The 71,394-nt window shown below is 38.7% G+C and overlaps 6 protein-coding genes, 1 long non-coding RNA gene and 1 pseudogene across 7 annotated transcripts in view; 1 reads left to right on the plus strand and 7 right to left on the minus strand.

The window, feature by feature from the left end:
* Window positions 1–491: 491 nt before the first annotated feature.
* LOC144666482 (uncharacterized) lies at window positions 492–12,494 on the plus strand. The gene is made up of 3 exons (XR_013573196.1): window positions 492–623; window positions 4,927–5,017; window positions 11,546–12,494. It is a non-coding gene; the product is annotated as an uncharacterized LOC144666482 (long non-coding RNA).
* Window positions 12,495–17,531: 5,037 nt separating this feature from the next.
* LOC144665012 (uncharacterized) lies at window positions 17,532–18,879 on the minus strand. The gene is made up of 3 exons (XM_078526199.1): window positions 18,864–18,879; window positions 18,449–18,733; window positions 17,532–17,881 (listed from the first exon to the last, which is right to left on the minus strand). The coding sequence occupies exons 1-3, from the start codon at window positions 18,877–18,879 to the stop codon at window positions 17,532–17,534; spliced, it is 651 nt and encodes a 216-aa protein (XP_078382325.1).
* Window positions 18,880–19,909: 1,030 nt separating this feature from the next.
* On the minus strand, window positions 19,910–20,494 carry LOC144665013 (uncharacterized; annotated as a pseudogene).
* A 3,106-nt stretch (window positions 20,495–23,600) lies between these two features.
* LOC144666430 (BTB and MATH domain-containing protein 38-like) lies at window positions 23,601–24,666 on the minus strand. Its single transcript, XM_078527865.1, has one exon. The coding sequence runs from the start codon at window positions 24,599–24,601 to the stop codon at window positions 23,951–23,953; it is 651 nt and encodes a 216-aa protein (XP_078383991.1). The 5' UTR covers window positions 24,602–24,666; the 3' UTR covers window positions 23,601–23,950.
* Window positions 24,667–31,257: 6,591 nt separating this feature from the next.
* LOC144666067 (arf-GAP with coiled-coil, ANK repeat and PH domain-containing protein 2-like) lies at window positions 31,258–32,593 on the minus strand. Its single transcript, XM_078527419.1, has one exon. It carries the CDS (start codon window positions 32,343–32,345, stop codon window positions 31,743–31,745), a length of 603 nt encoding a protein of 200 aa, XP_078383545.1. The 5' UTR covers window positions 32,346–32,593; the 3' UTR covers window positions 31,258–31,742.
* A 2,744-nt stretch (window positions 32,594–35,337) lies between these two features.
* On the minus strand, window positions 35,338–43,572 carry LOC144665465 (adenylate kinase 2, mitochondrial-like). The gene is made up of 7 exons (XM_078526695.1): window positions 43,300–43,572; window positions 43,064–43,109; window positions 41,977–42,053; window positions 39,221–39,334; window positions 37,620–37,714; window positions 36,928–37,000; window positions 35,338–35,677 (listed from the first exon to the last, which is right to left on the minus strand). The coding sequence occupies exons 1-7, from the start codon at window positions 43,477–43,479 to the stop codon at window positions 35,459–35,461; spliced, it is 804 nt and encodes a 267-aa protein (XP_078382821.1). The 5' UTR covers window positions 43,480–43,572; the 3' UTR covers window positions 35,338–35,458.
* A 5,536-nt stretch (window positions 43,573–49,108) lies between these two features.
* Window positions 49,109–57,804, minus strand: LOC144666313 (uncharacterized). The gene is made up of 7 exons (XM_078527711.1): window positions 57,686–57,804; window positions 56,555–56,789; window positions 52,298–53,595; window positions 51,695–51,847; window positions 51,113–51,243; window positions 50,283–50,436; window positions 49,109–49,659 (listed from the first exon to the last, which is right to left on the minus strand). Exons 1-7 carry the CDS (start codon window positions 57,771–57,773, stop codon window positions 49,514–49,516), a joined length of 2,205 nt encoding a protein of 734 aa, XP_078383837.1. The 5' UTR covers window positions 57,774–57,804; the 3' UTR covers window positions 49,109–49,513.
* Window positions 57,805–68,102: 10,298 nt separating this feature from the next.
* LOC144666338 (adhesion G-protein coupled receptor G6-like) overlaps window positions 68,103–71,394 on the minus strand; it is a 14,008-nt gene continuing 10,716 nt past the window's right edge. Inside the window, exons 14-18 of the mRNA XM_078527746.1 lie at window positions 70,707–70,791; window positions 70,372–70,438; window positions 69,321–69,403; window positions 69,029–69,155; window positions 68,103–68,590 (exon numbers count right to left, since the gene is read on the minus strand). Of these exons, the coding sequence (XP_078383872.1) occupies window positions 68,330–68,590; window positions 69,029–69,155; window positions 69,321–69,403; window positions 70,372–70,438; window positions 70,707–70,791 (623 nt within the window). The 3' untranslated portion in view covers window positions 68,103–68,329. The remainder of the gene's footprint in view (window positions 68,591–69,028; window positions 69,156–69,320; window positions 69,404–70,371; window positions 70,439–70,706; window positions 70,792–71,394) is intronic.

Below are 71,394 nucleotides of genomic sequence, written 5' to 3' on the forward strand. Positions count from 1 at the left end.
TATTTTTAACAAATACCAGAAGCATGGGTTTATATATGCTTCTGCAAATACATATAGACATCTTATTCAAATTTTGGATACGCACCTTGTAAAATGAATATTGTAATTCCGTTTGACTCGATTGGGGAGTATTTTGTGATAGCTAATTTCTGCTAATTGTGATAAGATATTAGTTCGGAATTATATTTTTGAAATCATTTCAAAGGGGAAAAAAGTCTCGTATTTTTGATTGCAGTACACGTAGCACATACAGTAAAACAATGGAAAGTCTAATATTTAAGAATCTTGTTGACTTAACAAACATATATTTCCCTACAGCCAACCAAAATAAATTTAAACTGTACTTTTTAGAAAGTATATGTCGTTTACAATGATAAATTGTTAGGATTTCGTTATATATAATGTAAAAGATAAGGTCGTCCGGGAGACAGGTTGTCATATCCTGGGCATCGTGACGTGAACGCGCGCGAAGCGTGGAAACTCTCAAATTCTCTAAAATGGCGGCGTCGCCGCAACAGACATAACGATACAAATGGTTCAAGCCGTTTTATCAGCTCATTCCAGCTTCAAATGGTGTTTTGTTGTGATCAAAATGTGTAGTTATTGTCTAACTTTCTTCAGAGGTAAGTGGATTTTTGTTTTTGCCAAAAATAATGCTTAAAATGTGTTAAAAGGATTTCGATCCGAGCCTTGCGGGTGAAATGTGTTGTTGAAAATTTTGACTAGATTCGTTCGGTGAAATGGCCTTTTATTCGTGATCGGCTTAGTGAAAAAACGTGAACGTTCGTCTAAAAAATATTATTTGCCCAGAAAAACACTGAGTTCGTAGAATGAGCAGTAAAAAAGATCAGCCCATTTGACTTCCACAGAATAAACAGTCAAATTAGACTGTGAGCTTGAGCCTTTCGAGTGAAAATGTGTCGTTGAAAATTTTGACTATTCGCATGGTAAAATTGCCTTTTATCTGTGATTCAATGATCAAGTGAAGAAACGCGGAAGTTGGTCAAAGAAAAAGGTTATTTGCGCGGCAAAACACTGTAATTGAAGTTACATCAATTGTAAATTCGTTTAATAATATTAAGCAGTAAAAATGATCAATCCATTTGTCACGTACATAATAAACAGGAGTGAAAATTTGTCGTTGAAAATTGTGACTATTCGCTGGTAAAATTGCCTTTTATCCGTGATTTTGTGATCAAGTGAAGAAACGCGGAAGTTAAACATTGTAAGTTCGTAGAATAAGCAGAAAGAATTTTCAATCCATTTGTCACAATTGAGCCTTGCGAGTGAAATGTGTCGTTGAAAAGTTTGACTATTCCCATGGATGCGTGATCTGTTAAGTGAAGAAACGTGAAAGTTTCCCAATAATTGAAGTTAGTTCGTAGATTGAGCACTAAAAATAAACAGTCGATTTGGCTGTCACCGTATTTTAACAGTCAAATCTGTGAACTTAAGCGCTTAGAGTTGAGGACGAAAATTTCTATGTTTATTAAGAATTCCATGAAAATAAAAAAAAGATGATGCAACATACAATTGTACATAATTATTGCCCGCCGTGTTCAATCGATAAAATTGATAATTGATAACATTCGATAAAAATCGATAAAAATTAATAAATTGTATCGGAAAAAATTATCGATAAAAATTGATAAAGGAGTAAGTTGTGAGTAATCGATAATTATGAATTTTTCAGTTAAGGGTATCAATTTTATCGAAGTTATCAATTTTATCGCCTCAAGATTTTTGCATGTATTTTGAGGGCAGTGAAACATCAAAAATGAATGGATTTACTAAGAAAACAAAAGGGGAGTCCATGTTTTGTCTACACCCTTACAGTACATGTAATTCCGATGTATGCAGTCTCCTCCCGGGTCTCTTGGAAATTGCTTGGGGTGCTTGATGCTCATGACATTTCTTCATGGGTTGACCGAAGCTAGCAGTGATTCGACCTTTAGCAAAATTTCCCCCAACCACACCAACCACGTGGCTAACTTAATTGTTCATCGGCGTGGCTATTGTGCAGACAATCATCCTATCCCGGGGTATGCTAATCGCCAAAAAAGGATTTGGGGGACGGTGCACCGTACAAAATGTCCACAGTATAAACAGACAGTGGTTCATTAATCTAACGTCCGATTGAGTTCGATTGTTTACTTGTCGATTGACCAAATTTTATTGTGAGTGTAATGGTAACTCATTTGGGCCAAACAGCTGAAACACTTAAACAGATGATAAGGCTGAATCAAAATGCTCAGCTAGTTTTTTAAGCGCGGCCTCCGTAGACTGAAGCAGTTTTGATTATTTACTGGGGTCGTTTACAGTGTGCTTGAGGACAGTCATGAAATCAATAAAATTGATATCAATTAACAACCGCGTTGTTGTGAGTATCGATTTTTATCGATTGATCGATAAAATCGATAATGTTTAATTAAGAATTATCGATAGATATCAATTTATCGAACGATTTTCCGATATCGGTTTTTATCGATTGAACACGTCGGGTTATTGATTTGGCGTTTCCTCACTGTTCATTTTCCTTTACATTATTTTAATTTTAAATATATTTAAGAATAATAATTGTACTTAATCACATTTCAAAATTATGTTCGGATCATCATTTAATTTCGTTGTTTTAAAAGTTAGAAGGATAAGCTTATTAAGCTGTTTATCCAAAATTTTTAACAACTGGAAATTTGCAGGAGGCACAATTTGGCATCTGCTTATTCTGATATTGATAGTTGAGGTGTGACTGTATTAATTTTGAATATCACGTACATTATAATTACGGTTGACTCCCAATAACTCGAACTTTCAAGGGAAATTAAAAAAAAAGTTGGAGTTAGCGGAAGGTCGAGTTAAAAACAGAAGTTGAGAAAAAATGACTGGAAATACGCGAAAACAGTGTTTGCTGTCTTTCTATTCATACAGTGTACATTTGAATCAAAAGTAATTGCAGTATTGAAAAGTTGAGTGAAAGTGGAACAATGCATTTCAATGCAATGCATTTGTATGAATCATAACGTTATGTACATGTACTGTAATGTGAAAGAAAACTAAGCAAAGCATCACGAGATGTCCGGGTAATGCAAACTTTGCAGGTTTCAAAGAGAAAATCGTCGGGCTACTGCTACAGAGTTCATGCGATTTAGTTTCAATATGTCCTAGTTGATGCCTCTCAACTACAATAGCATATTACATGTACTATCGATTATCCTTGAAATTTTTCTGAGGTTAAAATCAGTATTAACCTCCCCTCCACCAACAAACTAAACGTCTGTAACACGTCAATGGCGTGGCACACTTCGTGTTATGAGGGGCATTTCAGGGGCGACTATGACTCGTGTACGTATTTTTTTCAGACCAAATTGAGCTAGTGTCTTTGACTACATAACATTACACTGTTTGTTTTGACATGGCAAGTATAATGACAGACATGGTTGGAGTTATTGAGGGTAAAATTACTGTATATTGAAAACCGATGACCTGAAGGGAAACGAAAATTGGTTTTGAGTTAGCCGGAGGTTCGAGTTATCGAGGGTTCACATTACCAAGGGTAAAATTACAGTAAATGTATGACAGAAATCTAGGGGAAATCGATTTTGGTCTGAATTGGCGTGAGGTTCGAGTTAGCAAGGGTTCGAGTTATATAGGGAGTCGACTGTATACATTACAGGGTGTTTTGAAGCCGAAACTTGTCATTACCTTAAGGTTAAACACTATTGTGAGCGTCTTACTATTAATTTTAGCTATTTTTTTCTGAGAAAGATTTAGCGACTATTAAATTTAGCCATTTAGTGAAAATTGAAAAAAATGGCGATATCTTGTTAACCAGCTTTTTATTGACATTATTAGCTAAGATGAAAACAGGATCCCAAAGTCATTTGAAATTGAATGTCAACTTTATCATTGTCAAAAAGAACAAAGTTCATTGAAAATGTCAGAAAATGGATCCTCGTCCGAGAAAGCAGTCTTGCCTCATACATGTATGATGGTGGCGATCCAGCCTCTCTCCCAACCCTTCTTAATTGTTGTCCAGCCTTGTGTAGTTGATGTTGGACATCATACATTTGTACAGGGGAAGGGGGAGGTACTAAAATTGAACACATATTAAATTTGACCCGTAGCGACAAATTTAAGCGAGTATTTTTTGCAGCAAATTTCGCCCAACTCGCTAAAATTGCTCAGTAAAATTAGTACATGTAGCTGCTGTCAATAGTAGCGTCAAGGTGGCTGAACACAGTTTCCACTTGCTAAATGGCTAAATTTTATGAAATCGAGTGGAATTCAACTTTTTTGGTTGATTTATAATAAGCTGGGATGCCATGGTAATACAAAGACGGTCTTACACAACACACAGGAATTGCAAATACAGTAACTGATCTCGTGAACTGCCAAATTTGAGCTTGTCAACTGCAACGGTTTGGGCGTGAGGGCAAATTAAGTAGGATACAAATTATTCCAAAGATGGGAAAACTATGTTCAGCCACCTTAAGGTAGTTGTTACAGTATGTGTTTTCTTTGTATCTGAGGCCTACAGACAGGCCCTCGCAAAGGGAGGAGCCGAGTGCAGTTATTGTCAAAGATAAATCAACAACAGCAATGAGACAATGAGCCTCATTGGTAGGGGTGGCTCTACTAAACGTAGCCAGCACAGAAACAATGCTGGGCATCGAACCCCGCATCCCTAACCTAGAAAGACATGACAAACAGATGACAAAAACATCCAATAGAAGAAAACCACACATAACATTATTATACTAACAGCATTTACATGTATATTGCTTTTGGGATCAAATATGTCAGTAGTGTACTGGTCGGAATAATTATTGTGCAGTTCATTGGGAAGAAGATGGATCCCAATATTCCAATATTCCAATTATTCTCCAGATGATGTTATTGACATGTGTCTTTTTTTTTTGACAACAGTTGAACTGTTACATTGTATTTGGTGAAACCACTGACGGAACGTAGTTTGTACATTTGTCAATGCTTTGCACCTTCTGTTACTCGATTGGTGGTAAGTAAATGATGTTCTTTCTTATATTTTTCACCTTTAAACAGGCACATGTATCTTCCTCTGAATATGCCAAAACTTTCTTTTAAAAGTATCTTTTAGGGGTTGGGGCAATTATTTGTTACTACAGGTTGTACATGTAGAAGTTTTGAATGGAAAGATGAACGTTGAAGGTGTTTGTTTGACAACCGTCAAGCTCAATGTTTGTCATGCTCTTTGGTGATTTCAGAAGAGTACTAGTGCATGCACAAATAATGGCTAAATCAGAGAAAGCAAAATATGAAATTAATGTGATTCTTCCAATTGTCCAAGTTCAACAGAATTCCTGATTCCTGAATACACATGTATACGTGTATGATTCTTCCAACTGCATCTGCATTACCATGAATGTAAACAATACTATATAATTGTATAATCAGAAGAACCCTACATGTACAATCAGAGAGTGATTTTAGAGTGAGTAAATCACGAAGTAAATAAATTTGCAGAATTGGGAACTGCAGTGTTGTTGTGAAAATACATGTACGTGTAGCAAAATAATTATTATAAAATTGGAAGAATCCTACAATGGGAGTGATTTTAGAGTGATCTTTGGTCAGGAGTAAAATCGCAGAATTGGGAACTGCAGTGAGTGTCATAAAACTGATGGCAACATCATAGAATTGGAAGAATGCTACAATCAGAGTAATATTTTGGAAGTATCTTTGAGAAAATTGTAGAATCCGAAAATAGTAAAATAGTTTTTTTCAATAATATCGTTTGACTATAATAAAGATCAGCACTTAGGTTTGATATACGACACAATTTTTTTTATATTACTGCAGATGCGATCGGAAAGATTTCATTTTGCATTTTGAAACAACATAAGCTTTAAACTACCGGTATTCCTCGCTCGATCTGTCATTCAAGTCTTTGTTTTTAAAACTTTTTAATGTAGATTTTAATACGCTTTTCAACATTTAATACGCTTTAACAAGCAGTTTCTTAGCTTGATGGCTTGTCTTGACGACTGAGGAATATATATTTTTCCCTTCGCGCAATTTTTCATCGCGTTCTATTTTCGAATGTCGATTCGAGAAGCGGCGAACGACTCGATCTCAATAATTGATTCTTTTGCCACCCATTTGGAAATTTCGGCTCAAATTTCACCGATAGAATAGCTCGGGCAGATTTATCAAAACAGTCTATTAGAGAAATTAGAATTTTACCGTGTGCCCCGGAGTCCAGAAAACGGGAAAACAATTTATAGTGAATTTTTATCTTGACTCCTTGACCCGTGTCACGATGTTATCGGCTGCCACTTGTGTTCGCTCTTGCAGGGGACGTTCAAGTTCCTTGATTAGCGTTTTTAAATGTGATTTTGTTGTTGAAATGGAACCTCTACCTCAGTTGTGTGTAATTAATACAGGTAGATATATGTAAAGGAAATAAATGGATGCCAAAGAATTTTGAAAAGCCGCAGATCGAGCCAATGAAGGAAGAACTAGAGCTCGCAATCGGCAGTAAAAGGAGTTTAATGAATTTCTTTCTCAGACTGTCCACTGATACATCATTTTCACAAGCATTTAAACCAAAAATCTTAAAGAAAAAAGAGAAAATAAACTTGACTCGAACTTGACTCGTGACTCGAATTGACTCGGGCTCGAACTTGACTCGTGCTACAAACAAACTCGTAAAATCGTAGAATTGGAAGAATTGGATGATAGAGGAATAATTCAAGAACCATAGGTAAAATCATAGATCTGAATCAGAATTGACAATTAGAATTGGACAGGGATTTTGAGAAAAATGATTATAAATATTATGTTTTGGTCTACAGTCAAAATACTCAGTGAATACAGTGAATACATGAGAATACAATGTACGGTAGTTCGCTTGCCGACCATTTTCACATTCTTTAAAGCTTAAGGGTTTCTTGTAAGAAAACAAAAGAAGAATTTTGATGTACATGTAGCTATAGCCACCTAAAGAACCGGTGCAATGCTTTAGTGATTTGTTCAAACCCCAGTTCATCATTATGTCAGTTCACTGACAGACATTTGATACCAATAGGACTATTCATAAAAGGTGTCCAAGTTGTCATAATTCCCAATGCAGCAGATTTTGAATTTAAAATTTGCATATTTCTTCTTGCGTATACTATCAGTTTCTATCGTATACTATAGAATCAAACAGAATGATTTTCCAGAAAATCAAATTAGGAAATCGCTGAAATCGCTGAACTATAAAACAAATAATAAAGTTTGATTGGTCTATAGCTCTGAAAGTATTCTGAATACCGGTAAGTGAAATGTACATGTAGGTCTCAAAAGCAAACAACTGAAGAAAACCTACAGGTAACACCATAGGTGATACTAAAACAAACAAGAAGGCAAATAATTAAAACAGTAGCAAGGGAGCCATACTAACAGTGTTTGTTGGGTTTAAGCTGTGTTTTGCCCCGCTTGTTTTTTGGTAGTATAAAGAATTATACTGGGAGGCAACCACAGTTCGAACAGTTTTGGCAGTGTACAGTATGTCTAATAAACTTAATGAAAGCTACATTGTATTCATCAAAGCATAGGATCTGGCCTAAAGGGCAGAGTTTGCCTCTTATTAAATATTATATAACTGATCGGGTTTTTATCAACTAAAGGATATACTGGAATTCCCTTTTTTCTTGTGTTCTTGTAAATTATTGTCCATTTGCGCTCTCCCTCCTATCCACAAGTTCTTGCAGCAGATCACAGAACATTTGGATATTGGTTCCCCTGAGGCGGGAGCCCAGCGAGAGAATCTTCTTGACATCCTTAGATCTAGATCTAAGGAATCTACATGTACATGTGTAGCTTAGATTGATCGCGTACATTTCTTCTTTTCCCAAGTCGGTGAACCCGTTGGATTTTGACTGCTGTGTTTGAATCAGCATATCCTACATGTAGTTCTTTTTCAAGAAAGTCTCTGAGGACTACTTCCCTGTTCTCACCGTCTTCCCTGGCCCGCTTGAAGGTGAAGGCGTCTTAGGGATGTACAGTACATGTACATGTACTAGTTAAACATAATATTTTCCCACCTCAAAATTTAATAGGCTTGAGATAGAGATCTTTTGTTGTTAGATCTTTGAAGTTTATCCTTAATTTCTTGTTCTTTCTGGTCCAAGTCTGTTTTTAAAAGTGTCCTTGATTTTCTGTAGCCTTTTGCTGCAGCTTTGATCTGGTAGTCGATGCATTTACTTTCGTTTTGCGTCACGCTCTCTTAAAGGGGTTCAATATTTGTCCTGGCCTTTTGCTGAAAGATTTCAAAGGTTCGCTATATCCGCAATTCAAGATTTTCCATTGTGGCAACCTACATAATAGAATATATCACAGGATACTGGTAATACTATCTGCTTTGTACGGATGACAGCTAATAAAACAGGGTTAAAATACAAACTCTGTCACTCAAAGATTCATCTACACTATACATAACATGTACTGTAGTTATTCGGTTATAAGGCGCACTCGGTTATAAGACGCACCCCAAACTTGGCAACTTTGTTATGCTAAGTTTACAAACTGAAAATTCTCCGAAAACACTCGGTTATAAGACGCACCATGAGTTGGTGAGTTGAAATGATGCGGTGATCAATTTAAGGTCAGTTCTTCTTACAGAATTTGAATGTCTGAATGTTGTTCATACTCCTTGGTACAACCTTCAAGTAAAAAGGTAACATTTAAGATTCATCTACACTGTACATGTACATATAGATCCACAGTTGGCAACAACTGATATTTCAAATGTGGTAACACTCGGCTATGGCTGGATGATTACAATATGTATATTCAAATCAAAATCAAAACTTGAAAGTTTGAAACGAATAATGCCGTCTGTTTGCTGTTAATCAAAACTACTCTTGAATACTTGGTGGCATGCACTATTTTGAGTATTTTGACTGTAAATTTTCCCCTGGTTTCGAACATTTTTCAAACCAGTTTGATTTTTATTTTCCATAGTTTTAGATTATGGTTATCAATATTAATAAGACAATGAAAATTAAAAATCAATTGAAACTGGTTGTAAAAATTTTAAACCAAAGAAAGATTTAAACCACAACATAATTTATGTACAATATTTATACAAACAAAGTGTAAGCCATAAATTTTAGCCTGTGGGAAATCGGAGAATACCGGTAGTATACCCCTAAATTGGTAAACTATTCTCTGATTTAGCCATAATCGCACTACTCTTGGTGATTTACAACTGCTTCAATTCAAACATTCCTCTCTAAGGCAGAGCACCCCTCAGGACTTACATGTAAGATATGCCCTTTAGGACACTAAATATGACTGTATGTCGGAAGCACTAAATCTGTCCTTAGGGACACAAATAATATCCTTCAGGATACAAAAAAATTCCATTTGGGACACAAGAAATGTTTTTTGGTATGGGAATAATGTGCTTTGGACATAAAAAAAAAAAGTGTGTGAGAACACAAATAGGGTCCATCAAGAGAAAACTGTAATCCCGAATGAAAGATCTTGTGATGGCTGATTGAACTGGCGGTTGGATGAGAAGGGGCTTGGGGCGAGACAAGAAAAGACAGACTACGGACTCTTTTGGAATTTTTGAGGATATCCGTCAGCTCTCCGTTGGTCCAGCAACGGAGTTGCTGATTGGTCAGTTCATATCAAATTACGTAACTTTCGCGGGAAGCGAAGGTTGCGTAATAGCATAGCATTTAAATTAACCTGCCCACTGGTTTTGGAAAAACTACAATCTTCCAGTTGTGAAAATACACGAAGGAGAATTCGCGTTTGTCTTAATCATGTGGTCATCGACAAGCAGCTGCAAGCATCGTCGTGTGGATCAAATCAAGGATTTCAAAGCGCAGAGCGTACGAATGCTCTCGCCATCAACTGCCGTTCCGTGTGCGCGTGCTGCTTATTAATTATTGCAAATACCCTTTTTCCGCAAACCAGAAGATAGATTTCACGATTTAGATTGTCCAGCTTTACCACGAAATTAATAAGAAGACTTCAAGTGGTGCGTGCTTATTTTGAAAGAATTCAGGCGCTCTTTGGAAAGGATTTTGTAAAACAAAAAACTATGCTGACGCAAACACGTACACTCCGTTACGCCATTCGCGCGCGCAACCTACGAATATAATTTCTCTATAAATGTTACAAGTAAAACACATGATCGTAAAACAAATAAAATAGCCTTGAACGTGAAAGTAACTCCGAAGCGAAGATCTTGGACCGCAGTCGAGTATATGCAACGTTGCATTAAAGAAGCGGAACGCTGTCAGCCATTCTGTTTCGCGAAAGTGAATTTATAGCGCAGCCGGATTCAGACTCCAGTGAACTGGCGCTGGAAGCACATGTCGAAATCTCCATCACCCACGGAGAATCTAAAGTTTGCCATGATTCCTTTTTAAGTTTGTCACCAAGGTTACTCCCGCGAGAACCAAGTTGATTGACAGGAAGCCCGTGTCCTCAAAAAGTTTACAAGAGTCCGCAGTCTGTTTTTCCTCGATCGCGCGATCCGATCGCGCGCGCACTCTTGTCTCGCCCCAATCCTTCCTCGCGCGTCTTAAACCCTCCCTAGCCTCGCACTCCCTTACTAAATTTCGAGAGAAAAACAGACTGCAAGCAGTCTATATAATATATTACTTAATGTTGTATATACTAAAACAGTGGATATCGTTTTTGGTGCACTCTGATTGGCTTCTTATAATCCGAATATCCTTTGTTAGTTATATACTCAAACATTGGATAGCGTTTTTGGCGAACGCTGATTGGCTACTCAAATTCCTATTATCCTTGCGCGAGAAAAAACCTTTGACAGAAATGAACTACACATAGTCAAAAACCATCCTTTCGGGCTACCATTATCTCACTGGCTATCTAAGAATATGCATCAGTGTACTAAAATAACTATTCACCTCAGTCGCTTCGCGGCTTTTTCCGAGCTCGGTAAATATCCATCACTAGCCACCTCCAAACTACTTGTGCGCAAAAAATGTAGTTGACAGGAATAGTAAAAGTATGTGACTGAGCCAAGTGGCCTATACAGCCAGAGCTTATCCTGATTTCCATAGCATTAAGCGACTAGGAGTATTGCTACTTCCACCTGGATGGGATGCTAGTCCATCGCAGGGTTCCCCCCCCCCCCCCCCCCCTCCTCCCAGCAGTAATTTTTTCCGGAAATAAAAACACCAACTGTGAGAGTAAAGTGTCTTGCCCAAGAACACAACAAAGCGCCCCGGCTCGAACCCAGGCCGTTCAACTCAGAGTCGAGCGCGCTAACCGGGAATAAATGAGTTAAAAATCATAATTTTGGGTTATCTTACATGTATCTCACTGTTTAAGTACTAAAACAACTATTCACCTCACTCACTGTCGGTGGTCAGTTGTGGATATTTACCTCTGTCCTCAGCATTAACCACCTCCACTTCGCATGTATGTTCTAAATCAAATTTAAATTTTATCATAAAATCTACTATAACACACTGTTTAATTTGAAAACAAAACTAAATAATTTCAATACTCACTCTTTGCTCCTCCATTTCAGCTATTCAAGGCTACTTCCCTTCTTTTAGTGATGTCTTGACCTCCTCGAATAGGACCAAACTTTATTTCTGATTCAACCTTCAAACTGATAACTCCGAACAGTACAACTGGTCGCTTACTTACCACAGAAAAGAAAAAGCCTTCAAATCCCTTTTGACAAGAAAAGCCCTATGGAAGTCAAACCAAGACTTAAACAAGAAAAGAATTTCTTCAACTACAATAAGTACACAGTGGATAAAGACACTGAAATAGAACTGTCGAAAAAGACTAACACATGTAGTTACCGTTTGAGTTCAACGAAAACCTTGATGGCGGACACCTGTTGAGCAAGCCTTGGGCTGTAGATGCAAAAGACAAATTATAATGAAAATTGACAACAATCAATCCATACATGTACTTCAAGAGGGGTGACCCACTTACAATTGTGACACTCTAGTCACTGATCACACAGGTGGGGAGACAAAGTGCACTCTCCAAAAAGACATCCCATTTTAGAAATGCCACTGCAAAGGTCTGATCAACCATCCTAAAGGAAAGTGAGAACATAAACGATAAAAGCTTAGAAAGCACTAAGACAAATGTCAATGACATAACTCGCAAAATGATAATTATGTTTCAATAATTATACGCATTCTTCGAAGATGGATGCGTTCTCCAGCATGACACGATCAAGACTTTGATGAGGTTATAAACACCTAATTATTAACAGAAACAACGTGAGGTTTATCCTATCTTGTAACATCCTTTTGTACGAAAGCCAAAATTTAATTGAGTTTCTAGCCCTATCCTGGGCTGCAGATCAAACAATTAAACTAATATATATATTTTTTTGAAACAGCAAATCAAATGCGCGAGAGATTTGCGTAGTAGTCTCAGTCAATAGACATTGTTGGATCATTCAAAGTACGATCAAAATCAGAAAAAAATAATAAAGTCAACAAAGATTTGTCAGTACGGGCTATGGAATTCTCATTCCGATTTATCTGCAGTCTGTTCTTTTGGTAACTGCGACATCTGCTCATGCGCTGCTGCATGACGGGTGTTGGCGAGGCTCCCCCAGGGGTTTCAGGGAACTAGAGAGCATGGTCATTAACCTTTTTGCGAACATGGAAACAAAAGGAGAATAGAACTGGAAACGCGGGAACAAGAGCATATTTTAGAGAACAGGGAACACCAAAATCTAGGAAGTAAATTTAGGGAACACGGAAACTCAAGGAAAATTTTATTGGGAACGTGGTGTGTGTGTGTGTGTGTGTGTGTGTGTGTGTGTGTGTGTGTGTGTGTGTGTGTGTGTGTGTGTGTGTGTGTGTGTGTGTGTGTGTGTGTGTGTGTGTGTGTGTGTGTGTGTGGGGGGGGAGAGGGGGGTGGTGGGGGGGCTTGTTGATGCGCTGCCCGTTGGTTCAGACGGGGGGGGGGGGGGGGGGTTCGTTGACCTTTCTAAAACCAGTGTATACCAGAGCAGATTTAATTTCGTATGAGAGGAAAAACGCCACGTGGCTGCGTGGCTGTCTAAAAAAAAAAAAAGATTACAAAGTATACCTGTCACGGGAAAGTCATGGAATTTAAGTGTGGGTCATGGAAAGTCATGGAAAATGGTATTGATTGTCCATAATAAATAAGGCAGGTTAATTTTTATGGGGAAAAGGGTAACAACGTACCCGAATTCAAGATAAGGGTAACAACGTACCCGAATTCAAGATAATGGTCACTGAAATTAACGTCAAGGAGAACTTTAAAAAGTCTTAGAAAAGGTCATTGCTAGTCACGGAAATTCAAAAGCTCAAAAGAGTTCGAACGCTGCGTGTTGTCACTGTGCGATGGCGTTTTCAGACATGAAATCTACTCTAGACTATAACATAAGGATGATATCTTTTAAGTCTATTAAGGTAGTGCTGAAGAACTTTTCAGATTTATACAAACTTTCATTCTAAGCTCAATTTTTAATTTATACAAACGCAGTACGGTTTGGTCGCATGCGAATGAAGCAAAGACAGCACGGATTGCGTTTGGCGTGACGAGAAAGCAACCTCCTTTGAGGAACAAGAGAGGACCCTGGGAACAAAATGGTTTGTGTCACGCCATATGCAGATTCTCGATAGTAAGCCAAAACTGTGAAAATTCCCATCGTTATATAGCCGTTATTGTTGTTTTTGCTCTATTGCTTGCTTTTTCTCCCCAAATGTCATCGAAAAGTGAGGTCAAATCGCCAGATTTCTCGCAGCCCTGGAAACTCAGCGATGTTGTTCTTGTTGTGGAAGAAGAAAGATTCCATGTTCATCGAAGTGTCCTTGCATTGTGGTCGCCTGTGTTTGAGAAGATGTTTACGTCAGAATGTCAAGAAAAAGCTAGGCCAGGACGAAGTTTCTCTTCCAGGTAAAAAGACGAACGAAATTAGGGAAATGCTTCTGCTGATTTATCCTTCCGTCAAAGAAAGAGCAATAACGGAAGAGAACTGTTACTTCCTGGTTACGCTTGCTGACGAATATCAAATGGAAGCCATTGTCAGGAAATGCGAAGATTCAGGGGCACCCATCGAGAATATAGTTCAAAACCACTTAAAGATAGCACCGTTGCACGTATTTTAGTATTTAAACGGTAGATATAGGCATATTTTTATCCCCTAAAAATTTTTTTATCTGTTCGGATTTCCTAGCTGAAAGTCTAGTGATCCGAAAGTTATAGGGATTAAAACTTACCTTTTCGAAAAAATTCCAGCCACAGAAAGGCTCCCGAAATTCTAGGTGACCTTTTTAGAGTAAAAATCCGTTAAAAATGAACAATTATATACCATTTTTTAGATATTCGAAAATCCTAGGAAAGGCAGGCAAGCAAAAAAATTTACAATGAATGTTCCGAAAATTCTAGATCTCAAATCGTCTTCCGAACAGATATTTTAACGAAATATTCCGTTGGGTGCCCCTTAAGATTTCATGGTAAAAAATGTGAAAGCGAAACCGAAAGATAGTGTCGTTGCAGATTTGGTATTTGCACAGACTTACAAGCTGGAAAAGTTGAAAATAGCGAGTGTTACCCTGAGATCAGAGTCTCAGTCTGGAAAAATTAAAAAGGGACAAGACGTGCTATGATCAGATCGAACCGGATAACCTAAAGGAAATCATGGAAGGAATTATAAAGCGACTACAAAGAGAGTTAGAGAAAGCCCAGCGGCTGGCTCGACAAAGACAAGATACGATCAACAGGATGAAATTGCAGAAGATGTTTAAGTGATGTACGGATTGGAAGTTCGTCAAAAATCTGGTTTGATATATATGTTCTTTTAAGATGAAATTATTTTTTTTAATATTTGCTTGAACTGGCACAAGCTAATATTGCTGCCATGTTTGCAAAAAGATGGACACGATTTGCTCCTACTGTAATAAATGTTCTGAATCCACCATATGCAACGGTTTAATTGAAGTTTTGAATAAAATTTTTCTCTTTCTCTTCTTGAAACAACGATGAATACAAAATATACACGTTATCAGTTGGAAACATCGTGTGCAATGGTCTTGAAATTATGATACTTTGCACGTAAGGTTATATAAACCCCCGGGGGGGGGGGGTACTCCCTATAATGGCCTATACGGGGAGGCTCCGCCCGAAAGGGGTACCTTTTTCAGGCTTCAGGTATATAAAAGGGTAGGGATTTCACGAGGTTAAGTATACGAAAGGGTATGGAAATCTGTCATTTGGCTATTTAAAAGGGCCTTTAATTAAAAAATTTCGAACGGACGCAATTTATGGTTGTATTATTTTAATTTATTAAGCGCTACATAAAAATGACAAGAAAACGTCCTATTTCAAGTCCACGCCATGTCTCTTAGGTATATGAAAGGGGTACATTTTTTCAGTTAAAGGTATACGAAAGGGGTACAATTTCTGTGAAAAATGGTATATAAAAGGGTAAGGGGTTAGAACTTGGGGCGGAGCCTCCCCGTATAAAACTTTTTTGAGTAGCCCCCCCCCCCCCGGGATATAAACATGACCATGACCCACGATACGCTCGCATGCCCACATCTGAAATCTCCATGATTTGGATATCCCCACCAATATACCTTATTATAGGAAATTAACGCTTGTGTTAATTCAGGTATTTGAAATTTACGCGACTTAAATAAACGCGAATTGAAGTGAAAATTACTTCCCAATAAAGGGAATAAACGCGAAAGACCGGGTAACATTTCAGAAATGAAGGAAATTAATGCGATGTACAAGTTCATTTCAACACTTGTAGGCGTGTAATCTTAAACGAAAACAATGTTCGTGGTACTTTACCCACTTTGTGCGTTCTTCGCAGTATCAATGATAGTGGCAGGTAAAATAATGCTTTTTCCTTGGAGTAAAGAACGCCTGGACTGTAACGAGAAATTGGGGCCAAAATAATGGAAAAGAAATTAACGATCCGCTTATTTTTATAATTAACGGTGCGGAAATTAACGTTAACAAAAATTAACGCGACTTAAATTAACGCAAATGTTTAAAATTCGTGTTAATTTCATGACGCGTTAATTTCCTATAATAAGGTAACTTTTGCGGTAAAAAGAGAAAAGGATACTGCGCTCATCAGTCGAGAATGCAACAAGGGAAGTTTCGCGCCCAGTCTACCGTTTAAACTCTGCTGTTGTCCGGGGCAACAGAGCTAGTTTCCATTGAAAACGTCTGGGTCATAGGCTATTGACATCAGCAGTCTGTCACACTTTTTAGTGATTCAACTTTCGCGCGAACGGGACTGCTGACGTCAATAGCACGAGATTGCTCTGTCGATCCTGACAACAGCAAAGTTTAAACGGTAAACCTTGCGCGCGAAACTTTCCTCGTTGTATACTCAACTGATAAGCATATTATGTCAGAGAGATGGATTTAACAGAATATATTAAATACTTTCCTATATCTCAAAAGCCTGGACTATTCGCCGGGGATTTTAAAACTATGGGTTAGTTTTATGAACATTTTGCAGTTTAATATCTCCTAAGTACAATCAACAAACTGAATAAAAGAAGCGATGGTACAACCCTGAAGCGACTTGTAATAAAGGAAGGCGAAAAACTCATGAGTGTTTTTGAGGAGTGGCACTTGGATAGCATAAAACGTTATTTTGAGAATAAAGTAGTTTGTATTAATCTACAAATCAGAATTTACTCCGGCGAAAGAAGAGAAATCTGTGCATTGCTAAGTGCTCTTCAACATACACAGGAAGGGAGCACCCGAGCAATTCTGATAGAGTGTGAGAAAATAAAAAATCCAGTGCATGACCTTACATGTTACAGACTGTGACTAACACTCACTTCTCCAAAACATGTCAGTTGTGCTGCAAAAATATTTTCCATTTCGCTGTTGTCTTCGGCTACAAAGGCAGACGAATTTTAAAATGAGCCTTACTCATATTCTAAAATGAGCTCTTAGAAGTAAGGGCTAAAAATTATTAACGCCCAAAATTATCAACTCTGTTACTATTGTAATAATTTCAAAGGGCATTGAGAAAATGAACCACAGAAATTAATTTAAAGTAACCGATATCTCGTCGAGTCTGCGGGTATGGCCGCATTCGACAAATATAAAATTGCCCAAAATAAAGAAACACGAGGCCTTTCAAATCTTTACCCACACCTTTATTTTTTCGTCCGCATTTTGCTTCAATCTATAACGTGTTACAGTTGATATATAGGGTATATATTTATCATTCTTATTCTAATAGTAACAATTAGACTACATGTATTCCCTTTTTGTTTCCGGCGAGCGTTCCATTATTTCAATTGAGTAAACATAAACAAGGCAGTCAAAATCAAAAGTGGTTCTTACAGTTTTAAAAGTCTAGTTTACAGTTAATTCGGCCCATTTAATTCTTAATTATGGTGCGCGTTGTTTGTTTGTTTGTTTTAATTTTTTTTTTTGTTTTATGTTGAAGATCACTCCATAAGCTGTCACAATATAACAATCTACACAATCCCAAGCTCAAGCATATGTGCGGACTTCATTTTTGATTCTTTTTACTTGTAGTAATAACAGTAGTGAACTTTCAGGTTACTCCACATGTACTCCACATGGGGGTGTCTCCCGCCAAATCCCGATTCTCCGTTTTTATCCTCATTGTCCCAATAAAACCACTCTTCTCTCACGTACATCCCTCTCACATGCTGGCACGGATAATTCTGAGCCTTCAGCAATACGAACGGGTGGTCAGTGGGGAGCTTAATGGGATTAGTGACGTAACCATCCCTTCGGCAGCAGTAGTAGATTTTGGTGTTTCTGCCATAATGGCCGTCTGGAAGCCAACCGCTGTGTCTGTTGTTGTTATCGTAGTCTTCGTCGTCCCAATAGATGAATCCTTCGGTGAAATCTGTGTGACAATGCATGGCATTATTAAGAACATTAAACAGCTAATGAATAAATAAGAAAGAGCTCTGCGCATGATGTTGAATAGTCAAACAGACTCGTACAAAAACGAGCTCAGGACGAGAAAATCTCCCAACACGACACGGTTTCTGTAAAGTAGAGCAACCCGTTTTCACATTTTCCGTTTTCTGGAAATGCAAATAACAAAGAAAAAGCGCACTGCCAAAATATCGTGTCACTTAAATGGAGAATAAGGACAATAAGAAAACAGGAGCTAAAAGATTAATTACTATGATTGTTAACATCTGATACGATTTTAATTATTCTTGTATAGTACAATTTTAGTATTTTCAAATTTTACTATGTATGTTGAAGGCTAATATACGTATATAAACAAAAGTCAGGTATCAACTTCCTTGTGTAAACTGAATGGCATTGACAATTGCAAGCTTGATGGCAGCATATAACCGTATAAAACTGTAATTTTTGATTAGCTTAAATAAACCCCTTTCATTTTTCACGCCAAATAAGCCATGGCCTTGTAATGCTGTTCTGACAATTATATACTCACGGTGAGGGCAATTTCCTCTTTTAAAGATGCAGTATCTTCCTCGTGGCCAAGGGATGTAGTTTGCCGTGGTTTGTGTCTTTATGCAAAACTTTTGTTCCATGTTTCCTTTGCTAATTCCTCCGTCCAAGTCGTAATGAACTGACCAGTGGTTATTTGGACGATTATCCTCGCTGTCATGGTAACGAGTCCCTTCAAGCCAAAAATATCCCTCGGGACATCCTGATTTTGCCTTGGGGAGACCATAAGTACCGGATGGCCAAGTTGATCGACTGCGCACTTGGCGATCTTGAAAGTACACCAAGCTTAAAAAAGAGTATTAGCTTAAAAGACTCTACTAATCGTATTCATAAAGTTCTTTCAACCTTCAGAGATCGGAGGTTGGGGGTTCGGAAGACCCTCCCCCGCTGTTTCTAACTTGACGAATCCTTCATTTTATTGTAACTAAATTAATGCAGGATGATGTTGACAGTAATTCTAAAGGCTATAGTTGCTTTGGAGTCGTTATAATGTAATATGATATCATTATGATTTTATATTTTTTATTTCATTTGTATTACGATGAACGCACTCCAAGCTCGACATCAACATGTAACCATTAATTTACTGCATTCAGGATTTCCTTTGATGTTTAACCAAACACCTATAAACTTAAGACGGAATCCGCCAGGCCTTCGAGTATTCATTGGACAAAATTATATACCAAAATTATTTACATCTTATTGCAAACTTATGTGTTACTGTTTCAAATATCTAACAACACCAAACATTGGAAACAAATTTCGAAGTCCCACTGAATTGTTTAAAAGACGATTTTACAAAAAAGCTACACGTGAGATTTTACATGGTTCTTGTGAACCTATTTGAAAATCATTTTGTCATGAAGTTTTTGTTGGTGTTATCACGGATAACTACTTTCATCTTTAGCTTTAAAAATGGGTAGAAAAAAAAAAACCACAATACTGAGGTTTTTATTCTGCTACTCAATTTTTATCCAACCAAAGTTAATATTACTCGACTTCCCGATGGATTTCGTCTTAATTAAACACCTCTTGCCCTCGCTACGTGTTTGGAAACTGCAACAACGAAGATGATAAGAAAAATAGAAAGCTTCACGGCTTCGAATTCTCTGTAGGAAGAAAGAGAAAATAGTTAACCCAAAGACAAAAACTATTTCGTTTGAGTTTATAACACCATTCCAGGCCTCTTTGCAGCATGAAATAAGCCAACTGGGATAAATATGCCGCCCAACACATAACTTTGCAACTGCACAGCCACCCTTCAAAATTCCACACTTTGAACCCTGCCTTCACGGTGTCCTACAAAATGTGAAGTACTGTTTTAGAGTAAAACAGGTCATTACAAACACAATAGGTTCATAAAACTCCTATTTTAAATGCTAAGATTCCAAGGTTCAGCGCCTTACTCGGATACCATTTCCAAAAATAGGGCTGTAAACTTGCTTCAGCAGTAGCAGCCGGCAACAGTAGGGGATGTTTCTTCCTCGTAGCTGGTTCTCACTCGCGTTGCTGACAATGTCGTGGATATCAGTGTGCTGGCAATCTTAAACTGGCCTGTATCGCGATACACTTCCCGTCCATCTGTGATCTGCCTTGCTGCAATGCTTGATTCGTGTGTCGGAGTTAGATGTACAATGCAGGTTCATATGCTGTAGACCATTTGTTCTTCTTGTTTTGCTAAAACAGCACATGATTTACTACAATGAAGTTGTGTTCCTTAGTGTTCATGTCCTCAGCGTTCTGTTTAATCTTTTCTTTGTATCTCTCAACCCTCTTATTGATGGCTGTGCGACGAGCATTCTCACTACTCTCCCTCGCTTGTTATAGTCTAGCTTGGTATTGACCATGAAAAGGCACGAACACTTTAAAGCCCTGTTCATGAGCGAGGGCTTCGAGTTGTGGTACTCCGGTGGCAGGGTGTGGTGTTGAGCGGTAGCCAGTCAGCATTTCGTGACTAGCTACAGCTGCCATTTTCGCCTTTGAGGTGTGCAATGTTCTCTGTCTTGTTCTCTGTTCTCTGCCTCACCATTAGGACGCGTATGTTTAGGGGTCTCTCGATGATGGAGGAATCTCTCAGTTTTAAAAAATTCTCTTGAATTCAACGGTGGTCCTTTGTTACTTTCTAACTGTTTTGGTGTGCCATAAGTGAAATACAATGCTTTGAGCTTTTTCTTGGCTGGTTGAAAGACTGTCGAGTAGGTCTTTGCTTAGTAGGTATCCTGTTCTCTTGTCCGTGGCTACTAGATTGTATTAGCCGTTGAAATAGGGAATGGGGTTCACTGAAGTCTACAGCTGTGACATCCTTTAAATTGTTTGGTATGTATGTGGCTTTCATGGATTCCTGTCTCTGTTGCTTTGTGGTTACCTGGCATTCATATAACACTGTCTGATGATCTGTTCGATCACACTGTTCATGGTTGGTAAACAAGAGCTTTTTTTGGTGGTGTGCGTCCTTGATGACTTTCCTCTCTTGGATTATACTTGGGAAAACAATCTGATTCATTTGGAAGATTAGGCCATCCACTACATACAACTCATTCTGCACACTATAGAACGACGCGATATCTGGATCCTCTCTGAGCAGTTCCCAGTCAATGGTGAGTGTTTTGACTGATAGTTTCTGAAGTCGAGTATCTTTGAACGTTTCTTTCTTCAACGCACTTGATGCGTCTGTTTACTATCCTTTTTCTGATAACGGGTGTCTTGATACCAGTTCTAGTGGATCTGCGGCATCCATTCCGGGCTCACAAATTAACACCAAGTCGACATCTTGCATTCCAATGACCAATTTTACTTTATTGTTGAGAGTCACGTGGCTGCTTTGTTAAACAGTAGGCGCAGTGGCTTGTGAGCTTTGGGCTGTGATGATCTTGAATTTTGGCTTCCAAGGAGATAAATGCGGGACGTGTTTTTTTTTTTTTTTTTTTTTTTTTTTTTGCTCAAGGTACTGACAGGGCATCTTTCTCTTTCTGGCTGTACCTTTTGACGGTGTAGGTCATAGTGCGACTAATGAAGTGGACTGGCTGGAGACCAGGCATTGTGATTTCACTTTCTATGCTTGTTTTTAGTTTCTCAATTGCTTCATTTGCTTCTGCTCCCATTGTGTCTTTGTGGGTCAGTTTTCGCAAGGTTGAGATTAGTGATGTGTATCTTATGTTGAACTTTGTTACGTAGCCGAATATATCAAAAACGCTTCTCACAGTTTCTTCGTTTCTAGTGGGCTGCTTTCCTTTACAGCTCTGATTTTTTTCTGGGGTTTGCTTTATACCTTTTCCAAAGACTTCTATCCCCTCGACTCCAATCTGGCACTTCTTTGGGTTAAACGAAATACCAAAGTCCACTACTCTATTCATGACTGCTTCCAACGTCCCGTTGTGTTGCTTCATGCTTCTTCATCCTAGCAGGATATCATCACGTTTGTTGGGGCACCCTTGTATGTCGGTAGACAGCTTAGGTAGGTTCATCAAAGCGATGTTGCGATATCCATGTCTTTGCTCCAAAGATTAGATGTTTCGGTCGCATGTTCTCCTACGGAATACCGATAGTATCATTTTTTTCTGGATTGTAGTTCGAATCCCGGGAGTTCAAATACAATCATGAAAACTGTCCATGGGTTATCCTGTGCCTCTTCATGAATTTATTAGGTATGTTGAGGTCCACGCTGGTCCTGTGGGCTCCATATCGTCCTAGTCTACCCACTGAACTTAGGCTTTGGCTGAACCACTTACGTTGAACACCATGTTACTGACTAAACTTCAGGCACTTCTTCAAATATCTTCCATTCTACACGCTGCTTTAGTCATTTCTTTTGAGGTTTCTTGCAAGTAATACGCAATTGGTCTTGGCTTCTGGGCTGCGTGTACTATCTATGGTATCATGCAAATGCTGAACTTTTGTGTAGAGCTCTTTCCATTTTGATGTCTCCGATTTTTCCGATACCCTTGAATATTTCACTGTATCGATCAGTGATTTCTTTTATTTCAGGTTTGAAATCCTTGTCTTGCTTGATATGTTTAAGACCTAGAGGTTAAAAAGGCCTTAAAAGGGTTTTTCGCTGATGGCGGTCAGAGAATTAATTGTTTTCTTTCTCTGACCACACCAAATCTTGCGATTATACAAAAATAGATTATAGAAAAATTCAGACCTGCTGGAACTTTTGAACCATATTTTGAAAAAAAAAAAAAAAAGTAAACAGAAATGGAAATTTACATTTTCGGTCATATCGCCGGATTCTCTAGTCTCTCTTAATAAGACTTCGTATACGCTCATTACAAAACGTTGAAAAGGAATTTGCATGGTCAAACAAACAGCTTGGCGTGACAATAGCAACCTTGGCGTTGCGAAAGCTAAAGACTCGACAATTATGGCTAACAAATACTCAGTATGGGTAAAACTTACTTTGGTGACGGCGAAAATAAACCAAGGTCTTCAAAAGTTATCCTGATTTAAGCTGATTCTGTGATCGTAGCGGTTGTGGAATAACCATAAGCTACTGTTATTGTGAGTCGCTTTTATAACGCACCGATAAGTGGTTATATGCCTTAGGCGATGTACGAAACGTGCAAACAAGACATGAAAGATCACTTTAGACAAAACAACAAATTTGGCCCTCTCAGTAAGATTGAATTCGCATATATTGAATATATTGAATTCGACTTGTGTGTGTTGTCAACGGAAAAATATCTCAGTTATTGTAAAAACCAAAGAAATGATCTTAAGTGCCGAAGGATGTTCTTTTTTTTATGACTGCCTGCGAATCTCTTAATTCCCTTGGTCAAGGTTTGTTCAAAACCTCATTTCTCCTTGAATTAGCAAAACATTATTAAACAGAGAGGTGTTGAGAATTAAGGAAACCATCTACCTTCCATACCCGGAAGTTGTTGAGCCACCAAATTTCCATATCTACCGTCAGAAAGGAGAATTGAATCAGTTTAGAGCCAATTGGAATTGAAAGTGTTAATTAATTGTGGCCTCGGTGAAATTCAATAAACGCGAAATGATACGTCATTAGGATTCTGAGACTACAAATACAAATTTATTTTAAAACCAAATACTAGAATGACATTTTCTATTTCTTTTTGAAGTCAGTGTTATATTAAGAAAAAAAGCTGTATTCCGAATTGAATATTACCATACACGATCAATCTTAGGAATAAACGTTTATTCGTTTAATGACAACAATTTAATGTTCGCCCTTTTGCTAATGGCGTGTGCGTAACTCACCCATTCCGCCTCTTACAAATCCAAAATCGTCTAACGAAATCGCTCACTACAACTGTGTCACATTACTTTGCCTTTATAAACTGAAATTTGATTGGTTCTAGTGCCTCAAACTTGATTGGAGTGACAAACAAACATACTTCATTCATACTTCATTACTTTACTTTACTCACTCACACACACAAACACGCATGCACTGACTTACTGACTCACTACCGTGATGGTCCATCGCGCCCGCTAAGAGGTATTTTGAAAAACAAAAAAATCACAGAGATTTCTTGTGTAGCATGCTAAGGACTGCTATCGCGCTGTCAATCGTTGTTTGTCTTTCTTGAGCCAGTTGTTGGGCTTCATTTAACTCTCTTTGCAGTCGCTTTATTATTCCTTCCATAATTTCTTTCAGGTTGTCTGGCTGGATCTGATCATACTTCTCGTCACTTTTTAACTCTTCCAGACTGAGACTCTGAGCTTGGTTGACACTCGCTAGTATCAACTTCTCCAGCTTGTAAGTTTGTGCAAATACCAGATCTGCAACGACACTATCTTTCGGCTTCGCTTTCACAATGTCGGCCATGATTTTATCGCATGCTGTGACAATGGTTTCCATTTGATATTCATGTGCGAGCTTCACCAGAAAGTAACGGTTCTCTTCCGTTGTTCTTCTATTGACAGAAGGATAAATCCGCAGAAACGCTAGCAATTCTTTAATCTCACTTGCCTTTTTGCCTGGAAGAGGAACTTCGTTCGCGTCCTTTCCTTGAAGTTTGGACGTTAACATCTTCTCGAACACAGGTGAAGCGGCGGCGAGGCGGTCGCGGTTAACAGAGAATCTTTCTTCTTCCACAACAAGGACAACATCGCTCTGATCCGATGGCTGCGAGAAGTCTGGCGAATCGACTTTACCTTTTGATGCCATTTGGAAAGACCGAATAAGCAACAAGGGAAAATCAACAGCAAAAAGCAAGGACAGAATGAACTAGCTTAAACTCCAAGCGCGAGTTTGGTTTATAGTCAACACTTCGGGTTCGCTTGACTGCACTGGCAGGTAAACATTCCAGACTGTTCGAGGCCGTGTGACGTCCGACATGCTTTTTTATCTCATACATTTCAGGGGCGGATCCAGGATTTTTCAAAGGGGGGTGGCTGTTTACCCATATTTTTGCGGGGGGGGGGGGGGGGTTGGGCTTTTAGGCAGTTTTTTTTGAAAGTGGAAGTGCAAATTTAATGGAGCCGAAGGCCGCCTAGGGGGGGGTCTGGGGGCATGCCCCATCAGCAAATTTTGAAAAGTTGAAGCCTCTTAGACGTGATTTCCGCGATTCTGGGCAGCTCTATACAGCTGTCAAGTAAGTTATTAAACCACTGTTTTTCCTTGATATTCTTTCTTCAACTTACCTTGAGTTATATTTCGGAGAAAAAGTCTAGTTCTTATGAAATGAACAGTGATTGAAATTTAAAGTTGACAGGCCAGGAACTTACAGGAAAGAACAGATATGCGTTTTTTGCTCACCCACATGCGTTAAAATTTTTAGCCCTTGGCAAAGTGGCCTGGGGACAACTTTGGCGACTTTGCTTGTTTGTGAAATCGCTTCAATGCGAAAAAACGTGTAACGATAGATTTTTGGCTCTAAAGTGCACTGAATGCACGGAAACGGATAACCAGCTGGGGCGCTGTTTAATGGACGGCTTGTACGGCTTGTACGGGGGAGAAAGCTAGGTAGAGCACAGGCTCGCTGCACGGCACTCGTTACTCAATGCCAGAGGGACAGGGTCGTTAGCTTCTCGATCAGTCGGACAGCATTTCAGCGGCAGTAAGACACTCAAGGTTTAGGAACTTCTTCTATCTTCTTTATTGCATCTGGACTAAACAACTCTTGACAGCTGTAGGTAACTCAATGGTAGCTCGGTGGTAGCTTGAGGTAATTCGAAGGTAATTCAAATGTTGTACAGTACATGGCTACTTATATACGCTTAGAGTGTGACAATTAACGACAGGTGAACTACAAGTTCAAATAAGGATTTCAATATACATCTAGTTTATCAACATCGATCTCCAGGAAGGAAATTGCTTAACACTTAAATCTTCCGTTCAAAATAAGTTTCAGGATTAAGATTAAGATAAAGGCAAATAATAGTGTTACTTGTAATATGCTAACCTTGCATTTTACAGAAGTCTGAATATAATTAGATTACTGACACAAAGCGAAATACAACGAGAAACTGCATTAAAGATCAATAAGAAGTTCATTTTCAACTTAGGTTGTATATTTATATTGACGATTCTCTATTTACAATGACCTCTGCAAGACTTTCCTTATAGTACGTGCTTGATTTATATTCGAGTGCTCTGTTGTGCAAACAACAGAGCTTATTGCTAAGGTTTTGCTTAGTTTGCAATTCCTAGTAGATTGCGGATGAGCGGAACTGATTTACGATAAGATCACTAATAGATCGGAAATTCCCATAAGGAAGGTAAATAAGTTATAATGAATCTTGCTTATGGTCAAGGCTAAATCAACAGATGACATCGTAAGGTTAAATATATTTACAATTACCATTTTCCGAGTTTCGATGTGTTTTCTAATATTCGAATCACAAGGGGCGAGTTTTTACCGTGACAAACGGTACGATCACTCGCTAAAAAAGATGTATTAAATGGAGAAGAAAATCATTCCAGCAAGGCTAAAACAACTCTCGAAAGTTAAGAGGAATCTAATTATTTTCAAATTATACACACATGTTTTGTTACATTATGCTAGAAGTTCGTAAAACAGCCTGTCGAAAATCCCCTGTTTTGGAAAAATGGCCTTTCTTAACTTTGAACGGCCGCCTGACTATGAAAGGTGGATGTACATTGTCCTTATTTTCTATTTTAATATGTTTAATATGTTTTTCTGGTGGATCAAGGGGGTGGCTAGCCACCCAATGCACCCCCCCCTGGATCCGCCCCTGCATTTACTGTAATTTGTAACGGCTGACCTCGGCTTGATTCAACTAATTGCGAGAAAGGCTCCATAAAATACTGAATTTCGCATCTTTTGATCCCAAACTGTAATCTACTGTACACCATTTAAAGTTCACTCGCTTACCTTTTATAGTTTGAGTGGTCTTTTGTGATTTGATGGGTTTTGAGGCCTTGCTTGCTGCCACCGCAGCGGCGGCGCCCCCGGCAACAAGCGAGGAATTAACGGCCTCAAAAACCCATCAAATTACAAAAGACACACAAAGCATAAGAGATAAATGAACTTTATCTATTTAAAAATTACAATATTTAAAATGTATGAGATCAAATAGTGCTGATCGTAACGTCACGCGGCCTCAAACAGACCGTGTACTATGCTGTCCATATTCAACCTTGTTCCCATAGCTCTCGTTTCTTTGGTCAGATCACGTGGTCGAAGAACGATAATCGTCTATATGTGGCGTGCGTATTCCCGATACAACAAAGATGGGCGCACGGCTGTCATTTACCTCCATGGAGGGCGAAGCCTAGCGGCTAAGCACAAGATCATCTTATTCTGTTGAACTTTGTTAATACAGAACAGACTTACTGAACAGATCTTACAACATTCTAGTCTTCTTCGCAGCCCCAAAAAGCGGCTGCAAAGAAGACTATATAACAACATTCCAACATTCAGACCCGTAGAGTAGTACCGCAGAGTACACAAGCTTGGTAGATCTTACCATTTTCTTAGAAAGTCAGAAAATAGCGGCAATTGCTGCAAAATCAAGCCAGAATGCATGTGGAATGTAATAATAATCAAATCTTACAATTCTGTTTCATAAAACTGGAAAAAATAAAGAAAAATGCTAAAAATGACGATTTTTGGCAAGACCTGCTTGTAATTATGACGTTGCCATGGCAACGTCAAATATCATAGAAACATGTCTGACATATCCAAATTTCTGCAAGCGATGAATGAACAGCTGCTGAAAGTTTCAGTATTAAAAGTTCTAAAAAAACTTTACCAGGGGGATAATATCCAACCCCCCAACCCCAAAACGCTCTCTCCTCCGCAGAGGTTCCATGGGGCGTTTGTTATGAAAATCCGCTGGGCAAGGTAAGTGCAGGCGCAAAAAAAGAGAGATCTCCCCACCGAAAAACTCTCTGAGGAGCCTCTGCGGAGGAGAGAGGCCAAAGCGTGTGTATTCCCAAGACAACAAAGATGGGAACATGGCTGTCATTTACTCCTATGGAGGACGAAGCTTAGCGGCTTAGCACAAGACCTTGTTCTGTTGAACTTGGTAAGAACAGAACACAACAGACTCAAAAAAATAGGTCACCAAGGGTGACATGAGTCTAATGCCGTATGGCATAGTGATACAGATTGCGCGGTTTTCGTAAGCCGGTTAAAATTGGTTAGAGGTTTGTGTTCGGGAGTTTAATTTAAAATGCTTATAGCAAGCTAGGGGCATCGTGGATGATTATGGATGAAAACGAAACAGTCATAAATGTTATATGCTTCACAAAATTTAAAGTATGAACAGGAGTTGATGTTACTTCTTCCGTATTGTCCGTAAAAGCAGAAACGATTAAACATTTGGACAAAATTGCGTGACGATTTATGAAAAGCATGTTCATTACAACAAGGGTTGAAGAACTTCACATCGTTTTCTTTCAGATCTTTCACCATTTTGATGATGACTCTTGAAACAGATTTTGCAATAAAAGCACTTGAAATAGTGACTGTTACTCCATTGTACTGTAAGCACTTAGTGACAGATTTTCCAAACGGGTGTAAATGCTCACGTCAATATAATGATGACCTTTTGAACGCTGGAAACTAGGCAATTATTATCGAGCTACCATACACAGGAGCGAAGACTGTTTATCATGATGTACAAATTTCGCGAATCATCACTTCCATATCAATGTAACCATTTTATGATATTTCTAGCTGTAAGAAGAACTTAAGATCTCTGAGAGTCGTAAAAGCATGAAATTCGATTTCAGTGTATGGCAAAGGCCGGGACAGTGTTATACTGCAAAGCGGCCAAACAAACGCATTTTGATTTAGTCGCGTAACTTGATTTACATTTATCCATGTACATCTTTTATTTTTGAAGGTTTTTGTTTGCACTGTAAAGAAAAAAATTGGTCAAAATTCGAATGACTTAAATACAAAAACCGAGGTAAAGTTTTCTATTTTTTAAAACAAAATAAATATTTGGTCGCATTGTGTAAATAAACGCGAGTCGCCGTCGAAATATTTTTTCTCAAAGACGTCTTGCTTTTTAAGCAAGACGAAAACACAAGTGCTTAACTGAACTGAAAACGAAGATTTATTTTCACAAAAAGCTTACAAATGTCTTAACTGGAAAATTATTTCGTTCTGTTCAAGTGTTGAATAATCGTGACTTGAGAAAGAACTTTTAATTATGCGTGGGAACACGTGTCTCTGATTGGCTGTTTTTAATTGAAACTAATCGTGCGTGTCCGTACGGAGTCCGTTCTTGCAGCTGATCATTGTTTTCTACATTACAGCGAACGATTATCGATCCCGAACCATTCCCTTGGGATTGCTAACAGCTTTTTTCATATAACAAAGAGTCTAATGCGCATGCGCAAAGCGCACGCAAGCATTAGACTCAAAAAACCTCATCTTCACTCCAATGCACTCACTCATGCATTTAAAAAAATAAAATAATAAAATAAAAATAAACTGAAGCCCTGGAAATTCAGCGATGTGATCTATGCAGTGATTTGACCTTGAGTCACATCACTGCATAGATTCTGATTCACGACCAATATACCCCGCTTATCTTATTATTGATTACTTGATTGATTGATTGTTTGTTTTATTGTTTTTTTTTTATTTATAACAAAATGCTCCTAAATTTTTAACTATTGAACTCCTAGCGTCAACACGTACGGACTGCATGTGATTTGATGGGGTCCTGCCAACTATTACGCTCGTATATATATACTGTGAACATCTCGTTTCCTTATAAAGGCCTATAAAAACTACATAATATCCAGTTACGTTCATTCAGCTGTGTACGTGCGGGGAAGTGTATGCATTTCCTCATAAGGTACGAAAGTAAATACATTTGTTTACTGTGTCGGTTCAAACCGCAGAAATTATTTATTAACCGACAACAAGCGTTTTCACCATTACTATGAAACGACAGAGGTTTCGAGACTTTTTGAGGGTTTCGGCCTGATGGGGACTGTGGCACGAGAAACGGCAAGTTAAAAAAAAAAAAAAATGATAACTTAAGAAAAATGGCAAGGATTAGTCGCTTTTTCCACTATCCATGTTTACTGTGCCGGTTTTAAGCCCATACTAAAAAGTTTCGGTAGCAATTGACAGAGTTCCCAAGAGCAAATTTAACGGGATGCGCCGGGAGTTTGCTCGCGACTTTTCAGGCGTTTGATTAGTTGGAGATCAGTTCGAAGACGGGCGACTGTAAGAAAAAAAAAAAGAAAAAGAAAAGAAAAGAAAAACAAAGCCAAAGGGCTAGTTGTCTTCAGTTTTTCCCAGCCTGATGCATTTTTTCTCCAGTTTGTCCGCCTTCCTAAATCTTACCATTTCTGAAAGTAAAATAAATAAATGAACGAAAACAAATTTAAGCTATAATCGAGCGGAACACTATATTGACTTGAAACCGGTTTCGACCAACATGGCACATAAATTTCAAATAAATGAAATATACCGTACTATTTTAGTCCGATAAACGATGTGGATTTGGTGATAAAGTTGCCATATCTTTACCGAACTCTTAACAAAATAACTACATTTATAAGATAGCTGACCAATATCATCCACGTATACACCGACCTCAGTATAAATAAAATTCCGTATTTTCCTGGATACGAGAAAAGACCAAACCACCATGTCTTGAAGAAAACAGGGCCATATATATACTGTGCTATCAACAGGAAAACAAACTAAAGTAGCTGCTTACCACTGCAAGCCGCAAAATTTCAAATATCTTCGGAAGGCAAATAAAAATGCTAACCATCCGTTTCAGTAATTTCACTGCCCGGTGGCTGATTTCGTGAGTAAAATCGTCTTTTGTAATTTTAATACCGTCAATTTGCGGTTGGCTGAATTTTTGAAGTTGAGTAGCAAACCAAATCCTATCAAAAAATTCTATTCATTAGGGACTTGTTTGTGTGTGGTCAACGGAAAGAAAAACGTATAAAAACGCCCGCGGCCGGCCATTGTCTTTCTTTTTAATCTTTTCTTTTGAACGCCTGAATTAAATCCTTTAACTTCCCACTGTTAATGTCTGTTCAAAATGTAATTTCTCCTTGTAGCATCAAGACTTATCAAAAGGGCAAGTGATGAGAATAGAGAAAACCATCTTCCTTCCTTACCCGGGGGGGCTATTGAGCCCCCACATTTCCATATGTACTGTCAGAAAGGAGAATTAAATTTGGAGCTAATTGGGTGTAAGTGTTAATTAATCATAGCCTCGGCGAAGTTCAACAAATGTAAAATGTAAGTCACAACCCTCCAAGCGCCCCCGCCAGGGTCGCGGTAGGCCGGGCGCGCCCCCCCGCGCCACGCCAGGCCATGGCAAAGATTTAATTGTGATTACAACTTGACGGGGGTTCACAAATACGACTTTATAAACAAAGCTTGACTGTAAGTGCCCATGGCATTTTTTTAGTCTGTAGTCTTTATTTATATATTAGGAAAAACCTGTACTCGATATTAACAAGATCATTCGTATTATTTACAAAATAATATTTACAATATTATGGCATTTTTTTACACATTTCGTAATAAACTTAATATGCTAAACACTTTTCAATGGTTTCTTTACAAAAATGACTTCAAAAGGCTTTCGAACAGCCTACACAAATATTGTAACTTCCCGTTCTTAAATAATACAAAGGCATGTTGACAGATCACTGGCGTGGTTTACAATGTAATTCAAAGCGCTTTTGATCGAGTCGTCTGGGTGGAATGATCGAAAACTATTTTTGGTAAAAAATCAAGGTAGTTCTCTGTGATCGACTTTTAAATGAAAACGCTTTAGTAAAGCACAGTAGATAAATTAATTTAAGAAAATAGAGCCTGAGATTGAAATTAAAGTTTAAAATGTTTCTATATCAAATCAAAACTGATATAGCTACTTCTCCATTTTTCCCAGTGAGATAATGCCTTCTGCTTTCTCTTCGGTAGCGGGGTCGATTTGAAATCTCGTAGAACTATGCGATCAAGATCTGTAGCACTGGTACTCAACGTTGAAGCCTTTTCTTTCGCTGGTTTCAGTTTTGCTCCAGTAATCGCATCAAACGATTTCGATCGCGTCAAACCTCGGTCCCTCGTCATGTTGTAAGACTCGTCTATCTTTGCTCCTTCGTGCTGGTTTATTACGTACGAGGTTACAGCTGTTAAGATGGCGGTCATCCACGAATTTCTCTCTTCAACGGAGAAACAGCAAAGCGAAAATGTCTTTCCGTCAGCGTGGATCTTGAGGCAAAACTTTCGTCTTCGATCGCCGACTTCATCAACTTGCATCGAAATGTCTTTGAATGGTATCACACCAAGAGCCAGACCGCTGCAGTGGCTTTTTTTCTTGTAGTAGAATAGCCCTGTTGTTTTGAGGATGAAAAATCGGGCTTTCCATAACTTCCAAACATTTCTACTCTGTTTGAAAAGATATCCTTCTTTCAACGTTGCTTCTCGAGTCGTTAAAATGGCCATGGCTGAGTGATCAGCAATTGTTTTGAGAAGAATATTCAAGTACAATATCTTGGGCGACCTTTAAACAATCTTGGTGACTTGTTTGAAAATTTCTTGCCTTTGGTACTGCTTTTTATATCCCAGGAAGGAAGAATAACGCTGTTACACCTTTGATAATCTCGGAAACTCCTGACTGTGTTAATGTACTAGAGGTCTGAAGCCGCTAAGATTTATACCACCTATAAATGGAGATTTCGGTCTCCTTACGTCATAGACAAAAGATCATGAGCCATAATACGACTAAAGGTCATATTTCCGGTATTCATGTGATCGCATCGATCCGTTTCGCAAGAACTCGATTTCTATTTCTACATTTGATAGTCCGGTAGATCTTGTGCAATAAGAGACCCATCAACAAAGAAATATTTACAAAGAAGTTCTTAAAATAATTTAAATAAATATCTGTTTTTGAACATCGATTGGTTAAATATCACATATAATCGGCACTTTTATAATCCGCTCAGATCAGATGACTGCTTAATGCAACTGAAACATGATAGTAAAGCCCGCAAGAGATATGAAAGAAACATTGAGCTTTTCAAAACTGCTGCCCCTTGTTCTTATAACAAACGCACGATAGCTCGTGCTGAAAAGCACGAAGGTGCAATAAAAATCGTCAATTTCGACCGGCGGATGTGAACCATGACTGAAAACGTGGCCAACGCAGTCAGTGTACTGTGAAATTCATTCTGCGTGACAAGAAACTTGGCGGTAACGCAATATGAAATGTGATTTATTACATAAAAGATAAAATACAGGAAGAAAGACTTAAAAGCGATCGTACGTGGTGGATTGCTGAATAAATGCTTGCTATGAATGCATTTCTTAGATCCAGAGGTAGGTTTAGAAGATTTGCACCAAAAGAGAGATTTTTAAGAAGCTTTTCTTAAAATTTCATTTGTCACGCCATCGTATCAAAGTTTTTTTGTTCCGCGTAAGGTTTATGTTTGGCTTCAAGTATCCGAAAAATCTCAAGAAGTCGATCCTTTTATTTAAAGTGCACTCGAGAGAATATATAAGATAAAATTACGAGTAACAAATAAGAAGAAGATAACAATATAGAATTATTTACATAAAACGTACATAAAGTCATCGTCTGAAAGCACCCATTAATGATTTTGTTGGACTGATAAACAAAAGAAGAGAACGGTTTCAACCTCGTGAAGCCGGAGCAATCAAGATCGATGAAATAAAATGTGCTATGTTATCACACGTATAGTTATCAGTGACTCTGTAGTACCAAATAAAGTATCCAGTACTAAACGCAACTAGTTTACTTTGGAGTCGAAGACAGATCGATAGTCAAAGCACGCTGCAGGGAAGACTTTGAAACAAAATTAGCAACTTCCGGTCACAATTTCCTGTCACGTTTCATCATGACGTCACGCATCTACGATTCCACTCAAACCCACTTGTAGGAAATCTGTGAGGCGCTGTGGCGTTATATCGATTGCGTATCAAACAACTATTTCCAGTAGGCGACTATATCTATCATCAAGTTTCGTCGATTTACTCATAATCAGTTTTTTTTTTTACTCGAGGAAGGAGAAACGAGAAGCCGACTTCCTTGTAAACAAAACTCGCCCAGTCGTCCTATCCACCCAACCCAACGCACATTTTCAGTGGAAACCGCATCAGAAATGTTCCTCTTCGAGACTGCTTGTTCGAAACTGTCCAGACCTCAAGTTTACTTATATACGCCTGTCGGCATTCCCAGTAAAAACGGCACCAGTGTTTTTTTTTCTTTCCACCTCGACAGAAGCCTTATGCTGGTTTTTTTTTTTTTTTCCTTTTTCTTTACACTTTTTGACACTTAATAGAAATCCGTGCAGTAGACAATGATTTTTAAAAAAAATCTTTGGTTTTTAATGTCGCCCAGTGGTCATCCGATCAAGAAACTGACAAGCCACTAATCAGCGACAGCGACACCGGGAGATTAAAATGTGGGAGTTTATTACATAAAGCAAATGGCCACCAAAGGAGCCTAATTGTTGTAGGTCTTGTAGAAACAACCGAGACCACCAAATCTCATTCAACGAGTTAGGTCGCACTCTTTTTAGCCAGCAACAGTTTTGATCACGACTTTCAAAAACCAGGGAAAAAAAAAAAAAAAAAAAAACTGGAAATGGGGTAAAATCAAAAGGGGGTAAGGACAATAAGGAAACAGCCAATATAAAGGAAAGGTTGGGTAAAGAAGAGAAGGGCGTAGTCTTATCCTCTCATTTGCCGGGATTTGGGACAAGAGTGGGTCGGCTACACTGGCGCGAAAATTTAACTTGCGCACGGAAACGCATGAAGACTTTGCGTTCGAGCAAAACGCTGAAGAAAGGTCACGTCTCGAGTCACAATTCTCTCCACTTAGGGACAGGCTTCCACAGATTGTGCTCGTCAGCATTTGGCGCTTAGAGCAACATTTGCAACAAGCAACCTCAAGCAATTTTCTCCGGCCAGCCTTATACGGTTGTTTTCTAACATAAATATCAGAACAGACGAGTTTTTGTTACATGCTTTGCCTTTTTGCGTCGCTCTTTTACTGGTCGTCTATTTTCTATCAGTTTTACCTGCTTGGTAAAACGCGAAAAGCCTTTTTCGCGTTGGTGGACACTTCTGGGGAGTATCACGCAATTTTTCCTCGAGGCCAGGGAAAAGGGGTTAGTGACGAGTAGTAATCACTTCTGACCAATAAGAGCAAACGCAAATAATGCAGTTAACCAGTCAGAAGTCACAGTAAAAAGCATGGAACCAGCTGTGCCAAGCGCGGGAAACCTGTAACCGGTTGCCAAGAGCGAGAAAACGTGTGCAACTAGCGCCAAGCGTGGGAATCATACACAGCTGTATTTAGACACAAAGCGCGGGAAAACGTCCGCAAGCCAAGTCACGATTGCTTTTGGTCTTGCATCTGATTGGTTTTTAAAAACAAATGTATAATAAAACAAGCGCGTTGATTCTGCCGGATTGGTTATAGAACCACAGTATTTTATTACACACACATTACGCATGTCACAAAAATTATTCTATGGACATCAAAACGGGCAAATTCCTAACCAATTCATGTTACCAGACAAGGTTCATCATTAAAAAAATTTCCTGGCGCGAGCCTTCGCTTTTTCAAACTCCCTCAAAACACTACTCAAAACAACATCCGGGGTTTCTGCAGCATCGATGCGAGCATGGAGCCCACGCTTCTTGTAATAGTCGACCAGCGGTGCTGTCTGCTTGTGATAAGCTTCCAGGCGTTTCGTCAGAGTTGCCTCATTATCGTCTGACCGACGAACCAGGGGCTCACCAGTAGCCTGGAAACGAAGGAACACTTGAGTTCTTTGTAAACCTGCCCATTCTCGTCCCCATAGCCCTTTCGTTTCTCTTAGCCGGCTTGGCACGAGAAAACGAAGGGCTCTCGGGACATGGGATTTTTGAATTAATTCGAATTTTTTTGATTGGCTGTTTGGCACAAAGAATTCCTTAACGGAAGTCGAAAACGTTGCGACTCTCTCATACATTCTTTTGAAACGTCATGACTGCATACATGAAGACCGGAAGTCCTAGAATCTAGGACCGGAAGTTCTGTGTCCCCAGAGCCCTTCGTTTTTTCATGCCAAGGTCCAGCCGGCTAAGAGAAACGAAAGGGCTATGGGGACGAGAATGAAACCGGCCGCATATGGCTTCTGTTTCACTTAAGGTTATTTTAACAGCACATTCAGTTGCATTATCATTTATAAAATACAGTGGAACTCTGGTAACTCGAACTCTGAAGGGAGACAAAAAACAGTTCAAGTAATCTGGGTTTCCAGTTATCAGGGTCGATTGAATATTTAATTTGCCAAGTTAATAATTGATAGTTAACTGATTTTTCAGCACATCAGTATACAATTCAGTGCAAAGTAAACTTATCTTGTCAGAAACTCTAACACGACCATACATTAAAAAAAAAAATAAAAAAAAAATAAATAAATAAATAAATGTTGTTTATAGTGGTCATGCACTTAGCTTCATATCTCTACGAGATAGCTACATGTAGTTTAAAGGCATGCCACTGAAACAGAGGAAACAAATATATTTTTTTTAAATGAACATAACAAGGTTAAAAATCGCAACTGGCAGGAGGCAGACCAGTTGGCTATATACAAAGCGTGACCGAGGATTTGAACACAGGACGACCGAGAAACAAATCCAGCAAGTGGCAAGGACAGGTCTTGAACCGGGGACCTCCGGAGTACAACAGCAGTGCCCTTAACCACTCGGCCACGCTTGCTCTTATGATAAGAGTGGAAAATGGCTGTGAAATACTGTATGTGATCTGTTCATTGCTCTAATCAATGGGCAACCGTGGTGAGTGGCAAGAACAGGAAGGGAAACATAAATAAATTAAGTTTGAGTTAGCGTGATTTCGAGTTAACTGAGTTCGAGTTACTGTAATCGAGTAAAAATGACTGAAAAGTGGGGTCAAATCCAAGGAAGTGAAAGATACATTTTGTAGTTCAAGTTAGCGGGGGTGTTCGAGTTATCCAAGTTCGAGTTACTGGGTTCTACTGTATCAACTCACATCATCCTTCATTGGCTCCTTGGGTGGGTTAAATTCAGTGTGATAGGTTCTCCCACTAGGCTTGTGAAGTAACCTGAAAAATATAGTAAATATTTTGAGGCAGTGTAGCTGAGTGGCTTGAGTAGCAGACCTGTAATCTTGAAGTCTCGAGTTCAAGATCCCCCACCACCTTCCCAAAACTACAACTTACTATACATGCATACAAGATAGCCAAACTTCAACACTATTGCCCTAAAAATTTGTGTACAGCATACCGTAAAATTCTGGTTATAAGCCCTGGGCTTATACAACTTCATAAGGGGTTTTGTGTGGGCTTATAAGCCAAGGGGTTTATATTCGGGAGGGCCTATAAACGGAATAAAAAAAAAAAACGTTTTGAGATGAGCCACTGGAGTGTTAATCAAAATAAGTTCTAAGTTAAAAACGCACTTGTAATAAAGCAACATTTAGCCCTGTTCAGTACTGTCATCTGGCAAATGGCAGAGAGGGGCTTATATCGGCGTATACCCGGGGGGGGGGGGGGGGGTTTATAATCAGATGTATTATTTCGTTTCCAGGTAGATGGGTCTATAACCGGGGTGGGGGGAGGGCAGGTTATAAGCAAGAGGGTCTATAAACGGGAATTTTACAGTATCCTTTGTGTGTAGTGCACTTTTGGCACTTTTAATATTAACAGGAGCTGTTGTGCCTACCTTCCAGTAATCCTCCGTACCAGTAGTGAATCATCAATAGCAAATTCCACAACAGCATCAAGGCCGGTTTTCCTCTTGTCAAGAAGTTCATCAAGCTAGAAATGCATTAAAACAGATCAGTCTACAGTTCCATGATGTATATTATTGTGGTTGAACAATTTTACCCTTTGGTAAAAATTTGCATTTTTTTTCATATTTCTAGTGCGGTATGATAGTTATGATTATGGAAATAAAACAAGCCTGGAAAATATGAAATAATAATTGTTTCAAGGATAAATGAGCCACAACACAACACAGTTTATTTTGTGCATACAGCCAGCAGAGCTGTGCTCTAGCAGTGCCTGGGTGCCACAGGCCACTTACTTTTGTCTTTGGGCGACTTGTTTATTTTGCTACCATGAAAGCTTAAAGAGCTGGGCACCCAAGATTTCCTACAAAGAAGCCTTTGGGCACAGCTTTGCATACATGTACACTAGGATAACAATTTATTACCAGTTTGATACAAACATACCTATATTATACCTGCCAAATATATATATATTAATTATATAGCCGTCTGCTAAATCCTATATTGTCAGCGCCTAGACTATTTTTCCTTAATTTCTGGTAAATGTCCAAAATTTGGGATTAAAACGGTTTGGATAGTGAAAATTCAATTAGGACTGAGTTCATGGTAAAACTTCCCCACAATCTGTCCAGAGTTTTGACAAGAAAAGATTGGACAGTGTTCGTGCTCAGCCAATCAAATGGGACTACATGCTGTCCAGGATTTGTTTGAAATAATTAGATTCAAAAAATTCCTCTGACAGCTTCAAATGTGGTGGCTGTGTCCCTCGGAATTTCTTTTCGATCAAATTAGCCTTTGACCCTGAAAAAGTTGGACAGGTAAACTACATGATAGTCCAAATATATATTACGTATACATATTAGCTGAATCTGGTTAAATCCGTGACATAGGCTCTTTTAGCTGATTAACATATCAGACAATATTGGTGCGACAAATAATTAATATTATTGTCAGCAGTGCAAAATTTAGTGCACCAATATTGACTCTGACAGCAGTGAGATACACACAGAGAAATGCATGCCCAGTGCCCAGTGGGAATTTGGGAGATCAGGGACCACATAATTATATGCTGATACAATATTTGCCACATTTCATGATGTGTCGTCTACATGAGAAATTTTCATACATGTGTATGTGACAACTTTTATTTGTTACAAAAAAGCTTACCGGTACATGCCAGCCAGTCAATGAAATACATTAATTTTGTCACATAAAAATTGATTGGCCAATTCTTCTTATCAACACGAACAAAAAACATTGTCACTAAAAAATGCTTTTGCAGTGGCGGATATAGGGATCCAGGCCAAACCGAGGCCTTTAGGGCTGAGAAAAATTATTTTCGAGAGTGGGCCCCTCCTCTTTTCTTGGAGTCTGGATGATTGGGCCTCCCACTTACCTGAAGGTCTGGTCCGCCCCAGGGGGGTGGTTGTGGGGGACCCCCCCCCCCCCCCCCCGGATCCGCCACTGTCTTGTAAACAAGGCTTTAACCCTTTTACCTGGCTTGCATGCTAATTTTTACAGGTAAATTTTGTACCTTTTCAGCTTGAACTACTGTTCTTGGAAATCCATCAAGGAGGAAACCATTTGCACATTCAGGTTTACTAAGATTGTCATCAATTAGTTCAACTACCAGAGCATCACTGACAAGCTGAAAAATAAATTGCAAACAAAAAATTAATTTAAATGTGAAAGCCTGTCCCGTACGAAAATGGAAGCCCTGTAAAATGACTGCGATTTGGCTTATCGTTGACTGGAAGCCTTTTTGCAGCCCGTTAGCAGTGAAATGACAGGCATTTAACAGAATTCAGCGAGAACTGCTGGCTGCACTTTGACTGCACCGAGCTATGATCTGCAGCAGCCACGCTGCAGTTATTTAGCAGTCCAGCTTTTGCTGTTAAATGACTGATGTTTGTCTTCTGATGCAGTCAGTAAGTATTTGTCCACACTGCTAAGGCTGCAATCCGAATAACCTGTTAATTATCAGTAATTATACGACTGCAGTTTGGCTTCTCGCGATGTCACATGCAGAGGTATACGTTTTATTACATGTAGTCTCTTTGGAGAATCCCATCAAGTGACAGGGTGTTCATAACTTAGGCATCAGAGATCGGAGAATTCTCCCGCTACTACGTAGAACTCTCCGGCTACATTTCAAGGGCCTGTACCTATTTTTTTTATTAAGATGTGGAACCTTTAGAAAAAATTCTCCGGCTTCTTTACACTATTCTCCTGCTATTACAATTCTTATATGAGAACTCTGAGTGAGCTTGTCATTCACAAAACTAAGATAACAACTTAACAATAGAATCCCAATTCCTTGAACCCTTGGTTTCTCAAAATGCCAGATTATTGTCAAACCATTTTTATTATTTTTCCCTTTGGAAAGTACACTTCTCTCGAACCTCCTGTTTTCTTGAAGCAATCTTTGTTTCCCCTGGAAGTTCACGAAATCAGGATTCTACTGCATTTATGAACTGGTTTTGATAAATGGAAAAAAGCATCATGATGACAAAAGTAGAAATTGCTAACATTGGGACTACTTAAATTTAGATGAGAGATTTCAAGGGGCTATGGAAGTTTGGAAACTTTAGAAAGTGAAAAACAAAAATTCACATTCATTTCTGTCATGGACTAGAATATTTTCTTTGTCCCATGCTTGAAACAACAGACAATTACATATAGCTTTAGAGATTTATTAGAAAAAATGCCCTCAATTAAACACCGACCTTGTACAATTATGTATAAACGCCAGGTCAAAACTACTATGTTTTGAATAAATGCGGGGGGTGTTTCATTGAGGCCCATGTTTGATTGAGACCCAGGTTTTTATTTGCAATCCAGCTAAAAAGTAATTCTAGTTAATAAATAGCTGATATGATATACTAGTGCTGTATGCTCAAGGCTGCAAATAACAGTGGGTCATCGGACATTTGCAGACCAAAATTTGCCCATGTCCAACAAAACCCCAATTGTAGTTGGACATGATGTCCAGACAATTTTTTCATTGTAAATCATTTTATGCTAACGACGAATAAAAATCTGTACGACCACAATTTTGTTTGTCTGACCAAGATGGTGTCTTAGTACGACATAATGTCCTCTCAAGTGAAAACATTTATTTGAAGCCCTATATACTGCTATTATATATAGTAATTTTACATTCAAAGAAAAGGCCCCATCATAACATAGCAAGAATGGATGCTGTACAAAAAAAAAAAGAAAGAAAGAAAAAAAAAACATGTTTGGGTTCATTTTGTCTCAAGTGACTGATGCACTTATTAAGTGCATCAGTCTTAACTTTCTTCCTTGTGCTATGGTGCTTACATCGGGGACTTAAAAACTTATTACCTTATCTATTGTTCCATACCTACATGTATATTGGTCATATACATGTACATGAATTGTTTATGTTCTGCTTGTCACAAATCTTTACTGCAACATACATGTCCTGTGTGCAACATTGTAAGTTTTGGTAATAATCACCCTCCTGGACCCCTGGGCAATTTATCAAGAGTGGAAAAATTGTCCTGCCATGTCAAACTACCCCTGGGTCTTGGGGAATGGGTAAAAGTATATCAACCAAAAATAAATAAAATGTACAATGTACAATGTTTTTGGTCTCATGAGATTTTATATTTAGTTATGCTAAGTAATATCTTAAACTAATCTTTTTTTGGTATGCTTCAGCAGCATACATTGTAGCATTATATACCTGCCAACTCTCATCCCTTGGGCGTGGGTCTCCCCCCTGCGTTTTTTATTTTTTTTTTCCCCCCCCCTCCCCTCCCTTTTTCCCCCCCTTTTTTTTACCACCCCCCTCTCCAAAAAAAAACAAACCCCCCCCGAAAAAAAAAACCCCTTTTTGCGTTTCCCCCACCCCCGGCGGTTTAAAAAATTTGGTGGTTTTTCCCCCCCCCCCCGGGGGTGTTTTTTGTCTTTTCTCTTTTTTTTTTTTTTTTTTCCCCCCCCTACCCCCCCTTCCCGGGTCATTATCAGGCAAGTTTGGTTAGCCATGACTGTATTTGGCAAGACATACCGGTAGTTCAGCATTAAAATACCCATGGAGAGACCAAAATGAGCCCGATAAAATACAGTCACGTTGCTAAAGAAGTACCTCACAAGTGTGAGTTATCCTTCGTACCCAACTGTGGCCGAAAACCTGGTGATGTAAGGGGAGTAATACGATATTGCAGGAAATTAAGGTCATACATGTATACACAGTTTTTGATTGGCTGGTTCGGAATTTAGTCTACAGTGGCACATTAAATTAAAATTCTAACTTGTCCTTACTTGTCCTGCATCCATAACCTGCTTGACTTTCTTTCCCAGCGCTGAACCAGACGCCACAACAGCTCGTAACATATCACCTTATATGACAAACAGATCATGTATTATAAAAAAAAAAATTTTTAATATTTTTTATTTTTAGTAAAGAGTCTGCATTAGACAGGGTTGTCAGTGGGTTTTTGAGTAGCAGGTTCCATCCAAAAAGTAGGGAGCTCAGAAACACTCAGAACTTGATAACACACACTCAGAAATGACCTTCTAATATTCCGAGTAGCTGGGGCAGTATCCGGAATAGCTGGTGAAATGCACCGGTTGCCAGCTTATTTTGACAACACTGATTAGAGTGTAGTGACCCATCAGGGCAGTCAGATTATACCAGTTAAGTATTATTCCTTTAACGACCGGACGAAGGCGAGCATGGTACTATTTTCTTTCAAATCAGAATCTGCTTTTTTTGGTATAGTTTTCACTGCAATGGACAGTAGGTGTTAATTGTTTTTAATGCCAATTTTTTAAGAAGTTTAATTTTATTGCTCGTCTATGCGACAATTTTGCCAACAAACCCTCAAAGACAGACAAAAGTGGTCCAAACTTTATTTTAGCATCCATGATGAGAGTTGTGAATCGGCAAAATTAGACAAAATTCTCAGCTTATATGAAATCTGCTGTATTGTTCGAAGTCTGCGCAGCCACTCAATGTATCACAAAAAAATCGCAATTCGGTCACATTTTAAGGCCAAATCAAATCACCCCCCTCCTAAAGCCTCTTCTGTTATCCCTTCAGGTCATTTTCTTACTGGTTTTACCCACAATAACTCAAGCCACCAATAACTTGAACCTTTTAATAATTATTTTCTTTGAAGGCCCGAGTTTTAATAATTCAACTGTTCTGGCATTTAATTCCCAGGGGGTAGGGGAGGGGGAAAGCTCATAAGTTCAAGACTCGATATTGATTTGAAGGCTTGAGTTTTTGGGATTCAACTATTCCAGTTGGCATTCAATTCCCAGGGGGTAGGGGAGGGGGAAAGCTCATGATTCAAGACTCTATATTGATGGCAATGCCAGTACAATTAATTAACAAAGCACTTACCCGTTGCTAAGTGGCAAACGCAATATTTCTCCGCCAACTTGGGTGCCTGCATGCACATCGAAAACGAATAAATAAAATTAAGCTTATAGTGAAGGTTAAACAATATTCACACACACTTGCACTCGCGTGGTTGGCGATTGAATAAACAAAATTTAAACCTTTACAAGCCTACATGTAAAGTAGGACTTGACGAAACATTCAGTTAAATGATTTTAAACTCTAAAACGAATAAAAACCTGTGTTCCCTTGCCGGCGCCAGGAGGCCCAAGTAAAATCCCATTGACTCCTTTCCTGTCGGTGGCGGGTCCCCCGAGTTGGTTCGCTTTCGCGACCATTTCTTTAAGATCATTCGGACTGTTTTGTCCTCTTCCACCCTCAGCCTTGAAAAAAGTGCTCGAATCTCCCGGCGGAGCCATTGGATTATGCTCAAGGGACGAATTTTAGGAAGGAACTCTACGCCGAATGACCGAGCAAACGATGGCTTCCACGTTATGTCATGCGCATTGCATCACGATGGAAATTTGGAATATGGGAACTGGAATCACATGAAGTAGATTATGGAACACCACTATCACGGAAGGAAAATGGGCGTTTACGTTCTAAAGTGAAATTGTGTGCAAACCATAAAGGCTAACCCCAATAAAGTATACATTTTCTGAAAGCTTACATAATATAGAATCTAGTTTTGCATTTTGTTTTGATCATATAGACCATAATAAGCAACAGCATTTTGTTTGTAATTATGATGTTGCGCAACATTAGGTTTATTTGAGACCACGTTTACATGAGCGCCTAAACTTTTATGTGGAATTTGATCTCCAAATATTGTTCTAAAAGAGGGTGTCTCGGATTTTTCTTTATTTAGCTGTATTGTAGAGCTATGCATTTTTTGAAAACCATATGTAGAAAATCGAAGAAAAGTAGACAAAACTCGTAAAAGAGTTCGTGTCAGAAGTACATAATGTGTACTTCTGTTCGTGTGTATTATTCTCCTCTTTACGTTAAAAAAATAACAATAAATAAATAAAATAAGGCGAGGGCGCGAATTATGACCTTTGAAAAAAATGCCGTATTTTATATGTTTTTTGTTTGTTTGTTTTTTCAAGTACTTCACTTTACTAACCTTTGCCGCCAAGCTACTGTAAAATGTAACGTGGGCCGATGAAATAAAAGTGCCTTATTAGTACCAATACAGGCATAACTTGGAAGAGATCGGCCCATAATATTTCTTTTCCGAGCACTGTGACCTACAGTAAAATTTCCCCCGCTTATAAGCCCCCCCCCCCTCCCCCAGTTATTGGCCCATCTACCTGGAAACAACAACAAAAAAATACATCCGGTTATATAAGCCCCCCCCCCCCCCTCCCGGATATAAGCCCCCCTTTGCTGGATGACAGTACTGAACAGGGCTAAATGTTGCTTTATTATGGCCTTCTACTTTAAAAACTTATTTCGATCAACACTGTCGCGGTTCGTTTGGAAACTTTTCCTAAGCCCTCCCGGATATACAAGCCCCTCCGCCCTTACGAAGCTGTACACCCCTTACGAAGTTGTATACGCCCAGGGCCTTTAACCAGAATTTTACGGTATCTTTTTTATTATACTTCTCGAAAATGTGCTTGGTAGGGAATATTTAGGGAAAAAAGGAGCAGGAACCGGGTGATGTATTGTGAAATACTTCGCAGCAAGACGTAAAATATTGCTACCGATCTGACAAGTACAGAGAGGGGTCCACGCAAAGAATTGAACCTGGTACAAAACGTGTGGGAGGAAGGGAAATTTAGCCCATAGCTGGGCCACTCCATCCTATTCCCTTTGCATACATTTCTCCCACACAAAAGTAAGAATAGAACTGTCTTGGATTATGAGCCACTTTTATTCTTTTACACTGAGTTCAATCTATGCTCATGAGGACCCGCACGCCTAGCAACCTGCGATAGTGTCGGCCATGGACACAGCACCGACGCAAGAACAATAGGCGGACAGACAGAACCGGAAGCCACAGGGGGGCAAACACATCACAACCATCAGAAAGAAGAGATGCCCAGACCGAGACGCAGGACGGCAAAAAAGTGAGGAGATAGTTATAGCCGCGCAGCAAGAAAAAGTGAAAACAAGGACAAAGTAAAATAGACGAACAAAAAACAAAACAAAACACCAGAAAGGTATATAACATCAATTTGTAGGGGAAAAATAAATTGAAATTAATTCCCCTGCTTCAAGAATGTAGTCCGCCTGGGCCACAGCTTCGTTTCGCGCAAATGCTCGAGCACGACGAGAGAGAAGAGAAAAGCTCCAGAGGAGAAGGCGCGCGCCGAGATTGTCAACACTAACGAGAAAAGCGGGCGCGAGCGCGGAAGTCAGAAACAAAAAGAGAGTGCCAAGCAAACGAAGAGCGCACGGGGCGGGAGGCGCGGAGCCAAAGAGAGCGGGACAAGGCCGACGAGGGCGGACGAACCAGAGCCACCCGGAGCGCCGCCCCATTTCAGGTATTAAATGTTGGGGGGGGGGGGAAGATGGGAAGTTCAGTGGTGGTGGGAGTGAGTTTAGAATATGGGATTGATTTTCATCATACGAAGGGGAGGGGAGGGGGAAAGGGGGAAGGGATAAGTGAAGAATGCAGAATGGTGGCAGCATGTGAGTTTAGAATCCTGCATTTTTTTCTTTCAACTCAGAAGGTTTTAGGGGGGGGAAAGGGAAGGGGGATGATAATGCAATTTACTTAGTGAAGAATGAACAGAGTGGCGCCGTGATAGAGAACGTAGAAAGATTCCTGCATTTTTCCCGATTATTCAACTCCACGAAGGGGTTTTTCACGGGGAGGGGGAAAAGGGGTCGAATGTGGAGAATTAATAATGCAAGAGAGCGATGAACTCGTGAAGAACTGAAAGAACACTAGGTGGCACGCCCGGATAGAGGACGATGAATAAATTTTTCCCGATTTTATCCAACTTAAGAGGTTTTTTTTAGGGGAGGGGGAGGGGTAGAAGTGGGATGTAGACTTAAGTGAAACGGAATGTATGAGTTGAAAAGATAGTGAATATATGGTAGAATGCACTTTTTCTTGTTTCGTTCCGTGAAGAATAAGATCGAAAATAATAAGGATCAAAAGCCTTTGGGTAGTGGTGTTTTTCGGTTTTTTGTTATTCATGTTTCGGCGACAGTAATAATGTGTACACACAGCAGAAATAAAGGTTGATAAAAGGAGGAAAGGAGAAAGATTGAATTATGTGAGTAAATTCGTAGCGGGCGTGTTATAAGTCTTACAGTAAATAAAAGGTGTGATACGATGAAGAAAAATAAGTGGGCACCGAAAAAATAGTTGTATGAAGAAAAAGAAGATGAAAGGAAAGATGCTAATTTTTGGGTTATAGCGGGCTCCGCCGTGAGTGATGGGAAAGAAAAGTGAAAAAAAAAAAATTTTTAAATATAGAATTATAGTGAGCCGCTGTTTGTAAAAAATAAAAAAAAAAGTAGTGTACGCTGACAAGAGAGATTCACCCCGGAGAGAGGTTGTAGCACGGGCCCAACAGCGAGCAGAAAAATGTCCTATGCGGGTCCTCATGAATCATTACTGTTTATCTATAATTATACATAAACATGTAAGTGAATGGAACTGCCACTGCCACTGCTACTGCTGCTACTTCTACTACGTCTACTACTGCTACTACTAGTACTACTACTACTGCTGCTGCTACTGCTAATACTGCTGCTACTGCTACTGCTACTGCTACTGCTACTGCTACTGCTACTGCTACTGCTACTGCTACTGCTACTGCTACTGCTACTGCTACTGCTACTGCTACTGCTACTGCTACTGCTACTCGCTACTGCTACTGCTACTGCTACTGCTACTGCTACTGCTACTGTCACTGCTACTGCTAGGGAGGGGGCCGAAGGGGGACACTCGCATATATGAGGTATATATGTGCCGCTGTAAAGGGTAATATGGTTCTCAGCAGTTTAGTCTGGGATAGAAATCGGAGATTTTTGGTCTAGAATAGAGTATCATTAGCCGGGAAACTGATCAGTGGTATGAAGAATTAAGTACAGAGTTGCATTAAAGAGAAAGAGGCTTTCCTAAACGATAATAATAAAATCATTTCGACTAGGTTGTTGACAGAAGGTTTTCCACAAGAAACGCTAATAGTGATACAGTTCTGGGATAGGATAGGGATTTTTCGGTGTCTAGTCTAGTAAAGGGTTGCAAAATCAGCTGAACATTGCCTGTGTAGGGTAAGAGTCCCAGCAGCACACCTCACCAAGCAATATACAGAGTGCCCCCCCCCCCCCCCTGTACTGCTTATGCTAAAATTGTTGTTTGCGCCATGGTTAAGAGGTTTTCTATCACTTACTCAAATTTGAACCGAAACTGATTTGAACTGCAAAAGATACGTCATCTTTCACATCTGAAGACAACGTTGCGTTTGCTAACGAGTCTTTATTACATGGCAACAATTGTACGCGCGCTCTGATTGGCTGCTGGGCGGGCAAGATTTTCTTCTAATAACCGGGCATTGTGAGTAAAAGCTACTAGCGCAAGGGCGAAAACGACAAAACAACGCCGACAAAATATTACTATCATTTCAATAACTGAAAGAAAAATACTAGCATACCGATACGTCTTTAGTATAAGTATGAGCGGCGAAGAAAGCCAGAGAGAGAGAGAGAGAGAGGGAGAGAGAGAGAGAGGGAGAGAGCGAGTTTTACTTTCGGTGTTTTTTCCTTGCTTATGTTCATTTTCAGAATAGCGCTTAAATGCCATAAAATAAATAACTTATTAACCTCGTTCGTTCGGTCACAACAGGGAAGGGTCAGGCCTCGGCCTTGATATATTGACCTCGCTATCGCTCAGTCAATACATCAAGGCCTCGGTCTGATATTTCCCTGAAATAGCTTCACTAGTACTCTCGGCTAAAGTGGTATATAATGTTTTTATACTAAATAAGCAAACATTTGTTGAAATTGAAAGGAAAGTCAATGCATCTTCTTGCAAAAATCTCCCCACAAACTTAATATGTTGGAAATCTTCCGAATATGCTAAGACCACTTTAAACAGAAAAAGACGCTGCGATCTCTCAGAATGGATGCAAAGAGTTGCAAAGAGTTGTTCAATATATGAAAAGGTGCCAAGCGACTTGTGAATAGCCTTAGGGATGCTTGTCGTCTTTCTTTGCAGTTGGGGTGTAAACTACGCATTTTTGGTATCTTTTATAGTGTCTAGGACAGAATACCAATAATTTTAGCCATCGCGGTACTCTTGAGTGTTGCATGCAAAGAAAAGAAAACAGCTGTCATACTATGTTGCCGGTTTAGACCGATCAAGCATGGAAACGGTATCTTTTAGTGCTTGGACTGAGGTTAAGCTAAGCCTAGACTGCTCTGTTTTAGGGGGCTTATTGTAAATTTCCGACAAATACCTCTGTCCCCTTCATTCGAGATTCCTACAGTGGGGTTTAAAACGATGTTATAAAGGGACAATATTTGCTCATTAACCTAAAAACTCAAATTAATTAACCCTTGTGCAAGCTAACTTATGCCTTCACCGTGGTGAAATGGAGGAGAAGGAGGAGGACTGAGGAGGACTGAGGAGGAGGAGCAGGAGGAGGAGGAGGAGGAGGAGGAGGAGGAGGAGGAGGAGGAGGTGGAGGAGGAGGAGGAGGAGGAGGACGAGGAGGAGGAGCAGGGGGAGGAGGAAGAGAAAAGGGGAGGGGGTGTTGGTGATGCATGGTACTCTCGCTAAGGTTTTAATTTTTGTCTAAGATACAGCAGAATTAATTTATATTGAGAAAATAGACCTGAGCTTGCTTTACAAGATAACACAATTTTTTAGTCCAAGTTACCAATGGCTGTAGAAATTTTAGAATTTGGCAATTCTGGTTAAGAAAACTGGAAAATAAAGAAGTATGCCAAAACAGTCTACATTTAGCCAAACTAGCTTGCAATTATGAGGTTGAAAAATCATGGACGCGCATTTTACAAGAAAAAAAAATGAAAGGGATGAATGAACAGCTGCTGCTAAAAAATTCATTACCATAGATTAAATAAATTTCTTTTTAAAAATTGGCAGAAAAAATCGAGGGTCGAGGAGGGGTGGTATCCACCCACCCCTTGTACTGAGGTTTCCCTCTTATGACTGTCATTCTAAGATAAAGTAAAATGTAGCTGTGGTACACACAAAAAAAGCTGTGGTACACAGCTCACATCTAAACCTATCTCAAGAAATCACTACAAAAGTCACACGACGTTGGTCATGTGACTTATAGCGGTTTGCAGCTTTTAGGTTGGTAATTTGTTCACTCAAACCTCTTAGCAAAACTAAAAGCATCTTTGTCTGATTGATATGTGAAAGTCCTCCCTACCCGTGCCTCCTCCCCAATGTTGCCTCCCCTCTGCCACCACCCCACTCACTCCCCCCCCCCCCCACCCCCTACACACCTTAAGTGTGTTTCAAGGTTTGAAATCCCTGGAGGACCCATCCTGTTGTTCCGCTGCAGTTGTGGCTGTTCGTTTTGGATGTGTTGCCGTCATGAACCTCTGTTTGTACAGAGCGAAGACATTCTTCTTGAACACGAACGAGACACAGATCAACACACCTGATAAACAACAACAAAAAGAGAATCGTTACTAAATTATGAATTTCCAAGGCAAGTATAGAACTTAATTTTGACTCGAAGACGACTTTCTAAAAATACACACATTTTGAGAAAGACGGCGCCGATGTGAAATCGTTTAAAGTTAGCTTGCGAGCTCGATGTTTCTATCGGCTGATAGTTTGCGGAGAGTGAAGATCCGAGACCTCTCACTCATGATCAGTCAACGTCTATTGAAACTAAGAGGAACCTAAAAATGTTCGGGTTGGAATAGTGAGGGCCTATTAGAGGAACCTGTCTTGTTTTGGTGAAACCCAGTGGTTGATCTTTTAAACACAAAATAGTGATTAAAACTATTTTACTGACTATTGAGGCCCCATTAGGGAATTGGGGGGGAGGGGGTGTCTGATAATCCCGTATTCCATTAACTTTTGGCTTAATATCCTGTATCCCGTTAACCTCTAATAGGCCCTCACTATTCCAATCAATCTTGAATAATAAAAAGCTACGTATCTTTGATTTGTGTTTGGCCTCGGATTACCTAAGCTACCCTCCTACCTGACTGGAGGGAGGTAAGAGCAAGAGAATTGCACCATGTACGAAAAGCCATTTGAATGTCTTCTCACCTTGACAGCTGTTGACGATAACAAATGGGTATTCGACATAAGGCGTTGGAAAGAAAGCCAACAAAAATCCCAGCGTCCATGTGATTCCCATGACAGCTGTCAATTTCGCCACAATCAGAGGCAGGCTTCTTTGATTTGTAGCCGCCACGTTGCCCTGAGTGAGCAAAAAGAAGATATTAGTAAATGAAGCAACCTCTCTTTCAACCCCTCCCCCCCCCCCCTCCCCCAATCTGTGATATCACCCGCAAACAGAACGACTTAATTTGAATAACAATAGACGGATCAAAACTGACCAATTGCTGTTGACAAACTTTACATGAGCCAATAACATCACCTTCAATGGGCCAGACTTATAACATCATCGACTGACAACAACTTTTTACTTGACTCTGAAGGTGATTTCCGCTCAGGTTGTCGAAACGTTGATCGGTCACCAACAACAGTTCTTCACAGAACTACTCTCACCCGGACGAACACCTTATACGACCTACTGATACTCCTGGGTTAAAACCATTTACCATACCTCTAATGTCTTTAGCTTTCAATACTTTTCCGCTACTTTTATGTTGATGGGACAAAATGCCAGTGAATCAATAGTCCGACAGGTTTTTTTTCTTTCAAGAAACTTTGGAAATGCTCGTGATTACCAAAAGTCAAGAACATTATTGATTTTAAGGACGCCGTTCTGATATTAAAGGCGTCCTCGCAATCTCAGAGCCCTCCCGCCCGCTTCCCCACCTTGCCCACACTATCTTCTCGAAGAGTTATAAAAAAACCTCGAAAAAAATCGGTCCTAGAGAGGTCAGCTTGTGATTTTGGACGGTGCTTACCTGCCCTTGTCTTTTTATAGCAAAAGCCGTGCGGATCAAAGCAATGACGTTGAAGACAACCATCAACGAAACAGGACACGCAACAGCGTAGGTGCGAGCAGGTAATGACAGTTGGCAGCCATCTTCATTGCCTAAGGAAGAAAACGTCAGAGAAACCCAACAGATCATCAGTTCGGAAGGCCTATCATTCACTCAGATTTTGCATGGTAAAAATAATGCCAGCTCAGGTTAACGGTCTTTTAATTGTGTTTCGTTATTGTTTGTCTCTTGGCATATACAAGATCTAGTTACTGTTCTTGGAACGTGCGTGTCTATGCCTCCTGTCTGTTATTTTGAAAACTATTTAGCAAACAGAAAATTTGTTTGTGTAACTCCTATTTCTATCTTATGTTCATGCATTTTTTTCCTAAGAAAGTTCCTTACCCACGACTAGTTTACATACGCAGATTCATGCAAATCTGACTTGACGAGGTTGAAAATTGGCATCAACCAGAGGTCGCGATTTTTGTGCTGACCAAACAGGTCGCGACATGTGAGAACAAGAATTGAGCTGGTTCCGACAGAGTTATGTGTAACACTCACCATAGCCAACATTTCCGGTGCCAGTCAATTGCAACGCCACACAAATTCCGACAACAAACAAAGGAGACCCCCAGGAAATCAGGCTGTCACGGATGTACGTCTTCCTGCGTTTGGCAATTACCAAAGGGCTTGACGGGTTTACATCTACAGGGACTCAATAATATACAGCCACATTAATGACAATGTACTGAAGATCAAAGGGTAAAGCTGTCTGAAGATACTTTGCCTCGTTAGTTATATTTACCAGAATAAAAACCGAGTTGATAACGATGCTTAAAGGACATATACAATGAAATCTCGGAAATTTCCTTGAATGTTGTTTTGACTTCCTATGTGTAAGTCGCATAACCTTTCTGTCAGCGATATTTTTTTTTACAACGTAACGGAATCTGCTGGGGGTGTTCTGGGCCTGATGTTGAATTTGAAACACGAAATCAAACAAACAAATTAAAGAGACAAACAAACAAACAAAACAAAAAGACAAACAAACAAACCTAATCTCGTTCCAAGATCTCTTGTGGACGAACAGATCTGGGAACGAGATTAATACAAAACGGGACAAAAGAAATAAGATGATACTTGAAGAAAACGTTAGATTCATACCCGTGGTCGAGAAGGTTTTCTGTGTGTTATGGGAAATCGTGCTCATCCACAAGAATGAAGCCAAGATGAAGAAATGCAACAGGGCGCCCGTTACAGCACATACTGCCGGGGAAACAAGATCCGGGTCTGAGGCAAAGTACACTGCCTGCATGGCTATCATTGCGCATGACAAGTGCATCACTCTTTTCATAGGATAGGTCCGCAGCTCATCAAACAGGAAGTACGTCACTAGAAGGAATAAAAGGCAGATAATTGACAGCGAGAACCCGACATAGGTGATGATATGTACTGCGGTGAGGGATTTTCTCGGCGGTTTCTCCTTTTCAGCATCAGGTCTCTCTATCATTTTGATGTAGTCACGGGAGAAGTTCGAGCACAAGATTAAGGTCTGATTCACCAGGATGTAGCTGTCATTAGGATAAATCTTCTGGTGAGGAAGCAGCAGGATGGAATTGTTGCTGAACACGCGGAACTCGTTGGAACGAAAGCGAGGACCTCGACACGGCCACTGCTCTGTTGAGTTGGTGCCATTTCCTTGCACTGGCAAGGAAACGGTCTGTACCGGCAAACATCGCCCTTTGAAGGGATCATAAACCTCATTGATTGAACAGTTGTACTTGACGATCACTGTTTTTGTGAAAAATGAGTCAACTCGCTTAGCATGAATGGAAAACGTAAAGAGTGTAGTTGATAGGAACGGTGGTACACGGAAATTCAGTCCACTACTGCATTCAATTGTAGCTGCAGAAGACAAATTGTACCCTTCCATGATGGCACAATGAGGGCTTTTAAAAAGTACCTCCCTGTCTGAGGGATCAGTTACTTTAATTCCATTCGCGTATGAGCGACAAAGCTGCTTGACCTTCGTGTCGGGTTCAGTATGGGCTTCTGATGGTGTCACGATGCATCTCTCCGGGATAACAGTGCCAACAGGGACAGCTTTCCACATGGTGTCAGGAACCTGAATATCCTGCAAAGAAGGCTGCCGTGTACTGATCGGCTGAGAAACGATTTTCATGGTCCAAGGGTGAAGATTACGTGACCTTCCGTGACACATGGCGCAGTACGTGTTAGCGTAGGTAACGTTTGATGTCAAGTCGAGCACTGGTAAAGCGGTCAGCGGATCAGCCGAGTAGTTAGTAGAGGCACAGGCACGTGCAGTTTTAGCATCATTCCAATTTTGCGGACACCTAGCGACCATTATATATCCAAAGGGGAAGTCAGTGATGTCTGAGGGAGCTCTTCTACAGGTTAGAATCGCTGGGATGCGTAGTCGAGATGCTGCACGAGGAGCATGCCTACAGAAGATACAATTTGAACTAAGTCAGGAAAAATCAAAGAAACGGGCTCTTTCCTGGAGGCCCAAATCCGGCGTGCGTTGCTCAAACCTCCCGAATCCATTTAATGGGCCTTTTTTATTTATGTTGTTAAACTGTGAGCGTTTCCTGGTGCTCCGTGTGGGGTCGCGCTGGGTAAAATTAAAAAAATGTAAATTGGTAAAAGGCAAGAGGGAGCTCATGCCAGAGCGAAAAGGATTTTAAGGTGCCGACAAACGAAAGGACTTGTTTCAGCGAAACGTTCCATTGTAGCACAATGGAATGTGTTGCTGCAGCACGTCCCTGCTTCTTTTGGGGTTTCGGAATGCCCTTAAAACACCAGCTCTGAAGAGCACCGCGTGTGACGGAAACACACCACTATCTCTTGGTACCGAAGGATCTACTTCGCTGGAAACTTCTACGGACGTGAAATGGGATACAGATCTTGGTTTCAACAGTAGTTTACTTCTTGAAGGTTGTAGTCTCCGAATCACTAGTCGTCCACGAGACCAACGAATTGCAGGTACAATATACGCTATCCTGTTTTCCGTGGTTTTTAGTAACTGTCAGTTCAAAATGTACAAGACTTGTTCCTATTGTTTAGATTTTACAACGCGGCTAATGTAAAATTACACCACGTGTTCATCTGCCTGTTGAACACGCTATGAGCGGAAAGTAGCCACTGAGAATTTTTAGCATTGAGGGCGCTTTTTAACCCACAGTTCTGAAAAAAGAATGATTGGTACATGCTAGGAATAATTCGGATTGCCTGCATTAAAAGAACGCCATGTAGTCGAGATGATATGCACGGTCCAAGCACGAGTAACCATTGCGTGACAAATATGGCGGACGACGAAGAGGCTGCCATTGCAGCAGATTGGAGCCATTATCGGAGGAGGAAGAAAGTATGCAGTCTGTAATGGATTTGCCGAACGTTCTGGCAGTGCTTTTCACAAAGGAGAGGAATCGAATCACGGGCTATGCCGTCCGCCATCTTGGATTTTCATTAATATTCGCAACATTTTGTTCATTCTGCCCCTGGGAGCAGAATGAATAAATTGGCGTTCTGTCATTCCGGAATAAGAATGCGGAATAGAAAAATGCGCGCATTTCACATTCTGGCAATTCTCATTTCAGAATTAAGAAATAAAAAAACGCACCCTAAGTAACAGACAGCAGTGAGAATTCTACCTTGAATAGAATTTGAGTAGCACTTCTAGAAACGAAAGAGGTTACTAACTTTCGAGGGAGCTTGTTTTCGCGAAAATGGAACGGGCATATTTCGCTGAACTTAATTTTCTCTACTTGGCCAAAAAAAAACCTTAAAGCATTAAAAAAAACTTTAAATTACGTTAAAAACAAATTTTCGCGGGCCTTGATTTCGCGATTTTTTTGAAAATCGCGAAAATCATGCAAAATTAATTCCCGCGAAATTAAGTAACAATATAAGGTGTCTAACAAAGATAAAATTACAGATGGTCAACTGTACCAGAGTGAAAGCACAGAATGAACAAAATATGACTGAAAATTGCAAAGCTCTAGCTTTGTTGGCAACTTAAAAGTATTGTTGCCTTTCGGAAAAGTTTCTAAAAAGTCAGGCTAGCCAACGAAATGACTTTAACCCTCGGACTCACAGGGGGGGCACCCCCTCTTGAGTTTTTTTTTTTCGAAATTTTGAAAAGAGGATTTACTCTATGATGATGAAACTTTCAGTTTTTGATATGCCAGCCATGTGTCCATGTTATTTGACGCAAGCAGGTCTGGCCAAAAATCATCAAAAGATTACGACTTGTTAAATTTTACATTCCATACGAATGCAGGCATGATTTTGCATCACTTTTCCGTTATTTTCTGACTTTCTAAGAAAATGGTGAAATCAAGATGACGGATCCAAGATGGCGACTCTAATGACCCCATGTGGCGTCATATGATTTGAGAAATTGTCACGACCCGAATAAGGCGTTCTAGCGAAGGAAGCGAATCAACCAGGCGAGCGCTAAGTGGTGTTTCCTTTCAAACCAATATTTCGAGTGTGCCTGGTTAATAGTTATCTAATTGAAACTGTCAAGTAATCAACAGACGGATACCATGAAAGTGCACGTGTCGTACGTGGTGTAACAGGATACCACTTTATATTGACTCGATGCTCAATTGCTCAAGGTTTCGCATTTATAATAATTAATAATAATAATTACAAATTTGTTGTGCGCAAATTCCATACATAAATGTTCAAATGCGCATTACAAAAAAAAAAAAAAAAAAAAAAATGAACGTTACACGCATGGTATAGAGGGGATTGTTTCAACTGTTTAACTGATAGATATGGCTAATAATGATGCCGGCCCTGCTTCCAGAACCAGGGCTCGAACCCGGACCGCTCGATCCAGAGTCCAGCGCTATAACCATTAGGCCACCATGGCTCCAATGAGGTATGAAGAGCTATTACTTTTGTTGCAGTAGCTTTACAACACGCGTAAATTCAAAATATCAATCGATGGGGCCGACCGCCATATTTATGAATTGGCTTTTGATAAATAAGTCTCTTTTAAGGTAATTTTTGGGGGAAAAGAAAAAACGGGACTCGAGATAGCGATGAAAAAAAGTGCAGGATGTGGGATTATCGTGAAAAAGGAGCGGGAATGCTGGATCAGGACCTCCCCCCTTTCCAGTTCTTTGTTTTGAATTCAAGTTCGTAATACCCTTAAGCCTGGTTCACTAGCGACGCAAGCACAAGCGCAAGAATAACAGCTCTTGTTTCTCCGTGAAAACGGCCGACTCAAGCAAAAGCACACGTGCATGCATTGGAGCGGCAAGCACAAGGATCAAATTTGTCCTTTTGCGTGACGCGCTTGTGCTGCGTCGCTAGTGAAAACCAGGCTTTACGTGCCAAATAAACTCGCTACTTGCAAAGGTGGGCAAAATTGTCATACGAGTGACTTACCACATGTCATAATCCACACAACAGTCCCCAATCTTTTTACACAGTTCATCGCAGTAACATGTTTCCCATTTAAAGGGGTCTGTTCGATTAAAAGAATAAAGGACCATGGAATTGTTCAAATTACATGATGCAGCAGAATCGTTGCAAAATTTACCAGCACCATAATCTAATTGCACGAAGGTTTGAAGCTCATCACAAAGCTCCGACTGGTTTGCCTTGAATGGCTGACAAGGACCTGAGTGAAGAAACAAAGAAGAAGTTAAATGACTACTCGTTGTATTATTTGATTAGCAGAGAAGTTTTCAATTGAGTGTCGCAAAACCAATACCAAAGTCATCACTCTGACCAATCACAAAGGACATTGACAATCCAGTGAACAAATCAAAACTCGAAGCAAACACATGTAGCCAGCGCAAAGCGCGGGAAAAGTTAGTGTGCGAGTCACGATTGGTTTTGGTTTTACTTCTGATTAGTTGAGAAAGTGGCGTGAGATTTGTAAAGCATTCACTAAGCGTAGTTATGCAAAACCAAAGCAAACACAAAGTACTTTCGATACTCAAGTAAAAACTGCTCTAAATAAACGTCACAGCAAATAAATTAGCACCATCCACTCCCAGACTATGAGCAGCCGCAAGTCCCTGTGTTTTTTTAGTCCATCGTGCTTAAGAGCGCGAGAAGAGTAGTGAGTAGTGAGGTCGCTACTTTAGAGATAAGAAGAACAATCAAATTAAATATGAATGTAGAAAAAATGGCCCAACTGGACACTCGACTCTCTGTAGCCTAGTAGTAAGAGCTTCCTATTAGTTTGCAGAACGTCACTGGTAATTCGATAATCGTCGGGAACTCTTTTTTATAATAATCGTCATCTTCATCTTATATTGCGCAGATATAAAGAACATTTTCACTTGTGCATAACCGTCTTAAAAATACTTTAAATAACGTTAAAAACAATTTTTCGCGGGTCTTTGATTTCGCGATTGATTTCGCGATTGTTGAGAAAATTCAAGTCTCCCAAACATAACAGCGTTTTACTAAGGAGTCAAATGAATTAAATTTACAGAAGTTAGAATCACATAACTGACCCAAAGTTTGAATCTGGAACTGAAATAGTTTAAAAAACGCTTTTATTACCTGCAAAACCTGAAGCGTAATATCCACGTCCTATAAAAGGGACGTGAAAAGCAAGAATGGCAACAAAGCACAGCGACAATATCCCCATTGCTCACTGGTTTTCGGTTAAGGGCATAGCTATAAATGGAAGAGTACAAGACAAGTCTGAATAAGTCACGCGATTTCGAGTTCCAAAGGAGGAGAACTCCTTGTATAAAATCTTCAAAATATTTAATCTTACATGTTAAGTTCCTCAAAACAGAGCACCTAAATTTCATTTAACACGATGTTTCTTAAAACACTCTTGCCCATTTAAAATGAAAAATAAAAATGCCAGCTCAAGAGTAGTTTTTGAGCTTCATAATACAGTCGTATGTGAGAGTAGGAAACACCTGCAAGCATTGGAAAATAACGCAAAATATTTAAAAAAGACAAAAAATAAATAATATAAATATGAAAATTTAGAAAGATCGTAAATGTACGTTAATCTCGCCGCTGATAGTTTGTGTTAAGTGTTGTGTAAAGATGCCCTGAATAAAGGTTCCACCTCTGCACTTTTGATCGTAAACGCGCGGCTTCTTCGGAATTGCAGGACATCGATTGATGTAAAGCTCGCATTTTAAAATTAAACTTTCTGCAATTAGCTAGTCGCGCATTTTGATTAATAAGAATGTTGTCGTTGCTGTTTTTTTATACTTTCAGAGACATATAATCTGCTTTTTCCCGGTTCAGGTGCTTCTCCTTTACTAAGGATAGCTTTACTCCATCGTATTGAAGAACTTTTGTTCGTGTTTTTGATAATATGTTATAAATCGTCATATATCTTTCAACGACTAAAAATGGTTCCAATAGTTATAAAATAACACTTTTTGGTTTAAAAAAAAAAATGACAACCGAGTCTGCTAGAATTAAATTTCTTTAAGATCCTGCATAAAATAAATAGCAATTTCGCTTTCTCATAAGAATTTCTTTTCTTAATTTGCATGGGTTTTAAAGCAACACTTATTTTGGCATATTTACTAAATGAACATTTCACATTCTTCTCCAGTACTTCTCCAGTAACATTCAACTCCATTGCACTCAGACTTTTTGTTACATGTATCATTGGTTTACTACACGTGACATTTCAATCTTGTTATTATGTAACATTCAACTCCATTGCACTCAGACTTTTTGTTACATGTATCATTGGTTTACTACACGTGACATTTCAATCTTGTTATTATGTAACATTCAACTCCATTGCACTCAGACTTTTTGTTACACGTATCATTGGTTTACTACACGTGACATTTCAATCTTGTTATTATGTAACATTCAACTCCATTGCACTCAGACTTTTTGTTACACGTACCATTGGTTTACTACACGTGACATTTCAATCTTGTTATTATGTAACATTCAACTCCATTGCACTCAGACTTTTTGTTACATGTATCATTGGTTTACTACACGTGACATTTCAATCTTGTTATTATGTAACATTCAACTCCATTGCACTCAGACTTTTTGTTACATGTATCATTGGTTTACTACAAGTGACATTTCTATCTTGTTATTATGTAACATTCAACTCCACTGCACTCAGACATTTTGGGCGCTTTCCATTCGACCAAAAATTTCGGAATTTTCCGAACAAGAGCGAATGGTACAGAAATTTTCTGGAAAAGTTTCCAGAAAATCCGGAAAGTGTTGACTTTCCGAAATGCGAACCATTCAACTGAAAACCCCGGAAATTCCAGGAGCAAAATCAAATGGAACTGAAAGTTCCCGGAAATCGTTTTCGAAAATTTGGGTCTACCTTGCGAGGTTATCTTCTTTTCCGGAAATGTTTGAAAAAGCTACCATTTTACACTCAGCCCAAGTTCCTTCGGCAGAAAATTTAGCGATATAGGCAGCTGAAGGCAGCTACATGTGTTAAGAAAGCATTCTTGAAACTCAAAATAAAAAATTTAGGTGATCTCGGTTGTTTTTCGTTGTTGTTTTGCAGGCGGTAGCAAAGAAATGTACAAATATTTATAACACGCGTGCAGGCTACGCCATTTTATTATACATTAGAATTACTTTGAAACATGTGATTGGTCGAGAGCATTCAGTCAATATACAGTAGCATGTGAACTTGACATGATAACCCAAAATCTGCAGCAGATATTGGGTTATCATGTCGAGTTCAAAGTCCGCCTAGTTTCCAAGCCCCTCGTCCGTGTTGTGCTGTCAAACGTTTGAAAATATGGCTGAGCGATTCGCCTCCGTTTCCGAAGAGGAACTGAAAGTTTTGCTCGAGAACAAAGATTCTAAAAACACCAAGAGAACAACAAAAACAAGTGTAAAAATTCTGAATAATTATTTGAGGGAGAAGAACCTGGAGGAACCACAAGATAAAACCGCTTTGGCCAATGTTCTGACGACGTTTTACGCCGGCGCTAGAAAAAGTGATGGCAAATTGTTTGAAAACGTATAATAAAACAATTATTGAATTCGGTTTCTGCATGATATCGTGAATTATCAAAACCTCGTCTGGTCTGTCACAGACCTCGGTTTTGATAATTCACGATATCATGCTCAACCTCATGCTCATTAAACTTTTTGGGTTGGGGACGTTTTCGTTGCTTGTGTGCTTTTTTGAAAGGTCCCTGTATTCGTGGCAACTAAGTCATTCATGGCGGTTTTTTCAGTGCTCAGAATGCTTTTTATTTGCAAAAATATCGAGGTATATGTGCAACAAACCTGCCACAGTGCATTCTTTAAATGCACCGGAGAAATTTCCATATTAGACGCACTACCATATGCAAATTTTGTTTTGCCTTCCATGCAGTCAACCGGAAGAGTTGGAAAATGATGTTCCATTCGCCACTGGATTTTTCCGGAAACTCAAACCAGAATTTTTGGTCGAATTGAAAGCGCCCTTTGTTACACGTATCATTGGTTTACTACACGTGACATTTCAATCTTGTTATTATGTAACATTCAACTCCACTGCACTCAGACTTTTTGTTACAAGTACCATTGGCTTACTGCACGTGACATTTCAATCTTATTATTATGTAACATTCAACCCCATTGAACTCAGACTTTTTGTTACACGTAACATTCGTTTACTACACGCGACATTTTAGTCTTGTTATTATGTAACATTCAAATTCATTGCACTCAGTCTTTTTGTTACACGTGCCATTGGTTTACTACACGTGACATTTAAATCTTGTTATTATGTAACATTCAACGTCATTGCACTCAGACTTTTTGCTACATGTACCATTGGTTTACTACACGTGATATCTCAATCTTGTTATTATGTAACATTCAACAACATTGCACTCAGACTTTTTGTTACAAGTACCATTGACTTACTGCACGTGACATTTCAATCTTATTATTATGTAACATTCAACCCCATTGAACTCAGACTTTTTGTTACACGTAACATTCGTTTACTACACGCGACATTTTAGTCTTGTTATTATGTAACATTCAAATTCATTGCACTCAGTCTTTTTGTTACACGTATCATTGTTTTACTACACGTGACATTTCAATCTTGTTATTATGTAACATTCAACTACATTGCACTCAGATTTTTTGTTACACGTCTCATTGGTTTACTACACGTGACATTTCAATCTTGTTATTATGTAACATTCAACGTCATTGCACTCAGACTTTTTGTTACACGTGCCATTGGTTTACTACACGTGACATTTCAATCTTGTTATTATGTAATATTCAACGTCATTGCACTCAGACTTTTTGTTACACGTGCCATTGGTTTACTACACGTGATATCTCAATCTTGTTATTATGTAACATTCAACTCCATTGCACTCAGACTTTTTGTTACATGTACGAATGGTTTACTACACGTGACATTTCAATCTTGTTATTATGTAACATTCAACTCCATTGCAGTAGACTTTTTGTTACATGTACCATTGGTTTACTGCACGTGACATCTCAATCTTAATATTATGTAACATTCAACTTCATTGCACTCAGACTTTTTGTTACACGTATCATTGGTTTACTGCACGTGACATCTCAATCTTGTTATTATGTAACATTCAACGTCATTGCACTCAGACTTTTTGCTACATGTACCATTGGTTTACTGCACGTGATATCTCAATCTTGTTATTATGTAACATTCAACTCCATTGCACTCAGACTTTTTGTTACACGTATCATTGGTTTACTGCACGTGACATTTCAATCTTGTTATTATGTAACATTCAACTTCAGTGCACTCAGACTTTTTGTTACATGTACCATTGGTTTACTACACGTGACATTTCAATCTTGTTATTATGTAACATTCAACTTCATTGCACTCAGACTTTTTGTTACACGTACCATTGGTTTCCTACACGTGACATTTCAATCTTGTTATTATGTAACATTCAACTTCATTGCACTCAGACTTTTTGTTACACGTACCATTGGTTTACTGCACGTGACATTTCAATCTTGTTATTATGTAACATTCAACTCCATTGCACTCAGACTTTTTGTTACACGTATCATTGGTTTACTGCACGTGACATCTCAATCTTGTTATTATGTAACATTCAACTTCAGTGCACTCAGACTTTTTGTTACATGTACTATTGGTTTACTACACGTGACATTTCAATCTTGTTATTATGCAACATTCAACTTCATTGCACTCAGACTTTTTGTTACACGTACCATTGGTTTGCTACACGTGACATTTCAATCTTGTTATTATGTAACATTCAACTTTATTGCACTCAGACTTTTTGTTACACGTACCATTGGTTTACTGCACGTGACATTTCAATCTTGTTATTATGTAACATTCAACTTCAGTGCACTCAGACTTTTTGTTACACGTGCCACTGGTTTACTACACGTGATATCTCAATCTTGTTATTATGTAACATTCAACTCCATTGCACTCAGACTTTTTGTTACACGTATCATTGGTTTACTGCACGTGACATCTCAATCTTGTTATTATGTAACATTCAACTTCAGTGCACTCAGACTTTTTGTTACATGTACTATTGGTTTACTACACGTGACATTTCAATCTTGTTATTATGCAACATTCAACTTCATTGCACTCAGACTTTTTGTTACACGTACCATTGGTTTGCTACACGTGACATTTCAATCTTGTTATTATGTAACATTCAACTTTATTGCACTCAGACTTTTTGTTACACGTACCATTGGTTTACTGCACGTGACATTTCAATCTTGTTATTATGTAACATTCAACTTCAGTGCACTCAGACTTTTTGTTACACGTGCCACTGGTTTACTACACGTGATATCTCAATCTTGTTATTATGTAACATTCAACTCCATTGCACTCAGACTTTTTGTTACATGTACGAATGGTTTACTACACGTGACATTTCAATCTTGTTATTATGTAACATTCAACTCCATTGCAGTAGACTTTTTGTTACATGTACCATTGGTTTACTGCACGTGACATCTCAATCTTGTTATTATGTAACATTCAACTTCATTGCACTCAGACTTTTTGTTACACGTATCATTGGTTTACTGCACGTGACATCTCAATCTTGTTATTATGTAACATTCAACGTCATTGCACTCAGACTTTTTGTTACACGTGCCATTGGTTTACTGCACGTGACATTTCAATCTTGTTATTATGTAACATTTAACTTCATTGCACTCAGACGTTTTGTTACATGTACCAATGGTTTACTGCTCGTGACATTTCAATCTTGTTATTATGTAACATTCAACTTCAGTGCACTCAGACTTTTTGTTACAAGTACCATTGGTTTACTACACGTGACATTTCAATCTTGTTATTATGTAACATTCAACGTCATTGCACTCAGACTTTTTGTTACACCTACCATTGGTTTACTGCACGTGACATCTCAATCTTGTTATTATGTAACATTCAACTTCATTGCACTCAGACTTTTTGTTACACCTACCATTGGTTTACTACACGTGACATTTCAATCTTGTTATTATGTAACATTCAACGTCATTGCACTCAGACTTTTTGTTACACCTACCATTGGTTTACTGCACGTGACATTTCAATCTTGTTATTATGTAACATTCAACTTCAGTGCACTCAGACTTTTTGTTACAAGTACCATTGGTTTACTACACGTGACATTTCAATCTTGTTATTATGTAACATTTAACTTTATTGCACTCAGACTTTTTGTTACACCTACCATTGGTTTACTTCACGTGACATTTCAATCTTGTTATTATGTAACATTCAACTCCATTGTACACTTAAGCTGTCATTGCATGGTTAAGTGCACGTCGCATTTCTATTACGTCTAAAAATATGAACATATTTAAAATTGATTTTTGTTACGTAATCAAAAATTTATTTTTTAACCTATTTATTTTCACCAAGTTTAGTTTGCCAGATTTAAGTATATCCAGTAAAGTAATTTAGAAAGTACTTTTATGTAGCTGTATATTTGAATTAGACTTTTCCATCCAGATATTAACGATAGCTTCGCTCCCGAACGCAATAAGGACCCTAGTTTTTCAAGGTATTCTTATTTTGTAAAAAGTGGTCTGAATAACATCATCTTCTTTTATGATAATAATCTCTATGAACTGAAAAAAATCTGAGGAAAACGAAGCGATTTTAATTGAAGTAAATTCGAACTCCTTTTCCCCTCTAGAGTACGCTTCAAGGCAGCCGTAACAAACATAAAAGATCTTGAATTTCTTTCTTCCTTTTTTTTTAAAAAAAGAGATATAATTGGGATATAACTTTTTTGCTGCACTTTTGGTAGAATTTTAAGCGAGAAACGTTTTCATTATTTAGTTCTGATGCGTACCTGCCTTTACTCTTCGGAGTATTTTACTTCCTTAGTTTACGTCTTCTGAGGCGGTGAAGTCCGTTTGAATTTCAAACGAAGACTGCCAGAATCCACTGCCAAAGTTAGATTTCAGTCGTGTCGAAAAAGTCTCCGCCCATTTTGTGAAAAGAAAAAATAAGGAAACGTTGGTTCTGGTGACCAGCCAATAAAATCCATTCTAACCGTTTGATTGACAGCTGAGTCCTAACGCCTCTCTCAAAAACGCCATGATGCGGATGTTTATAACGGAGCTTAATAATTTTGAAGCCATTCGCTTCATTAGATTCTTATCTTTACATTTGGTTATTCTGAAATGTTAAACAGCCTACACAACAGTATTATGGAAGGAATTTATTACACAGTGTAATTTTTCATGTTTTCAGTTTTCCTCTCGCTGTGTTTTTGCAACTCTTCATTGCGTCAAACATACGTTTTACTGTGGGTGTTTTCAGGAAGCCAAACACATTCTCCAATTAAGGGTGTTACATTGTCATTATTTTGTAAGTTGAAACGTAGTTTACTAATCAAAGTCAAAACAAAACATAATTAATACAAGAAAATCGGTGTCAAACTGCAACATATTTGGAGAAAGTGTTAAGTGTTTCGTGCGTTCACTTCCTACAACTGGAAGTTCATTAACCATTCTCTGTGAATATTTTCAAAGCACTTGATCTTTTTGTAATATATGCTTTTTTTGCAACTATTAATTAAATAATAGATTCAGTCTTTGTATGCTGGACCTAAATTAGAAAAACCTACGTTCTTCTGTGGGTGTTTTCAGGAACCAACACTTTCCCCAATAAAGGGTGTTAGAATGCCATTTGTGAGCTGAAACGTTGGTTTACTAATTAAAGTCAAAAACTAATCAACACACACACAAAAAAACAATTAAAACCAAACAAAATCGATTGACTTCCAACAACTAAATGTTCATAAGCCATTTTCTGATTTGTGACTATTTACATAGCACTTGATCTTTTTGTAATATATCATATATTTCTTTTAAACCAAAGGTAAAAAAAACGCGAATGTGTGTTGTATATTGGTGTAGTTTTGATATCAGCTCTCCAAATTTGCCTCAACAAAAAATTTTCCTTTTACTAAGTGCATTATTTGTCCTAAATAAAATATTTTCTTCAAAGAGTTGTAGAAAAAAAAGAGTAAACTGTTACATAACACAAGAAAAAATCGTGGTAGTCAGAACAGTAAAATAATATATTGCATTGCTTTGGAGGCTTTAATTTTGCATGTATCTCGAATTCTATTTTATAAATAACTACTGATAAGTTCACTAAACGCTATACAATCTTCTTAAATTATCAATTCAAGATCTTTCCTGATCGATATTTTAAAGCCCAAACTTGAACCATACCTGTTACGTAACTATGCCATTTATATCATGTTATTTCACTTGCAAATAAAATATGATTTCCCGGCTTCGGTCTTGAGCCATATGGAGAACATTGGGTAAAACAAAAGTATCAATAATGACCAATATACGCTTTCTGAACTTTAAGCTATAAACTTTACCAACGAAATGTAAAATAGGGCAAAAGTGATGATAAACATTACAACGTCCACAACATTCTGGAAGTAGAGTAGACTCTACTTTACAATTCGTTAACAAAGAGTTTCCTTTTTTAATGCCAAAAAGAGACATGGCTAGTTATTTTAATCAGCTGTGTTTACTGGGTATAAAAATAAATACTTTTGGGTATGCCCTTTTAAAACCTTATTTTTTCATATTATCAACTATCATTAAATAACTACAACATGTTTTATGGAAGTAGTTTTAAAAGTGAGCAATTTTATATTTCTGGGTTCTGCTTTTTGTGTTAGACTTGAATTTCAATAGCAGTTTACAGCTGTGCTTATACGAAAAATACACACGCTAGAGCAATTTATGTATAGTTTATAATTAGACAAGTTTGGAGAGGTGGAACTGACTTATTTCATACGTGCGTGTGACAAATTCGTGAAGATCAAGTTTCAGAAACAACTGATTTATAAAACGTGGCACTAACGCAAAAGAATGTCGATATTAACAAACATTTGGAGAATGCGTTCAAAAGTGTTTTGCATATGAACTTTGCAAAACAGAAGGATGTTTTTTTTATACGTGCGTCTGGTCTTGCTTAAAGGTCACGTTTCATAAACACCTTTATGTAAAACGTAACAATAAAATAAAAGAAAATCGAAAACAAATGAAGCTTATTAGAGAAACTGTTAATTGTTTCGCGAGTTAACTTCCCACGACTTGGAGTTTATTAACGACTGTAAAATAACAAGATGTGAATAGTATAGGTATATAATAGATATGCGTTAAAGACTGGGCTTAAAGACATCGGTCGACAGATCTTTGGCTGTGAATTGAAAAGGAATGTATTAACACACATTTGGAGAAGTGCTGAAAAGTGTTTTGCACATCAACTTCGCAAAACACAGGGATATTTCTATACGTGCGACTGATACAAAAGAAAATCGGCATAAACTGAAGCGTATTTAGAGATAGTGTTAAGTGGTTTGCGCGTTAACTTCCTACAACTTGAAGTTCATTAACGACTGTAAGATAACAAGATGTGAATGGCAAGTTATATAATACATATGCGTACAAGACTGGACTTAAAGACATCAGGTCTTCGATCGGCAGTGAATTTAAGAGGAATGTATTAACACACATTTGGAGAAGTGTTAAAAAGTGTTTTGCACATCAACTTTGCAAAACACAAGGATATTTTCAAAAATGCGAAAGATCATATTTCAGAAAAACTTTTATATAAAACATAAAAATACTATAAAAGAAAATCAACAACAGCTATTAAAGCGTATTTAGAGGAAGTGTTCAGTGTTTTGCGCGTTAACTTCCGACAACTTGAAGTTTATTAACGACTGTAGGATAAAAATATGTGAATGGCATAGTTATATAACAGATGTGCGTTCGAGACTGGACTTGAAGACATCGGACAAATGTTCGGCTGTCAATTGAAGAGGAATGTAAAAGTTATTGAGTTCATCAGTACTAATTTATAATAAATGACATAGAATTCGAGATACAGGAAAAATAAAACCCTCCAAAGCAATGAATATATTTCTTTATCCTTCTGACGATAGCAATTTTTCCCTGTGTTATGTAACAGTTCACTCTGGTCTGTTTGTGTTGCTTTCATAATTCGTTTCTTTATATTAATTTATATTTCTTTGAAGAAGACCTTTTACCTGCGCCAGCAGGCGAAAAAAGAAACTTAGTAAAAGGTTAATCCATTGCTCATTGCTGAGGCAAATTTGGAAGGTTTATGTCTCCCCTCCCCTCGGGGGTGGGGGTGAGGCGTTCCCCTATAAAAATGACGGTGGAGCACGTTGGAAAATTTCTAAAACACCCCTAAAAGGTACCTGAATCTCATTTTGAGTTCGTGTCCAAATGCATTTTCACCGCTAAATAGTACCAGGGACTGCTGGTAGTCTATCTTTCTATTTGTTACATCAAGTCGAAATCAACTGCTGTTTTCTTTAGAATCAGCCATTTGGCGCTTATTAAGACCATTATGGCTTCATAAGAATTTAAATGCAACAATGATCATGAAAGTTTATTATATTTAATTGCTTTTTTATTGTTTTCACGTTTAGTATTTAGTATGATTGTATTCATGTTTAATAATATACACCACTAATACGCTTCGGGCTTTTCCGAATACACGCAGAAGTGCCAGAAAATGTCTTTTAAGACATGTTTAAAAACAGTCTTTTTTGGAACAAGGTTACGTGAGCGCGCCGCCATCAGGGTACCTCGCGTTGCTAAGCGACACCCCCGCTGAGAACTGTAGGCTCAGTCGTTACTCGGAGTGGAGACTCTAACTGTAAAAGCCGGTTGTTCTCCTGATTGACGGGTAATATGCAGTTCGTTGCCTTTGGATTCGTCTGGATCAATTTGTCGTTTTCGTTTGCCTCGTGACTGCGAAGCATCTCCTTGGGCACGAGCAGCAGAGCTGCTGTAAAACCTGTCGAATCTCCATTTCAGAAGCTTGTGATGAAAGGCCGTTCTAACCTCGCTGTTCCTTAAAACATGCAGGAGAAATATGATCATTCCCTGTTAAAGAAAAGGAATCAGATCATTGGGGAGAAAAACATAACATGGAGGGACATTTTGCAGGGAAACTACGAAAAGTAAGATCCTTATAAAGGAAGACAATAAACTATTTCATGGAGGGATGTTTTAGCTAATAATAATAAAAAAAGAAATAAGAAGATTCCTGTAAAAGAAAAAAAAATATTCAAGTCGACTTTGTTTAAAGGTCCTTAATATTGTTTTCCTTCGGGGTGGGAGTTGAGCGGGGGTGGGGGGAATTGGGGTGATGTACTTAAAAGTAACGAGTATTAAGAGTACTTTGACTGAAAAAATTTTTAGCGAGCACTTAATTTAGCAATTTTCGCCCAACTCTCTAAAACCGCTAAAATTAGTAGCTGCTAACAATAGTACATGCATGATGCAACTACTTTTAATAAGTATTACAAGCGCTGTACAGACCTGTGTGGAATTAAGAATAGTAAAAATATACTGAAACACCAATCCGGCATCTGTGACCGCTAACAGGCCAAACACCCAGGTTAAACCCAGCAGGGGCGTTAAGATGACAAATGATTTGAGACTTTTTCTAAAATGAAGAAAGAGTAAAGAACAGTATTAGAAACAAAATTCGGTATAACGTGATTTAAGATGATTCTTTTAACTAAGAAAAATCAAAAAGTTTAACGAGAATACAAAGTAAATCATCGTTTTGGATTTGGTATTCAATAACATTTACAAAAACAAAACTTACTTGAAGGTTTTCATTTTAGACGGATTAGGTTCTTGTAAATTTCTGATTTCCCGTAGAACCGCCATGAGTATCGCAAAGTTGATCTAAAGATAAACAAGCAAAACAAGATTGATTTCATTATTGGTTGGTTGGGTCTGAAGGTCGGTTGGTCGCTTATTCGTTCCGTTGTTTGGTCGATCGATGGATCATGCATTTAGGCAGTCTGGGGGGCAAATTCCCCCCCCCCCCCCCCATCCTTATTCCAGAATATTTTAGCAATCAAAATAAAACTTAGAGGATATATACATGTAGTATGTCTAAAAATCTATCTTTTGATATACGTCACATGGGATGATGGCGTCACATCACATGTCACATGTCAGCCGCCATCTTGGATTTCAAAATTTTTGTCAGAAAACTGCCCAAAATTACTGAAAAGTACTCAAAATCAATTAAACGCTGCAGAAAAAACCTTAAAAAGGTGAAAATAATTGTATTAAAGTTAATTTCAATTAATAGGAACGCAAAAATTACAAATTTGGGAAAACATGACTGTCAAAATGCCGTCGCCATCGTAACTTGTATATCCTGACCTAGCAACCAATCCTATTAAATTATTCTCACATAAATTTTAGAAAAACTCGCAAAGTTTGGAACCAATCTGAGTGTGGCTCAAGCTTTTCTTGACCCCTAAGAGATACCAAAAAACTAAAATATATTTTTTTTTTTTATATTTCTTCGTTAACCCTAAACAAGACCATTATGGCTAAAATATTGGTGTTTTGCCCGGAACACCCTAAGCGAGACCAAAAATCCAAAATTTACACCCCTAAGCGAGACGACGAGCATCCCCGTCACTTTCATATGCGAGTCCCCCCCCCCCCCGGGACTTTCCGCCCCTCTCCCTTGTCTGGTAAGGGTTAAGTCAGTAAGCGAGTTGAAATTTGTCAGTGAGTCTGACAAGTCCAAATAGTCACTCTGTCAGACATCCACCCAACCATTTCATTCATTGCCCGTCAGCACATTAATCAGTCATAATCAATTTCTCGCTGTATTGGTGAGTCAAACTTACCACCGTTATAAGTAACACAGGGACAATAAATGCCCAGCTTAAATTCTTATGGAATGACAGCCAACAGCTGTAAAATAAATCACATGTTAGAGTTATTTATAGACCCAATAACAATGTAAAAGTGGCTATCGACCCAAATTTTTAGCTTGTAATAACCTTCACTTTTCATAGTGAACTTTCAATCCCTTTTTTTAAAATTTCTTTTCTTTTTTTTTTTTTTCAATTTTCATTACGTATTTTGAAGAACTCAACACATTAGCACGCCGTGCAAGGCCAGACTCGAACTTGGGAACAAAGCATTACCACACAACAAGGCGTTAACGTTAGTTACTTACAAGTTTTCGTTTGTGTAATTCCTTAAACCTTTGTCATCGCTAGAACCAACGGCAAGAGAAATCACTACTGGGATAACAGGGTATCCTATAAAGAATTATTATGGTGAAAAGAAACATCGTGAACAATGAACAGAATGAGGTGAACTGAATTGTCTTTTTTCTAGGTTATGGTCTTGTTTTCTAGCTTATTTGGTGAACTCTCCAGTGGCCAGCGATCTCAGGGCTGACCAAAGTAACGATACAAAGACGTGTGCAAGGACACCATGAAACACATACAGATCGACCCAAAGTCCTGGGAATTAATAGCTTCAGACCGAGTGACCTAGGTCTTGGCGGATTGGGCAAGCATAATATATGTTTGGCATAATTGGAGCAAAAAAGCATATATTTTTTAAACGAGCACTGCCACGGCATAATAAGCAAATTTTAGCACTCTTTGGAGCATAAATTCATAAAATTTAGTAAATATGGTGTATTTTCTACAGAAATAAATTAAATTAAGGTAGTGTGTTCTTGCAATGCGGGTTTTTTGCTACGCTAATAGTAGTATTGACAGCTGACGGCCGAGACAAACTGCCAAAAAAAATACAAATAAATTTACAACAACAGTATATTTGAAAAACATCATAATTTGGTGTCGTTATTGCGCGCCTCTATGTACAGAATCTACGTAATTTTGTAAGAATAA

The sequence above is a fragment of the Oculina patagonica genome, chromosome 9, assembly GCF_052425735.1.
Source record: "Oculina patagonica isolate OP01 chromosome 9, crgOcupat, whole genome shotgun sequence".
Lineage (NCBI taxonomy): Eukaryota > Metazoa > Cnidaria > Anthozoa > Scleractinia > Oculinidae > Oculina > Oculina patagonica.

Bases quoted from the DNA above. Each gene is read 5' to 3' on its own strand.
- LOC144665012 (XM_078526199.1), bottom strand. The intron at 17,882-18,448 runs GTGAGTATATAA...ATTGTCACACAG, and splicing joins AAGAGGAAATTGCCCTCACC to ATTTCACCGAAGGATTCATC.
- LOC144666313 (XM_078527711.1), bottom strand. From the start codon at position 57,773: ATGGGGATATTGTCGCTGTGCTTTGTTGCCATTCTTGCTTTTCACGTC. The intron at 56,790-57,685 runs GTAATAAAAGCG...TTCTTCACTCAG, and splicing joins TTACGCTTCAGGTTTTGCAG to GTCCTTGTCAGCCATTCAAG. The intron at 53,596-56,554 runs GTAAGTCACTCG...TATCTTCTGTAG, and splicing joins TGTGTGGATTATGACATGTG to GCATGCTCCTCGTGCAGCAT.
- LOC144665465 (XM_078526695.1), bottom strand. From the start codon at position 43,479: ATGGCTCCGCCGGGAGATTCGAGCACTTTTTTCAAGGCTGAGGGTGGA. The intron at 39,335-41,976 runs GTAAGGACAAGT...TTTATTTTTCAG, and splicing joins AGGTTATGGATGCAGGACAA to CTTGTCAGTGATGCTCTGGT. The intron at 37,001-37,619 runs GTAGGCACAACA...TATATTTTTCAG, and splicing joins GTACGGAGGATTACTGGAAG to GTTACTTCACAAGCCTAGTG.
- LOC144666067 (XM_078527419.1), bottom strand. From the start codon at position 32,345: ATGGCCATTTTAACGACTCGAGAAGCAACGTTGAAAGAAGGATATCTT.
- LOC144666430 (XM_078527865.1), bottom strand. From the start codon at position 24,601: ATGGCATCAAAAGGTAAAGTCGATTCGCCAGACTTCTCGCAGCCATCG.